The 71,103-nt window shown below is 33.9% G+C and overlaps 7 protein-coding genes across 13 annotated transcripts in view; 3 read left to right on the top strand and 4 right to left on the bottom strand.

Annotated features, from left to right (window-relative positions):
- LOC105226351 (leucine-rich repeat-containing protein 40) overlaps window positions 1-7,610 on the bottom strand; it is a 9,037-nt gene extending 1,427 nt beyond the window's left edge. Inside the window, exons 1-7 of one of the 3 annotated variants that reach the window (XM_049447393.1) lie at window positions 6,803-6,941; window positions 5,110-5,297; window positions 4,754-4,957; window positions 2,984-3,107; window positions 2,652-2,824; window positions 2,000-2,454; window positions 1,382-1,525 (exon numbers count right to left, since the gene is read on the bottom strand). In XM_049447393.1, coding sequence (XP_049303350.1) covers window positions 1,382-1,525; window positions 2,000-2,454; window positions 2,652-2,824; window positions 2,984-3,107; window positions 4,754-4,957; window positions 5,110-5,297; window position 6,803 — 1,289 coding nt within the window. In that variant the 5' untranslated portion in view covers window positions 6,804-6,941. The other 2 variants (XM_011205192.3, XM_029550233.2) reach the window with 2 other exon arrangements.
- Window positions 7,611-12,407: 4,797 nt separating this feature from the next.
- Window positions 12,408-23,474, top strand: LOC105226352 (carotenoid isomerooxygenase). Of its 3 annotated transcripts, none has more exons than XM_011205194.3 (7): window positions 12,408-12,695; window positions 21,095-21,495; window positions 21,592-21,699; window positions 21,766-22,019; window positions 22,087-22,839; window positions 22,899-22,960; window positions 23,022-23,474. In XM_011205194.3, exons 1-7 carry the CDS (start codon window positions 12,651-12,653, stop codon window positions 23,295-23,297), a joined length of 1,899 nt encoding a protein of 632 aa, XP_011203496.2. In that variant the 5' UTR covers window positions 12,408-12,650; the 3' UTR covers window positions 23,298-23,474. The 3 variants fall into 3 exon arrangements, with proteins under 3 accessions (XP_011203496.2, XP_049303348.1, XP_011203495.2); XM_049447391.1 differs by lacking the exon at window positions 12,408-12,695 and adding an exon at window positions 18,411-18,702; XM_011205193.4 differs by lacking the exon at window positions 12,408-12,695 and adding an exon at window positions 18,680-18,855.
- Window positions 23,336-30,114, bottom strand: LOC105226353 (adenosine deaminase 2). 2 transcript variants are annotated; one of them, XM_029550234.2, is made up of 8 exons: window positions 29,808-30,114; window positions 26,391-26,515; window positions 25,975-26,335; window positions 25,460-25,629; window positions 25,191-25,372; window positions 24,989-25,125; window positions 23,600-23,957; window positions 23,336-23,541 (listed from the first exon to the last, which is right to left on the bottom strand). In XM_029550234.2, the coding sequence occupies exons 1-8, from the start codon at window positions 29,890-29,892 to the stop codon at window positions 23,442-23,444; spliced, it is 1,518 nt and encodes a 505-aa protein (XP_029406094.2). In that variant the 5' UTR covers window positions 29,893-30,114; the 3' UTR covers window positions 23,336-23,441. The 2 variants fall into 2 exon arrangements, with proteins under 2 accessions (XP_029406094.2, XP_011203497.2); XM_011205195.4 differs by having other exon boundaries at window positions 29,820-30,114.
- Window positions 30,115-36,949: 6,835 nt separating this feature from the next.
- LOC105226374 (adenosine deaminase 2) lies at window positions 36,950-42,779 on the top strand. Its single transcript, XM_049447410.1, has 7 exons — window positions 36,950-37,086; window positions 40,807-40,904; window positions 40,978-41,475; window positions 41,560-41,729; window positions 41,788-41,969; window positions 42,032-42,168; window positions 42,239-42,779. Exons 2-7 carry the CDS (start codon window positions 40,832-40,834, stop codon window positions 42,700-42,702), a joined length of 1,524 nt encoding a protein of 507 aa, XP_049303367.1. The 5' UTR covers window positions 36,950-37,086; window positions 40,807-40,831; the 3' UTR covers window positions 42,703-42,779.
- Window positions 42,780-51,192: 8,413 nt separating this feature from the next.
- Window positions 51,193-58,240, top strand: LOC125776288 (adenosine deaminase 2-like). Its single transcript, XM_049447830.1, has 8 exons — window positions 51,193-51,376; window positions 55,764-55,848; window positions 55,907-56,023; window positions 56,361-56,858; window positions 56,918-57,087; window positions 57,209-57,393; window positions 57,476-57,612; window positions 57,672-58,240. The coding sequence occupies exons 2-8, from the start codon at window positions 55,776-55,778 to the stop codon at window positions 58,133-58,135; spliced, it is 1,644 nt and encodes a 547-aa protein (XP_049303787.1). The 5' UTR covers window positions 51,193-51,376; window positions 55,764-55,775; the 3' UTR covers window positions 58,136-58,240.
- On the bottom strand, window positions 58,147-59,505 carry LOC105226349 (uncharacterized). Of its 2 annotated transcripts, XM_011205189.4 has the most exons (5): window positions 59,105-59,356; window positions 58,946-59,015; window positions 58,710-58,891; window positions 58,473-58,646; window positions 58,147-58,404 (listed from the first exon to the last, which is right to left on the bottom strand). In XM_011205189.4, exons 2-5 carry the CDS (start codon window positions 58,977-58,979, stop codon window positions 58,315-58,317), a joined length of 480 nt encoding a protein of 159 aa, XP_011203491.2. In that variant the 5' UTR covers window positions 58,980-59,015; window positions 59,105-59,356; the 3' UTR covers window positions 58,147-58,314. The 2 variants fall into 2 exon arrangements, with proteins under 2 accessions (XP_011203491.2, XP_049303788.1); XM_049447831.1 differs by lacking the exons at window positions 58,946-59,015; window positions 59,105-59,356 and adding an exon at window positions 59,370-59,505.
- Window positions 59,506-59,512: 7 nt separating this feature from the next.
- On the bottom strand, window positions 59,513-60,438 carry LOC105226348 (low molecular weight phosphotyrosine protein phosphatase 1). The gene is made up of 3 exons (XM_011205186.4): window positions 60,282-60,438; window positions 59,864-60,216; window positions 59,513-59,779 (listed from the first exon to the last, which is right to left on the bottom strand). Exons 1-3 carry the CDS (start codon window positions 60,310-60,312, stop codon window positions 59,687-59,689), a joined length of 477 nt encoding a protein of 158 aa, XP_011203488.1. The 5' UTR covers window positions 60,313-60,438; the 3' UTR covers window positions 59,513-59,686.
- Between the last annotated feature and the right edge of the window lie 10,665 nt (window positions 60,439-71,103).

Below are 71,103 nucleotides of genomic sequence, written 5' to 3'. Positions count from 1 at the left end.
AAAAATTGTTTTTTTGTATTTTAACACGACGCTTTAGTGGTGGGTTTTTTTGGAAAGAGGTCGACCCTCACGAACTTTGTAAGGCTGAGCTGATATTTGATACTAATCAAAAAATTTTGAATATGGTAGAGGAGCTAAATGTTTAATATTGAATTTGTTCAAAAAGATTTTTGAGAAAAAACTGGCATTAAAAGCGGTATAATTTGCCGTAAATGGTGCAAGAATTTCAGTAAAAAGTTATAATTAATAGCGGTAAATATAAATATTAACAATAATTTATCAAAAAAAACCATAATAATAAACACCATCAATTTGACTTACAATATCAGAATTTAAATAAAAAACATAAAAAACTGGTATAAGAAAAGCTCTTAATATAATTAAAAAATAATTAAAATAATCGAATTAAAAAACTATTAAAAGACAATAAAAAAATAAGTGAGAATAAAATATATAGATATTTTTGAAAACTGGTATAATAAAAATATTAACAATTTCTTTAAATTATTTAACTAATTATGAAAAAATATGTTAAGAAGCAAACAAAAACACAACTTAAAGGGTACTTTCAAGCACATATAAAAAACTGGTATAAAGAATATTATAGTTTATTTTAACTTCAAATATGCAAAGAGAAGAAATATTAGTACTAGTGGTGCATATTGAATGTTTTATAGAAAAAACTGGTATAAATGTGGTACAACTCAAAAACTATACAAATATACATAGATGTTATTATAGTAACTACAAATATGCAAAGAGAAAAAATATTAGTACAAGTGGTGCAAAAATTGAATGTTTTATAGAACAAAAAAACTGGTATAAATGTGGTACAACTAAAAAACTATACAAATATACATATATAGATGAAAATGCAAATATATTAATTAACTTTTGTTTGTTTGGAAAAACTGGTCTATAATTTGGTATAAACTGGTATAAACAATATTATAGATTATTTTAACTATAGTTCAAATAGGCAAAAATAAATATTAGTACAAGCGGGGCATATTGAATGTTTTATAGAACAAAAAAAAACTGGTATAAATGTGGTAAAAACTATCAAAAATAGATGTATGTACATACAAATATGTATGTCTATTAACTTTTATATTAAAAAAAAATTGACATACAATTTGGTATAAACGGTTAATTATTTTACTAATTATGAAAAAGTAGTGTTAAAAAGTGAGCGAAAACATCGAGTATAACTACTAAAAAACTTGGCATACAATTTCGCATAAAAACTTTTTAATTCAAATAATCATTAATAATGTTAATATACTGATTAAATCTCGCTTTAATTCTCTATTTCACTATTTTTACTAACCGTCATGGTATTTATTTATAAATATTTTTCACAACTATTGGTCATACTTACGCATCTGGCAACTTTTCCAAACGATTCTTAGAGAAATCCACGCAGCTGACATGCTCTTCAGCGGCTGTTTGGAACACCTCGTCAGGCACTGTGGACAAGTACTGCATGGTCACATTTAATGTATGCGTGTTTCTCATTTTGTATCTGAAATTTCAAGCACATTTCGATTACTAACCACTCATGTGGTAATTAGAAAATATTCTGCGAATAAATACTGCAGCCGCCGTGGCCATGATTATTTTGGTATGGTATTGGTTGTTGATAGATCGGATAATGCGGATCATAGGATGATGTCAATGTACCGTAGCAGTTATTATAGGGGAAATATGGATTTACAAATTTGGATATATCCATTTTCATATATTCAAAGCAATTGTAATTGTATGCAAATTGTTGCATTGAATGCATCGTTTGGGCTTGTTCTGCTGTTCCGCTTGGCTGATCCATATTCACATTCATATTCATATATGTATTGGAGTTATGTCTATATTGGAAAAGGAGGGGTTGTCCACACTCAATCACACACGCACACAAATAATTACACATACATATATGTACACACTATATAACAAAAAAGCAAAGCAACAACAACCCAACACTAATGATGAAAACACTCACTTATCGGGAAATGTTGTGTCTTCATCACAACCACCAGCCGGACGACGTGGACTATTCAAACCATCCGCACCCATTTTATCCGTATTATTTTGTACGAAAGTTGTCGACGACAATGACGCAGAGTTTAGGGAAACGCTATCGCCTTGATTATGGTGCTGTTGATTTTCGCCAGAAGCACGCGCACGTTCGCGCAATGTACGCAATATACGATTTGTGCCGCACTGAAGTATGTCACGACGAATGGACTTGATGGGATTACCGTCGATTTGCAGACTAACTAAATGCGCTAATGAACCCAACGACAGGGGCAGATTGCTTATGGAATTATTGGTAAGATCGAGCCGAATGAGATTTTTCAGTAGCGAAATTTCGTCCGGAATTTTCGTAATTTTGTTATCGCGCAAATCGAGAATTTTCAAATGTGGCAAGTTTGAGCAAAAACTCTCCGGTAATTTCTGAAAAGAAAAATAGCACAGTTTGTAAAAAATATAAAAATTAATAATTTTACAAGTAGAAAAATGGAAATTATTTTCTTCAAAATCAAAAAAAGAAGGCGTTGAGCATTTTAAATTTTAAAATCAAATATTTACAACGTTAATAAGTGATAGCCTACATTTAGGCTGATTGCAGATTCAACTGTCTGTACACTTACCCCAACCAAGTTATTGGCAACGTATAATTCCTGCAAATTCTGACAGCCCTCGAAAGTGGGTAATTGCGTTATGTCATTGTGCTGCAGATATAAACATAACAACTTGCGCAAACTGCCCATATCCTCGGGCAAAGCTATCAAGTCGTTATGATTCAGATCCAATTTTTGCAATGCTTGAATTATAACACACAAAATATATTTTAGTATTTTTTCAATGTTTATATTTCATACATGTATATGTAAATAGTGACATGTACATATGTACACATGTATATTTGTTTATTTATTGTAAAAGGCATATATGATTTGATTTGGTTATTTGATCAACTTACAACGCATATTCACCAGATCGGAGGGCAGTTCTTTTATGTGGTTATGTGAGAGTAAAAGCTCAGATACGCGCACCAGAAAGCCAATTCCATTCGGTAGCCCCGTAAGTGAGTTATGTGAAGCATCCTTTTAGTAAGATAATAATTTTATACCATACACCAAAAGCCACAATGCATTAATAGTGTTAAAATATAATGTTTATGCAAATACTATATATTTATGTATGTTTTAAATGTTTTAGGTTAGGTCGAGAAAACAAAAATTCAAAAAAATGCTGATGTAAAATAATATTGATAGCATATTTAAGTTATCAGATTAGTATTTAGATAATATTTTCCATTAATTTTAGGTATTTTTTTGTTTTTGTGATTATAGTATTTATACGATATTTTTTAATCTATGTATATATTATAATCAGATTACCTAAATATCTTCCAATACATTATAAAATCAAACATATTGACAGATTTCAGTTTCTTTTAGGATTTAACTGTTTTAAAGATACTACATCGGTTAATATATTTTTATTCATTTAAAAACTATTTTCATTATATATTTTAATTTAGTTAGTAGTTATTGAATCTGTTAGTTCACACTATGTAAATGTGCATATATGCTTTTCTGAATTTGCTTTTAAGTTATTACTTATTATTACGTTACTTTTTTTGGGTAAGTTTTATAATTTATATGGAATATTATTTAAGAAAATAAATTAATAAATATCACTTGTTTAATGGAATATATTCTTAAAATTAATTCAGGTTTTATATAGCATATATTTTTCATAAAAAATATATAAAAATTAATTTTAAATTACATCTACCATATACATATATACATATATGAGCATATTAGCAAGAATTGTTTCAATTAGTGTAGAACTTCGAAAACAGTGAGGGAATTCTTTGAAACTGTTGAACCCATGGACTTGAACATTTTACACGACATCCTGGGATATAGTGAAGGCAGAAATAAGATTTTTGATAATAATTTGATAATGAATTAAACTTCTTATCCGATTTTTTTTTTTGGAAGCTGCCAATTTGTCAAAATTTAAAATTTTGACTAGCATTTCGATTGTTAACTGTATATAAATATTATTTAATTTATTTTAAATTTAAATATTTAATATATTTTTTTGGATATGTGGAGCAGAGAAATCTTCCTCAACGCCAAATATGGGGTCAAGAGAATGCAAAATGTTTCAAAATGAAACACCGATTATTTAAGTATATTAAATTCTGTTAATGTACATTTTTCTTGGATATTTATTCAATAAAATTTAAAAATATTTATTAATTAAACAAAAAATAAAAATAATAAATACATTTTTTTTTTCTTGTAAGTTCATATAACCCTTAAGCAAACTAAAAACATATTACGATTTTTGATCAACATTACTTCTACACAATGCTAAATATTACAAATCTATACTAATTTAGTTTAATAATAAAACGTGTGGAGGATTCGAAGGATAAGTCAAAAATAAATTTGTGCGAACTTTGCTGACTTTCAGAAACTTAATAAAATTAAAATTACAAAACTATTTTTTTTATGAAAAAAGACCAGAAAATAGATAAATGTCGATAATACTTTGGGCATTTTCGAAATTTTTTTTTATAATTATATTTTTATATATAATTATAAAAGTAAGGTAAATACTGCTAATATTGGATATACTTAAATACTATATATGGTGGTATAAATTAGCGCATATATAACTTACATATGTAAGTCTGCTAAAACGTGAACATAACATCTACTTTACATACCAAATATTCCAGCATGTGCAAATCGCTGACAGCGGGGTGTAATTCTTCAAATTCATTGTACGATATATTCAAGTAACGTAGCTCAGGTAACGAGTAGAAATCAACAGGCAACTCTCTCAACTTATTGCGACTCAAATTCACACGCACTAGTTTCTCTAACCTGCATATGGATCTAGGAAGGCTGGTTAGTAAATTGTCGTGCAGCTGCAGGGAGAAAATAACACAATAAAACAATCACTATCAATATAGTAAATGTAAATCACACTAAATTAAAACTGTATAACTAAACTGTTGGTCTTAGATTTGCACAACTTCACATAAAATGCTTGATAAGCGTAAGGATAAGCTAAACTCACCGTCAATGTGGTCAATGTTTCGAGATTCTCAATTTTTGGCGATAGATGTGTCAAAGCGTTTGAACTTAAATCCAAATTCGTTAAAGGCATTTGATTCCACCAAGCATCTTCTTCGTGGACAGTGAGCTGTTCCAATGAAGTTGGCAAATCCTTGTCAGTCTGATTTATTTGGTAAATTTTGTCGGGCACTAGAAAGTTGCATTGTTTATTAGAAAAAAAGAAAATATTTTTTTTTCGAATCTTGATGCATTTTATCAAAAAATTATAACTAGATATTTGTGCATTGTCGTCTAATGAGACATAAATATTTTGCAACTTCGGCTTGTTAGTTTTAAAGGATAATTTACATTCGATAGCCAATGGTTTACGTTCTTTTTTCGGCTCGATTTCATCTTCGGTCTCCTGCTCGCTGGTGGAGGAGGCCATTTGGTATTCCCGTATGTGATAGAATAAACGCCTATGCGCCGGACCACACATGCAGAAGGATGTGAGCTTTTTGCGCGTTTGCTTTAAGGACGCAATTTTGAATGTTTTTTCTTTAACAAAAAGTTAGCGCGGGAAATATAAAAATGCTTATATAAAGATGCAACCATTAACGCTGAGCGACAGTATGCAACTACGTTGATGCATTTTTACTTTTGCATTAATGTTAATTTTATGGCATAAAATTCAATTTCAGTTGCACTGTGTTGAACGAAGCGCTCGTGATGGTTAACCGAGCATGAAATTTGGTTTAGCCATAATTGGGTTAGCTAAATTACGTTGCAGATTTAGGTGATGTAATACGATACTTGACAACATTTAAATGCTCGTAATAATGAGAAGAAAATAAATCAAATGTTGCATAATATTATAGGGGCAACGTAGAAGCAGTGAAATTGTTAAATGCATCCAAATACTATTAAACATGTATGTATATACATTTACAGTTATGTGTAACAATTACAAAATTAGTTTCACTGTCAAGTTCAATCAGGGGAAATGCGTGCATAAATAATTTTTTAAACACACATACAAAAATATGCGCTTCATTGCCCGTTTTGGTTAGTTACTAACATTAGCGAGCCAGACAGAGCGTTTAACAGTTGGCATAGAAAGCTACAAACACAATTCCGTAACGGTTAGTTAAGCGATTGTGAACAGGTACATATATGCACATGACGACATAATCAAAGGTCATTCGTGCGGTTGAGGCAGGAAATATGCATTTGACGGTTTTGGATATGTTGGGTGTGGTTTCGGTGTGTCTCTGAATACTCTAGGTGATAAATGTGGGATGGTAAATAAAGACGGCGTAAACAATTAAGGGTAATATTTAAAATAAACATTATATATCTTAATTTTGAGGTAGGATAATTATTATATTAATATTTTTAAAACATACATTAAGAGATTTCTATAACACGAAGATATGAATTTAGAAATATTTCAAGAAAATTTTGTAAGTTAAACTATTAATTTTCAATATTGTAGAATGTTTATTTTCGATCTATTTGCACTTTCTGATTTTATTTTAATTGAATTTTGGCGTGAATTATAATTCGAGACACCGATATCTCTTTATGCTTTACAAAATACACATGTGAAAGGTGTTATAGTTTCAGTGTAGCCGAAGTTAACGTTTTGTTTTTAAAACTATAGTACTACTTCTAATATGTTCTTCTTTTTCATATGAATAGCTTTTATCACTTACTTTTCACGGAAACTTGTGAACTAACGTGGTGTTGTAAATTAGGTTTGATTAAATATGTCTTAAAAATCAGTTGTTAACTATTTTTGCGCTAAAATATTTGTTACTTTGTTGTAATATCTTACAAAGTATAATTTAATTTAACACTATATAATATTACGCACTTCCTTTAACTACAAATATGAGGAAACACTCGCAACAAACAGCTGGAAAAAATTATGCCACCACTTAAGTGATTCCTGCATGAATATAGAAATAATTCGACACTAACGAGGTAAATTCATTCAATTATGCATTTGAAACGTCGTGACGCATACAGAAATTTATTTAAGGATGAGTTATTGATTTTCAAGCTTGGTCAAAGTCTTACACGACACTACGAAGAAATAGTGTTGTTTGTACCCAACGTTATGCTACTAACCTGATGTTAAGCCTCTGCCGCTCAGCTGTAAAGCGCCTGTTTTGCGTGCCTGCTTAATTAGATGTGGTGGAAATGCTTTGTCGTCTTCAGTTTTATTTCTTTTATGGAATAATGGATTCAATTCACCCAGCCTTGAACGTACGCGACAAGTGCGCGATGCAGAATTATTAATAGAGTGCACAGAGTTGGTAGTGGATGTGGTGGCATCGATGCCGCCCTCGCCACCACTAGCTCTGTTGTTGTTCATTGTGTCAAAATATGGCGAAGTACTATAACAACTACTCGTTGCTGCAGCATCAATATTTGTGTCCAACGAGCGCCAGGACGTCGTGGGGAATTGTAACAAATTATTATAATTCAAATTATTACTGCCAGATAGATCGTTGGAGCCGTTATCTAAATTTTTGTAAGCATTAAATAGTGTATTATTAAAACTATTTTGATCGTAGCACAAGTTACTTTGATGATGTGGACAGCTTCCAGTGTCCAGGTTTCCGAAATTAAAATAGTTTTCCTGGCTGAGACAGCGATAATATGATGGATAATTGCGGCAACTGTCGAACGAATATGTGTAAAAAACTAATTGAATTGTAATAACACAAATTATTGCAACAATAAACACAATAACATAACATAAATTTAAAACGGATTTTGATTCAGTGTGTCGGAATTGCGTTGTGCGAGCACATGCAATGTCTCCCGCAACGTTGTTATAATTTACACAGCTCCACTGCGACTACTTCGATTTGTTATTATTTGTTTTGTATTGATTTTTGTTTGTTGTGCCCTTTTGCTTTTGTTTTTTGTTTATTGTTTTATAGCCGATTTATCACAATTTTACACATCCAAATTGGACTTTTTCGTTTTGTTTTTATTTTTTAATTTGAATGTCAAAAGTTCACAGCTGACATTGCAGCTGACAGCAGAGAACGTTTCTAATTCTATATCGCAAATTTTACGGTCTTCGGCATTTGCTTACGAAAAGCTGAGAACGTTTGCAATTGGAAAACCGTGCAAATTGTCAAACGATAACAAAGAGGAATTTCACCTTATTTAGGTGAAAATGGGGAAAAGTAAGAGTGGTAAGTTGGCCTGATTTTAAACTAAAAGTAAACAACCTGTATTTATAAGCGTGTAAGCTTGGGTTTATAAATCCTTTAGGGATATATGTATGTATGTGTTTTGTTGTAATTGGAATTATTAATGGGCATGGATTTTGAAGATTTTTTTGTGATTTGAATATACTTGCATATTTTTGTACATAATTTAAAAACAAAAATTTATCTTTTGAAACCACCAGGCATTGCAAAATCTCTGACCCCATCATCATTCTACCTTTTTTAAACTATAAAATCCTCAATAGGATATGGTTTTTTAAGTATCAAATTTAATTGTTTTGGTCTATGAAAAATTACCATAATTCATACATGTATACTTATAAAATAATATTTTTCTGTCCTCGTCTTTATTTTTACTAAATTATTCAACGACGTAAGTTGCACGTGCATCTAATATGCAAAACCTTGCATTCATTTACTACATATATACTTATTTACGTCTGACATTCACGTGGCACATGCTGCACGTGTGACATTGCATTCGGCTACCCTTTGATTTGTTAGACAATATGTTAACTCATAGTTTTCCATTCATAATAATAACAGCAAACTATTTTTATAGCCACTAACAGAAATTTATTAGACTGGTCCTAATTGCGTGTGGACAAAATCAACTTTTAGTATGCTGATTTATTGTAAAGAGTAGGGGCAATCAAGTCTTTATATAAAAGGAAAATAATAATTTTTTCTCAAATTGTTTAATTTGCCTATGTTATTTAATAAATATTATTACTAACGAAAATTTTGCTCAACATTCTGAATTTTTTTTATGAACATTTATTTTTATAAAAAATATTTCAAAAAATGTACAATTTTTTTTAAATACTAATACAAAATGTTTTATAATTTTTTTATTATGATTGAAATATACCCAACAAGTAAAGATTTTGATAATTTTAAAAAAATATATATTTTTATAAAAATTATTTTGAAAAAATTCACGATTTTTTATTTACAAATACAAAGTTCAGTCGTTTTATAAGTTTTTTTTTTTATTTTTATATTGTTTTAGATGAAAGTAATTTCATATTTTATATAATTTTTTAACATACCTAATATTTGTATAATTTTCAATTTATTACGGGATTTAACGCTGATCTGTCACAAATTGTGATCAATTCAAATCAATTGAAGCGCTTTTGCTCCACATAAATCATATGTGCAATGTACATATGTATGTATGTATATACTATGAACGAAGGCATATATATGTATGTATACATAGGTATATGTAAGTGGGGTATATATGTATGTATGTGTGTATACGCAATATGTAGTCACACGAGTTATTGACCTAGTCTGCTGAGTTCGGCATGCTCACGTGTGCGTGTTGTTGTTGTTGTCTGTGTAGTTCAATTCGTTTATTCGATAATGAACTTAAAAGCAATGAATTAAGCATGAGTAAATTGTAACAACAACAACGCAGTTGTACTCAAACACATGTGGTTTGTTTCACTAGCAAATTGCGGTGCGCTTAGGCGTATGAGTAACTATTTATACTTCCATGAAGAGGAGTTATCAATGAAAGCGAACACATAGCAGCAATTTAATTATTTGGAAAAAATTATAATTAACTTTTTCTACTTACGTAATTTTTTTGTTAGTTGACGAAAGTTGATTGGACTTCTTAGCTGTTGATGACTTGACGAACAGATTCTTGAGAGAGCCACGATTGTTGAGGCACGTGTAAAAGGTAAGTTGGTAGGAAAAAATTACTCAAAATGACAAGCAGTTAGCATTTTTTACATTTTTAATACTTAGAAGCTTAAATTAAGAGTATGTGAAATATGTACATATGTGCATGTATGTGTTGTATTGTATATACATATGTAAAATATAGAATTACAATCACAGCAAAGTCTGCGCTCGCTTACAACATATTACGACTAAAGAACTATAGAATAGTGTCAAGGTCATGTAGGTAAGACACTACCTCCTATGTTGTTATACTAGTCGTCAGCTAATTGCAGGTCTAGAGTTTCTTTGCTTTGCAATATTTACGCTTTGTAAATGCGGCACAAGTGTACACAAGTTAAAAATTGTTAGTAGGGCTTATTTTCTTCGAAAACATTTCGCGATTTTCGGTTAGCTAATAGTAGTAATTTTTTTAAAATTTATTATTAAATTTGTGTAAGTCTATATGAATACTTAAATTATTTGCTTTTCTATTTTCAATAAGCTCGGTTAAAGTAGTATACAATTAGACGGTTTTAATGGGAACACTTAATGTGACAGCCTAAAAAAGATAATTTTGGGGAATAAAAAAACTACAGTATCAATTGTTTTATAACCTTAAAGGCATATTAATACATATCTTAAGCATACACATACATTTTTGAAGAAAACAATTTAATATTTTTCGAGTTACACGGCGTTCTTCCATTGCTGCAGTGAATCCGTTTTACTCCGTCGAAGAAAAAAAAGAAGATATTGTCCGCACTATGATCTTTTTTAGGCAAATAGTGTGTCAATATTGTCCGTTTGGCCTGTTTTGAGTAAGAAACGTTTTAATTGAGGTTTGCATTGCGATCTAAAGTATATTGTGCCCTCTCCTCTAACATATACATATATTCACAAAGATGGTGAATTTCAGGAACTGTTGGGCGCTATTGAGGTGATGTGATCCCTCTCCGCATACATGGATTCATATATGGGCCTTTAGCTTGCTTCTACAGATTGCTGTGAAATCTAGAATCAGGTGCTCAGGAGCTTCTGGTTTAATGACGCAAAACCGGCAGTAAAAAAAACTGATTATGCTGCAAAACGAGTGACCACGTGACTTTTTTCTATTTTTGACATTGAAAAACCACTGTGGAGTACATGCAATTAAAGTTCATTATTTTGATAGCACTGTAGACCATTCCAGCCGAGGCATATAATGAGTGTATGGAAAATTGGATAAATTGTTGGCGCGCTTGTATTGGCTCAAAAGGAGCTTATTTTGAAGACGGAAATAAAAATTTTTTTTAAGTAGGTGAAAATGTTGTTTTTTTTTGCAATCCGGCAGATTTTTGATTCTTAATTTTGATTAGATGGCATTAAATCATTCAAAAATTATGATTTATTTCTAAACAAAAATCATTAACATTTCTAATATTTTTAGACTGTCGTATATTTAATCGCTTTAAGCCTCATAAATTTACACAAACATACATACAACGGTAAGTACTTGCAAAGAAACCCTTTAAGCTGCTTTCAAAATCGCTTCTTTCATACTAAAAGCTGCGAATTCAGATACATTTACTAAACATGTACATGTACATATACATATATAATAATAATATCATAATAATATATGTGTATGTATATATGAAAATAAAATATAAATAAATTTCAGTTCTTGTATTCAAACTACTGTCGAATTTCCACTAAAAACCATAATGCCAACCAATTTTATAAAAGCTTTTGAGCATTATTAAAAAATGAGCGGTAATTTTTACTTGAACTTGTCGTGCAACGCAAAGAAATTACAGCAACACAAACAACCTTGGGCGGCTGTGAAAAACCACACAATCAAGCAAAGTGCGCCTTTTGTCGCAATTTACTTCCATAATTTTAGCAAGTAATCACGGTCAATGTTCTTCCTGCTTTGATTGACACAAATTGCCGCCACTATTATGGCTGATTAAAAGCTTAGGCGCGAAATTTCGGAAATAACACGGGCCGCAGACCGTTTGCAAGATTCATAAATTACAAAATAAATAGCGAACGTTGGAATAATATTACTATGTTTGTGCGTGTGTGTGTTTATGTGGCGCTTGAGGGCTGTCAGGGGTGCTTTGCGGTTATGTTTGCGGTCGCAGCTGTGCCGTTTTGTTTATGCCGCACAGCAAATGCTGCCGCCTTACAAACGCTACCGCTGCACATACACACAACTTTATAAAAAATTTGTATTTATGCATGTATGTATATATGTATGTATGTGTGCATGTAAGCATATTACCGTTGCGCACTACTTAAAGTATTATTTGCGCACATATGCGTCTACAAATCTACGCCTGCCGCTGACCGGCTTCTCTGCAACTAAGTACTGCCGATACTTTGTGTCTGTTATTTATGACCATTCGAGTCGGAAAGCAGTTACAATTCTATTAGTTGTCGCTTTTATTTCGCGCGTAACGCTTCGGCTAGAAATTGACTTGCAGCAAAAGCAACGCTTTCCGTCATTTATAATTCATAATTACCTTGAGGCGCACTTGTTTTAGTTTGCGGGTCGCGTTAACTGTGCTATTTTCGTCCTTGCTGTGCTGTTGTTGTTGCTGCTGCTGCTGTTCCTGTATACTTTACGTCAATCAATAGAAGGAGCACTATTATGGCCGAAGGCGTTATAAAATCCTTTATACGCGAATTCTTTGCGGTTTGTTACAATTTTGGTTTAATTTTGAACTTTTATTGCCAAATTGCGCAATATTTTATGAATTTCGTAAATTTTGATAGAAGAATTTTGCATTTAATTTAGAAGCCGCGTGACCGAAAATTTTCTAATGAAATGAGTTGCGTCGAAAATTTTGTTTTCTAAACAAAAAAAATTTCGTTTGTTTTGAAGTTCCTGTGGATGGTGTTGAAAATAAATTTATTTGGGTGAAATTGAAAGTGAATCATTAGTTCATTTGTAGAATGGATGGACTTTAAAGTAATAGAATTGGTTGTAACAGAAAAAATAAAAATTTATTTATTTGTGTGGTTTGAAAAACTCAAGCGAGTTTTACAAAAGTTTTAGAAATATGTGTTTTGATCAAGCTCTAGTCCTTAGTGTGAACCATACCTTTTAAAGAAGACTGTTTACAATAATATTTTAGCACACTCTAAATAGACACTAGAAGCCTCATATGCATACATACATATGTACATAAAGCACATATGGAAATTATCGGGTATAATAACTGTGGGCATTATTATGGTTTCATTTCAATATTTACAGAAGAAAGTATGCTACGTTGGAATTATAAGAATAATATATAAGATCGATAGAATTACAAAGTAATTCCGAAATATTTTTGTTCTCTAAAAGCACATTGTGACAAAAAAGTGAAATTGTAAATAAAACGCAAAATATTTAATTATTCATCGACATGTATTTTGTTGCCTTCAAATTAATCTCCATCAGAAGTAATACACTTATTCCTGTCCTCGAAACACTTTTCATAAGCACTTTTCGGAATGACCTTCAGCTCCTTCAACAAATTTTGTTTTATCTCTTCGATCGACTGAAAACGAGTTCCACGTAGCGGTAATTTCAGTTTGAGGAACAAGAAAAAATCACACAGAGCGAAATCTGGTGAATACGGTGGTTGATCCAGTGGCGTAGCTACAACTTCGGGCGCACGGGGCCAAGGATATTCTGCCGCCCCCTTTATCTACCTACCTATAAGTTTCATGAGCTGGTTCGAACAAAAGTGAATTCTTACAAAATATCTTCGATATTAAGTACATTTATAAAATGTAGGAACTAGAAGCCACGCAGATTCTGAAGTTCCAAAAATCTCACAATACGGTTTTTGAGGAAATTGATAGTAAATTTACAAGACATCTTATCAAAACCATAGAAAAAACCCATTTTCGCCCTGTACACTTTTGACACAATTTTCAGGAATTTTTGCCCGAATTGGAGTTTTTACATACCATTTTTGAAAATTTGGAGAAATAAAAGCATATGTTACATTCAAAGCATAGGGTAACTGTAAGAGGGACACGTCGCGACGACAGAGTAAAAATAAAGATACTGTTACGATCAAAGCTAGAAAAGTGCATCTTTAAGTTCTATTACTATTTTTAAGAAAGATATAAACCAAAAGATATAAGACAAATTCAAAGACTGAAGAGTATTCGAGTAAAAATTAATATTTTTCATTGTTATTCAGATTATTACATTGTGAGTGTATAATTTTTTATCTTTTATAATAAATTTTGTAAAAAAATTTGTTGAAGTATTTTTCTGAATATAAAAAAACAACGAAGATCGTTTTGGCGCCCCCAAGACGTTGCGCCCGGGGCGACGGCCCCCTTCGCCCCCTAGCTACGCCACTGAGTTGATCGATGGTATTCATTACGTTTTCGGCTTTAAATTCAGTCACAATCGTTCTCGATGCGATGGTGTATTATCATCGTGTGAAATCTATGTATGAACTGTTCTTCCACAATTCCGGCCGTTTTCGGCGGATATTCTCACGCAAACGCCTAAATACGGCCAAATAGAACTCCTTGCTGACCGTCCGTCCCACTGGAAAATGATGATGCCCCAAAATGAATATCGAAAAAACACAATGAGAATCACCTTGATTTTTGAGTGGCTTTGGCGTGTTTTTTCTTTGTTTTCGGCTCGTTTCTTTCTCTTCATTCCGATGCTTGTCGACTTGCTTGCATGTCAAACTCATAAATCCATGTCTCATCGGCAGTTATAATGCTCTCCGTGAATGTGGGATCCGAATTCGTATGATCCAATGAATGTCTAAAGAGACCTGTTTACGGTAACCTTAAAATAAAAATTTAGCTTTATCGGGAGAAATTGAGCAAGAACCCTAACACTTCTTTGACGATTTTGAAGCATCATATCTTTCACTTTTTAATATTTTCATCAGTTGAAGAGTTGAATGTCTTCCAAAACGAGTCATTTCCTCAACTATCTCTCGACCGTCTTTGAAGGCTTTGTAACACTCGAAGGCTTGTGTTTGTGATAAAACTGTAAGCCTTTTCCAACATTCGCAAGGATTTTGCACACGAAATTTAATTAGAAAAACAAATTTTGAGACAAATTCTTTCTTTGATATTTTTATCCATTGTAAAAATCGCAACCCACTCTTGAGGTGTACCGACTTAAGCAGCTGCTGTAAACAAACTCGTTGGCAGATCGCTCTCATATTTGGAATAGTAATTAAGGACAGTCCTACCAACTCCAAAAAATATATTTTTTTGAAATATCATTTACCCATAAATATGCTCTGGGTAATGTTACTTCAAGGTTCAGTTTATATTTCTTCACATCTTATAAACGCAATAGAAACAGGAAAAAACTCTGTAAGTGCCTTTCATATTCGCATACAGGTGACCCGAACAGCAAAAATGTTGATACTTCCAATGAAGTCCTTTGGTAGCAACGAACATATTTAATTTTGAACACATTTATTGTTTGGAAGAAAAAGTTTGGTGAAACCCCTTAAATCGTTCTGGTTGCATCAGTTATACTGCACTTTAATACCGAAGCACTCTTTACAGCTATTTTCTAATAAAGAATGATAAAGCATAATCTTAGCTTAATATTATCGCGATAAAAAATCTAAGCCATATTGCATATAAACTAAACTTTCTTTTTTTTCCTTCCTAGATGTCTTTACTTGCTACTAATTAATTTTAATCATATTTTGCGGTTAGCTTGCTTTTATTTGTATTAGTTTTTCTATTTGGAGATGAAAAATCTTTATATTAACTAAGTGGAATTTTTTTTCGGCAGACACTCTCTGCTGTCTATTTCTGACCTAAAAGGATTTGAATATATTAGCAAGTAAGGAAGGGCTAAGTTCATTGCATACTCTTGCAACTTGCAAGAATTAAGGCCGGGGTAATATCTTCAGGTACATAAGGCTTATTAGTCAGGTTTAGGGCAAGTTTTCTCCCGATTTTAATCATTCAAACGATATTTTGTTATATGAGAAGTAGGCGTGGTTGTATTCATTGTCGAACTGTAACATAGGACTGTCAAAGAAATGTTATGTGCCGAATTTCAAAAATATCAATTAAATCATTTTAATGAGTTATAAGTAGTAAATGGTGCCGAAGCATACAAAAATGTTACTCATACGCCCTGTCCTTTGCAGTAGGTCAAAAGATGTAGGCTTGGTTCACAACATAAATTTAATTTTCGAACCATAAATAGACTGTACTTCATATTTTGGTGACTTTAAGTATTAAAAAATATAATTTTTTTTTTAACTTTTTTACAACACTGTATGGTGTGCTGCTGGAACGAAATGTTTAATCTACAAGCGATGTCTTCATTCGACTTAGTGTTTTACATATATTGAAGGGTTTTATCTTCAAGCGGATTTCAAATATCAAAATAAAATTTTCAAATGTGCATAAAGTTGTGAATATTCTCCTAAAATTTGTAGTTGATCCGAGAAACAGTGTCGGTAGTTTCTAACTTGGTGCAATCGGTTCTCACATTTTTAAACGCGTTTTAATCGAAACCCTTTGTTCTATGTCGGTAAAATTTCTCCAAAATTGTTGAACCGACTAATTTGAAATTTTAACAGGACCTTTTTAGATATACACATTTGTCAGTTAATGATTGAAAGAACAAATTTTTGATTATATTTTCGATTTTTTAAGCCAGGCTGAAACGTAAATTTTTTTTACAAAAAACTACTTTATTTTTTTGTTCTCCGATCGTAACATATAATAATAATTTTTATTTTGGACATTATTTTAAGCTTTCTCAACCAACGCAATTTTTTTTTCAAAATGATTTGCTGTTTATTAAAGTATATCAAATTCTCTATATGTAGATTATATATAACGGGTGATTTTTTTGAGGTTAAAGAGAAAGATGCTCAGTATGCTTTGACATTTCATCATGAATAGACTTACTAACGAGCAACGCTTGCAAATCATTGAATTTTATTACCAAAATCAGTGTTCGGTTCGTTTCAAATAAAGAACCGATGAGATTTTGCAAATTTTATGCGTTTTTTTTTAAAAAAAAGTTATCAAGCTCTTAAAAAATCACCCTATATTTATATACTATTCAAAAATACGCCGGTTAAAAAAACGTTTATCCTAAAATTTAGCAGGTTTAACTATAATTAACTAAATATTCCGAAAAACTATTGTGACACGATGAACATTTTACTCTTAAGAATTCGATGACTGTTCCTAAAGTTCTCTTTTATCGTATAAATCTAAACCTTGTTATACCCTGAACATTGATTTGAAATTTTGCACGTGCTTTTTCTCTCCAAGTTGGTACACATGTTGGAACCACCGATTTTGAAACACTATATCATATAGCTGACATACAAACTGGCCTATCCTCATGTCCTTCCATACAAATTTATTTTATTGAAAAGATATTTTCACCAGATTTGTCTTGGATTATTATCTCAGACAATGTTACAATCTCCGAACATCGCTTATCGATAAAAGTAAAAAAGATAAAGATCTATTTATACAATTTTATGTTAAAGGTGGTACACCTGTGAACTTTTTTTCTTGTTTTACATATAATATGAATTTTGTAATTAAAACTTTTTGATTACAAATTAAATTTTTAATTATTTTTTTCCAATACGAAATGATAGATAAGTAAAGACTTAGACACATTTTTTTTTAATAATTGCATAGGCTAAAAATTTTCATTTTGAATTTTCATTTTGAATTTTTAATCCGATTTTTGGTATTAAAAATTTATTTTTAAAATTTCAATATGGTATTTGAAAATTATTTTTAATTTAAATTTTTGCGTTACGGAATATTTTTTTTTTTATTTAAATGTTGGATAATTGCTTTTTTATACAATATTTGCAACCCTGAATATATGTAAAAATAATTATTATAATCATTAAAGTAATTTGCTTTACTGAACAACAAGTAATTCTCTCAGCATATTCCGGTGGAATACATATTGTTGTATGTATATCAAAATATATACACTAACACGAACACATGCTTATAAACAGAAACCTCGCAGCTTTCTCGTGAATGCCAAGTTCGCGCACTGTCAAGAGCAAGGACGATCAATACCTCTGTACAATTGATGTTTTACAACAAACACTCGTGAAAGTCACACGTATGTATGTATATACAAGAACAAAACTTTACAAAATAACATATATACATACATACATACGCTCATACATTATATGTGTATATGTACATCCTTGCCGGGCCCGCAGTGTTGATGTTGTGTTGTCCTTGAAAACGAAACTTGCGAAAGCTTTTGCTACTACCAAACCACGTGCACTTGAAAGCACATTTTGCTGAACATATGTATGTACATATATACACACATACATATACATGTACCATAATATGCATACCAACTAATACTAACTTTAGGCCGCTTAGTGCATACTTTTGCTTTTCACCATAACAGCTTAAAGAATTAACGGTTAATCAGCGAGTGAATGCACCGAACGCAAGGTTTACATATGTTTATATATACAATTTGTCTTAGCCGTGGCTTAAATCGCTCGAGTGCTCAAGTATCCAACTGCAAATTATCCGGCTTTGACATGATTTTACGCACTCACGAGATATTGATTATATGCCATCGCAGTCGAACACCGCCCACATACCTATGTGCTCTACAGTGCGATGGTCCTAAGCTGCAGCGCCTAGTGGCAGTGCTTTATTTGCCATTTGCGGAGACAGTTAGGTGCTTTGTTTTGAATATGTTCTGTGTTTTGTGTAAAAATTTGTGTTGAAAAATCTTCGAATTGTTCGAGTATCAAATGTATTTGCTTGCTATCCTTTGTATTGTAAAATATATTTGTCTGCGCATACAAGAATGGTTTCTTCCAAAGGTGAAGGAGTGATAATATTTAATAAATAATTTCGAACTTCATACGTTGTGACAAAAAAGTGTCCGGAAATTGTAAACAAAATGCAGAATAATTAATTATTCATCAATATTTATATTGTCGCCTTCAAAGTAATCCCCACCAGATGTAAACACTTATTCCAACTTTCCAGTCCTCGGAACGCTTTTCATAAGCACTTTTTGGAATGGCTTTCAGCTCCTTCAACAAATTTTGTTTTATCTCTTCGATCGACTGAAAACGTGTTCCACGGAATAGCAGTTTAGTTTGGGGAACAAGAAAAGATCACACGGAGCCAAATCTGGTGAACATGGTAGTTGATACAAGGTATTCATTGCGTTTTTGGATTTAAATTCGGTCACAATCGTGCCTCGATACGATGGTGCATTGTCATCGTGTAAAATCCATGAATTGTTCTTCCGCTATTCCGGCCGTTTTCTAAGGATGTTCTCTCGCGAACGCCTAAATGCGACCAAATCGAACTCCTTATTGACCGTCTGCTCATCCGGAAGAAATTCATGATGCACCAAACCACGGATATTGAAAGAAAAGCAAAGAGCATCACCTTGATTTTTGAGCGGATTTGCCTGTTTTTTTGGTTTCAGCTCTTTTTTCCCTCTATTCCGATGATTGTTGACTTGTTTGCATGTCAAACTCATAAACCCATGTCTCATCGGCAGTTATAATGCTATCCACGAATGTGGAATCGGGACTCGCACGATCAAGTATGTCCAAAGAGATCTTTTTACTTTAATCTCTTTGAAAAAAACTCAGTTTAATCGGGACGAGTCGAGCAAAAACGCGTTTCATACTCAGAATGTACACCAAAATTATTCAGAAGGTCTCACAAGATATATCGAGCTCTCTTGCAATCTTTCTAACACTTCCCTGACGATTTTCAAGCATAATATTCTTCACTTTGTTTTTTATTATTTTCAACAGTTGAAGAGGTCGAAGGTCGCCCGGAACGAGGCATGTTTGCAACGACCTTTGAACCGTCCTTGAAGGCATTGTGCCACTTGTAGGTTTGTGTTTTTTGATAAAACTGAAGGCTTTTCCAAAATTCGCAACGATTCCGCACACGAAATTTGGTTAGAAAGAGAAAATTTGAGACAAATTCTTTGTTCGATATTTTATCCATTGTAAAAATCGTAACGCACTACTGAGGTCTACCGACTGAAGCAGCTGCTGTTAATTCCTTTCAATTTGGCCTCATCTACATAGCGGACGCTATTGGCTTTCTCTGTCTCCACCTGCCTACACTTTGTTTGAAACCTTTATGGATATAGTGTTTACTTCCTGTACAAGACAGGACTTAACCAACAGACTTTAATTCACTTTATGCTGGAAAATGTTATGACTATGACCTAAATCAAGTGAAAAGTAAATTTTCTTTAATTTCCTCGTACTTCTTGCAGTCGGAGCTTTGTTGTCATCTTTTGCTTTGGCAATGAAGCTCACGTGAGCTTAGTAGAATTTATGAGTTCAATTAAATTGATTGTTTTTGGCAAAGTTCATTTTGCCCCAATCGTAGGAGTTCTAATTCGACATTGTGTAATAGACATTCATGTTTTAGGCTAAAACTGCAGTCGGACTGAAATTGTCAAGCTTGTATGGAAGAAAGCACTTTCTTCTCCACTGTCCAATTTTTGCAAAACTGAGGCAATTATGCATTTGACTAACCAGAAGGCTCTGCTGACATTGACATTGACCGGGCTCAACAAATTTGTGATCGGCTCAAAGCGCTTTGTCGATTTATGAGGGCCTTTATGATCAATTTTATGGAAGTTTTAGATACCGAAGCAGACCGGCGTTCTATGCTGTTTAAATTGTCATAGAGTACTTCGACAATGCAAAGTTTAATTTTTTAATTGGAAAATCCCCGTTATAACTGTCGGGCCATCAAAGAATCTGCTCATCTTAAAATTAGTCGACGAGTTAATTGGTCGGATCGGACTTTACATGGAACTAAAGCGGAACAACGGAGTTGTTCACAACTTTACTATGAAGAATTGGAATTAATTTTCCATTTTCTTGGATGCTATTATTCTTATTTTAATTATCGAGAGTTCTATAGTATTAACCATCTCCGGAGATGGTTCAGAGGAAATTGCGAAAAATTTAATTTACTCATTCCTAATTTTAATCGTTCCTCAACCTATTACATACGATTATCAAACCTTTATAATAAAAAAAATAAAACCACTTTCTCTCACCGCAACAGATCAGATATAATCCAAAGCAACACGATCCCGAATCGGTACGCATCGATGGCGGTGGACGCTGTTATCCAAATTGTGCTTCAGATGTATGGTTGCGCTCGTGCGAACAGGAAATCATTGAGCCCATTGAAGGTCATACCAGCGGGCATATACCCACATGGTTGAATGGCAGCTTATTGCGCAATGGTCCCGGTAATTGGAAGGTGGGTGAAATGATGTTTCAACATTTGTTTGATTGTTCGGCTTTGGTGCATCGGTTCGCAATCAAAAATGGTCGCGTTACATATCAAAATCGTTTTGTGGAGACTGAAACATTAAAGAAAAATCGTGCAGCACAACGTATAGTAGTAACGGAGTTTGGTACGGCATCGGTACCGGATCCTTGCCATTCGATATTCGATAGGTAAGTTATTTTTTTGAGTATTGAGTTCGCGGCCTGAAGCCGATAAACGGCGGTGAAAGAATTATTTCTGATTCGATATTTTTCTATACTTCTTAGAGTCTCCGCGATATTTCGACCTGACAGCGGTTCTGATAACTCAATGATATCTATTTATCCGTTTGGCGATGAGTACTACACCTTTGCGGAGACACCGATGATGCACAGGTAAACCAAATACAACTAATTGAAATCGAAGATATAAGGTCAGATTAATACCAATATATTTTACAGAATTAATCCACGCACCTTAGCAACGGAAGGACGCATCTGTGTAACCGATTTTGTGGGTATCGTAAATCACACATCACACCCGCACGTACTGCCCAATGGAACCGTATACAATCTCGGTACGGCCGCTACCAAATCAGGACCAGTCTATAATATTATTTGTTTTCCACATGGCGAGCAAATGTTCGAAGATGCCTACGTTGTGGGTTCAGTTTCATGTCGTTGGAAACTACATCCTGGCTATATGCACACTTTCGGTAAGCACGTAGAGTGCGAATGTGGATTTGCGGTTTAAATATGAACTAAGCACTTTCCCCTTTGCAGGCATCACCGAGCATTTCTTCGTAATTGTTGAACAGCCACTCTCCGTTTCGCTGACGGAATTTGTTAAAGCCAGCTTATCCAATCAACAACTTGCCGCCTGTCTCAAATGGTTTGAGGACAAGCCTACGCTTTTCCATCTGCTGGATCGCGAGACCGGTAAATTGCGTTACACTTTCCAATCAGAGGCATTCTTCTATCTACACATAATCAATCAGTATGAGGAGGACAATCATGTGGTGATTGACATTTGCTGCTACAAGGATCCCGAAATGATCAACTGCATGTATTTGGAGTCCATTATGAATATGCAATCGAATCCGAATTATGCCTCACATTTTCGTGGACGTCCATTGCGTTTTGTGCTGCCACTAGGTGTGGAGAATGCGGACGTAGTGACGTTCAAAGATCGTCCAACCAATCAACGACGTGTGGTGAAATCTTTCACAATGTCTGGCATTAGTACGCATCTGCAACCGACGAAAATGAAGCATTCCGAGTCGAATTATGAGAATATAACAAATATGGCGCTTAATAAATTGCAAGAAGAAGAGATGCTCGAGTACAATACATTTGCGGGTGAAGCGGATGATGCGAAAACGAATGTGGACAGTGAAACAATGGTGAATTTGGTCACTTTGAAATACAGCACGGCGCAAGCATACCAGCTGAGCAATCGCAGCATAATGGTGCGGCCCGAACTATTGTGCGATTGGGGCTGTGAGACACCGCGCATAAATTATGAGAAGTTTTTGGGTAAATTTGTGATACATTGACAATTACAAGTATTGATCGTCTGCTTTGTTTACTTTCAGCCAAAAAGTATCGTTACTTCTATGCGATTAGTTCGGATGTAGATGCTGAGAACCCCGGCACAGTGAGTAATATTTTCGAAGCGGCCAAATTTTAGTGTTGCTAGTGTTCCGTTTTATTTGCAGCTCGTCAAAGTTGATGTGCTCACAAAAGCAGTACAGAAATGGTGCGAACCGAACTGTTATCCCAGCGAGCCAGTCTTTGTGCCCGCGCCAGATGCCAGCGCCGAAGATGATGGCGTGGTATTGGCCTCTATGGTTTGGGGCGGCTTAAATGATAATCGCGTTGGACTGCTGGTGCTATGTGCCAAAACCTGGACTGAGCTGGGTCGTTGCGATTTTCATGCGAATGGACCGGTGCCGAAGTGCCTGCACGGCTGGTTTGCGCCCGGCGTTGTGTAACCAAAGATGCCACAATGAAAGCAATATTCACGGCTTAGTATTTTAGTAAAATTGCTAAAAATTTATTACACCGTTAGGCGCTAATCTTAGTAGTACCATAATACTGATTTGATAAATATGACTTAATTAATAAACTCGTTATTTTTAGAATCTTAAATTAATCACATTATAAATGAATTCTTCCCATTTCTTCTGGAAAACTCGATTTATTTTACGACGTTCCTCCGATGTTAAAATGGAGTATCTATAAAATATATAACAGTTATCTCTACATAAATAAGTCAGTTAGCAATTTGTCATACTTTATCGAATTCAAAGCGAGTTGTTTGAGAAACCGCAAATCTGCCTCAGCTGGCGCCAGCGCCATGAAGGCATAATAGAAATCGTAACTCAATCCCTTCGAATTCCAAATGCCTGGATAATCGGCAGTTATGACAATTGGAAAGTTTTCGGCTATAAGAAATGTAGCGGGATGATTGCGCAAATCCCACACCAGACCCATTACTTGATTAGAAATCGGACTAACTTCGATGGCAATGTTACGTTTCTTGACGGTGGACCAAATATTTGGATGTTTCGGCAGTGCATAACCGTGACCGATACGTTTAGTGTTGAGCAGCAAAGCGTCCATTAGATTCCAATCGGTTTTTCCAAACCAATCTGATGAAAAGAGGAAAAACGATGCTTTAAAAAATTCTCTTTTTATGTAAAATATATGCAGATTATTTGTTTTGGAGGGCTAGATAATGTCTATCGAGAATATGATCTGTAAAGTGTAAGTCAAATTCTTAAGATGCTTCACCAAACGGATTTCAAAGTAAAAAGCGTAAATGAATACCAATGTGGATCTAACCAACTCTCATTGGTGGAGGTTAAAACCTTTCGGAACGTACTCTGTTCATATGTGGCAACGACGGAATCAGGGTCCAGATTTGTGCTTTCAAATTTGTATGAAGCTTTAAGTTAAAAAGTAAGGTTTAATAACTTTTATTAGATAGAAGGCAAAGGTTCACCCAAGTAAAATTGAAATGGTTTTATTTACTAAGAAGAACGCCTTTCGGAGACTCACGTCTATAACGTGTTGATAGGGCGAAATACCTTGGAGTTTTCTTTGATAAAAAGCTTCCATGAGGTCCAAATATTAGGTAGTTACTTTCTCCGATGTTGCTGTGGAGATGCTATAGGGAAAAGGTGGGGGCTCCAAGAAGCCGGTGCCAAGCTAATAATGTTCTGTGATGTAATTGTCTGGTGGCGCGCGAAAAGGCTGCACTTGCTAAGAAGCTTGAATGTTTTCAAAAAGCGGCATCAATCTTTGCTTTAGGATACCGGATCTCTGTAGTGTTCTTCATTTAGAAGTGGCTGCTATTAATATGGCCGTATACATAGCTATAAAGTGCAGCCTCTTTGATAAGCGGTGACCATTTACTTCCAAAGCAGACCGACAATACTAACGCTGAGCTTGCTAACTGTATGCTCAAAGCTAGTCAAGGGATGTTTGTCTTTACTAAAAATAGCATCAAGCTACTTCATCATCAGACTCGTTTGGGTGCCAGGTCAAGGCGGTGTATCTGAACTGCAAAGCCATATGGGGAACCCTTGAGCCGCTCACATCGGAATGAGATCGAGTTGGATCTCGATTGATATTTTGGACTCTAGCACTGAACCGATGTATTATGCATTTATATACTCACTAGTTTCTCCAGCGTGAAAGAAAAAGTTGGCAGTGGGTGGCATGTCGGTTAACTCATTGACGAATTTATGCAGCGGATCACCGGTATCTTCTTGTCCAACCAAATCAAAACCAATAATGAAATTCGGCTTGGCATCACTACTTGAGCAGAAAAAGATGAATAAAATTTTCTATATAAATTTGTATGATAAATATTTACTAACTGCAATTGCTTAAAGGTTATCAAATGCTGTGCCATTTCATCCACTGTGCCTTGATTTGGTTTCGTATAGATGACTTTGAGTCCCACAAAGTCTGGGTGACGTGCTTTGAAACCCTCAACGATAGCTTCCAATTCGTTGGCCACCTCCAGGGCATTCATTGTGCGATTATTATCGCCATAGAGCTATTAATTTAAAATAAAAAAGAGGAATATAGAACAAGTTTTGAATTCAAATAAAAATCAAGGTAATTCGAATCCCTTTGAACTTACCGGCGTAAGTGGTGACCTTAGTTCAGCATAAAATATATTATCCTCGCATAGTTCTTCCAGCAAACGTTTGTGATAATTACAGAAGGCGGGTTGATAACTGTAAAAATTTTCCACACTCTTGAAAATATTATAGAAGCGTTGCCATATCTTGCGTTTATCGGTAATCATGGCTGTAAAATTTATTTGTAAACATTTAGAAGATAGACTAAAATTATTATAGTCAATTTATGACATATAGAGTCTGGTTACAATTTTTATGTGACATTAGGATAGACCTAAGTTCCATTCGCCATGCTCTTTTGTATTTTTGAAAAGAGGGCAAAGCTCGAACATAGCGGACTAGCGAGCAGAGATGTGGCGAATAGAAGGTGCTCTTTGCGGGAGACAAAAAATAATTATTGGCAGAAAAAAACTGCTAAATTCTCAAATTTTGTAAACGTCAAAATAACAGCTGATAGTGAGAAAATTATCACTTGTCTCACTATAAAAGTATATATATACTAATATTAACCTACATTCCGGATGTACAGTATACATATTGATATGTTTCTCCAGTTGCCGTTCGTAGAGTCGCCGATCCTCAGCATTAATGCGCTCTAAGCACACGTTTTGCACTTCACTGTGACATTTGCTCTGCTCATAGGTGAACATCAGTAGGCCATTCACATCTCGGCAGGTATACAAATTATACAGCGTGGTCAAATTGGTGATGATCCAGCGTGAACTGACCATACCCGTATTGTGACCATGCAGTAGCGCCCCTTTGGGCAGTTTTTGTATAATACGAAAGACCTCACTCTGTCGCAGATACTGTTTGCCTTGGAAGAAATGCATGGCGGGTGGAAATTTCTCTGGTGTTTTGACGCCTTCCGCCATCTGTTGGATGCAATTTATTATTTATCTCATTATTTAATATTATTTGCGTACTCACCTCGGCTCGTTTGGCATTCATTAATATGCTGTTTGCTTTATCCTCAGCCGAGGTCAACCAAATATTACCGCCCACTGCGACCGAGCGCTCGGCGTCGATAATTTTGTTACGTAGCGTGTCATAAGCTTTGAAGAAAATTGGAATAAAGGTTAATAAAGGGTACTGAAACATCTGGGAACTCACATTATACATTTTATATACAAATCGGTAGTATTTACATATATACATATAAGTATAATAGAAACACATTTCTTTATTACTCTCTCTATCTTTTTTTCCTAGCTGGAGATCCTAATCAAGAAAAAAATGCCACTGATGAGTTGATAGGATCCGAATGGGGTTTCCGAAATTGGTGTAGTAGGTGATACAAACTTAAATGACGATGTTCGAAGACAAACTGACCAAAACCAACAGTAAATCCGCTGCAAAATTGGCAACCTTAGGTGAATTCTCCTCAAGGACTTTCGGGCATAGCTTAATAAGGAGAGGGTTGATAGATAAAATAGACGCTTTATTGGGAAAAAAAGGCTTCTGGTCACACTAAAAGAGGGTGGATAGCGCAAAAGCATGCGAGTCGCCAGCGGAATGTGTAACATCTGTACAGATGGATCAAAAATGGGTAATGGAGTGGGAACCGGAATCTATTGCTCGGAGCTGAATCTCAGGCGACCTTCAAGCTGCCGGAATACTGAGGTAATCTTTGCGGTCAGAAAAGCGGCTGAGACAGCTAACAACCCAAGACACAACATAAAATTGAGGAATATTTAAATATGCCAGGCAATTAAGGCAATAATCTGACGTTGGATTACGTCAGAAAATGCTCTTAGAAGCAGGGAGCCAGTAGTTATAGCGACTGCCGGAAGGCGACTACTTGTGTATATGCCATGCTCCAGGCCACAAAGAAAAATTAAATAGCTGATGAGATTGACAAAAGTGCCATCCGTCTGACTACCAAACTAGTACAGTCAATACGGAAGTCATTAAAAATGATGTATCATAAAATTTAAGGAACCTTAGTGCTGACAGACAGCTTAGGGCGAGATGGAATGCTTTAATTACATGCAGGGCCGTCAGAATCATGTGCATTTCGGTTGTGTGACTAGTGACAGATCACAACCTACTGGCATCACATGCAAGGAGGATTGGCATAAGTAACGACGATATAAGCAGAGAAGCAGATATGGGAGAGACGCTGGTAAGCCCCCTAAGCCTCTACCAAGCATTATCTAGAACTTGCCTTAAATATTTAAGAGCTTCTCAGTTCAAGGGACTAGATGAAGTATCAAAATTAGATAGACATCAAGACGCTTTGAATGTTCGAAAAAAGGGCTGACGTCCTGTAAGAAGACGACGTCAGTCCAAATTAAACTGAGCCTCCATCTGGTATTACTAAGGACCAGTAGGTCTATGCACAAAATGACAGCCGGCCAGTATAACCTAAGCTACCTAACAATATACCAAATTTTAGATTATCTATTTGAACTAAAACCAAGAAAAACATTAACTTCGGCGACAAAGATGCCATAATAACTCTCACAGGTGTATTTTTATAGCAGAAAAGGTTACTATATAATAAGATCTTCGCATTGATTCAGATCGATCAGTTTGAATGGCGCCATTTAAGTACATTCTCCAAATGAATAAATACCTATTCCGAAAATTAGAAGTACGAAGAAAGATTTTCAGTTTCCTTCAAATGTTTTGTTTGTTTTGTTGTTGTTTAGTGACAATTTTATATACGATATATCTCAATGGCCTTTAGAAGTAATATATGTATATATTGTACATATTCACGGTACTTGACCTATATAAACAGACATATGTGCACAAAAGATATACTAATAGCACTTTATCACCAATTTATTCTGTAGTAAAAACGGAGCTCAATTGGCAATGCTTTCTGCAATCAACAACATTTTTTGCTTATAGGTACAAGTCATTATTGTATCTGCATTTTTTGTTTGGGTATATAAAGGGTGACCCATTACATTTGTGTCAAGTCGTTCCATACGACCGCTGAATCGACACTCCACGGTCTTCGTGTACACTATCGCTACGGCTGCTTTTCTTCACTGCGGTTTGGGCGTGGTCTATTCGGTCGAATATTATCCCATAATAAATGCTGGGGCTCATGATAGGAGATGTTGCGAATAGTATGCGCAGTAGGCCGTTTATGTTGACCATAAGTTGAGCGAAACCTATTCTTTAAAGAACGTGAATTTTCGTAATAACGTTTAGCGATCTGTAAATGTTGTTCAAATGTAAGTCTTTCTACGATGAAATGCCAAACAATACTGAACAAAAATAACATGACAGCTTGACACGATTCACGTGTGATCTGTCAAAAGAAGGCTATTGAAAAATGTACTTCTACTTGGATCACCCGCTAGGTACAAGTCATTATTGTGTCGGCATTTTTTGTTTGGGTATGCATATTTCTGTATGGGGAAATTTCACTTTCGCTTTTTTTCAATCCAGATAATGATAAGAACTTTATATGAGATATTTTTTTGATTTCTTCAGATAATATAGATTGAGTCGGACTGGTTCATTGAAACTACGCGCGTAAACTGAATCGATAAATTTTTTTTTATTTCATTTTATGTTCGTGTGAAGGTGGATCTTCTTTTGCCAATTGGTGCGTGCGATTTTACCACGAAAAAAAGTTTAACCACAAGTAGGCTTGAAATTTTGTGTTTCCGATGGAATCAGTGCAATTAGTGATGCAAAAGAAATTTTGATAGTATACTTTAACACGAATATAAGTATTTGAGCGGCACAAAATAAGCAGTAAAGATGGTGAAGTTATCCAAAACTGGTTTCAAGCGAGTCGTTCATTCACTTCTGTTAAAAAATTCTTCCTCCTCTGTTTGAAAATCTTCATGTTGGTATCAGAGAGATAGCAGAGGATCTCTACTTCTATTATGGATCGACTCATAACAAACATATTTTGGTTAATGTTTTGGGTATAAGATGTACCACTAGACTAGTAGCAAAAGAGCTGTATCTGTTGCAAAACCAACGTCAAGTAGAGGATATGTTTGTTAAAGCAGCATCATAAAACGCGTTTTTATTGGTGGCGAGAGGTTTATGAATATTGCGTCGTAACAATAATCGAAGCATTGGCGGCGAAACCGAAGAAACCAAAATTCGCTGAATTCACTGAGGTCCTTTACAGTCGCTTACAACAAGTGTATGGCGACTGGGATTAGGTCTTGGTATGCTTGTATTGGCTTAGGAGCTTATTTTGAGGGGATATTAAATATTTGTACTAAAATAGCTGATCATGCATTTTATCTTAGAGTCCGGGTCAAATTTGATTTTGTATTGCACATTTTTATTTATTTCGTAAATACGCACATTTACTATTGAACTCTCTAAATTGACTACTATTTTATCGAAATTTGGTTAATTTACTTTTTTTCTTACATATTTCTGCACATTCGATAACGAAGAGTGTGGACAATCCGATTATGAGCCATAACCACGAAATTTTTCGCATTTCAAATTGCTTTCTTCTCTTTGAAGCGGCAATTATCTTTTGTTGCACAGTTTTTGAATTATTTTTGTCTTAAAATCGAAAATAAATTCAGAAATCTTATTTATTCCATCATAAAAATTGCCATATGAACACAACTAAATCGAGCGTTTTTGTTTCAGCTTTCGAACCGTTCCGAACCGTTTCACAAATGCAACTGAAGCGGATAATTGCAAACGTCTACGAAATTTCCCCAACAATACGAATATTTATGCACGCTAATCCGGCTTTAAATTCACCCTCTCCAGCAGCGACAGCGCTAATCCGAGATTGGCAATTCAAGAGTAAAAGTATCATCCACCTCGACACCCACATATGTTGCCACACAGCTGGATTGCTGTTGCTATTATTGTAGTGCAAATTGTTGCCTATAAAAGTATGCAGAAGCATAGCATAGCGATTAAGTGTCAGTTCAGTGTCACCAACAACAACACATGCTAATCAGTAAGCGCAACAGCTGAGCTATCTTGAAAGCTATGCGGATCGGTCGGCTCTTATGCTTCATTCGCATATTCACACACATTCACCTTTCCACAGCCCATTGACCGTCACCCAGTAAAGGAGGCAATGAATGAATGAATGAAATTTCACTGAATGATAGTACCAACAAATGGCGCACACCTAATGGGGTTTAGTGTGCTCATAAATACTAAAGAACAGTGTTCGGTACCCACTTGTCATACGTTTTTGGTGCCGGCTGACGAGGTGCTTTAGTATTCAATAATTTTCCCAAAAACGGTCATCTTTCAGAAAGCTCATTTCATCAAGTTTATTTCGAAGATAAAAAAAACCTCATTTGTATGTATGAAACCTAATCAGAGTGCCTGTAAGGGTAGTATTCTGCTAGCACCGAACTTTAAGACTTTTAGAAGAGTTTGGACCCATTTTTCGTGTATTAACGTAGTAAAAGTGATTTTTTTTTATTTTTCAAAGACAGTTGGATTGAAATCAGATGTATCTAGGAAGTGTGGAGCTATGTATATAAGTCAACAATGGATTAAATGAGTCCAAACTGTAGTCTAAACTGGAACAAAGTCAATTATGTTCATTAAATCACAATACTAAATATGAAGAACGGATACTTTTTAGTTAAATATGAATGGAAGAGACTCGATGTCTGCTACATTCTCAAAAACCTCGCGTTGTCAAGTACCTACAAAATACGAGTACAAAATAAAGCCTTAGGACCAATTTCTTTATAAAGAAATAAATAATAAATTTTAGCCCAAAACTAATGTACTACTTCAGTTTGAAGAGTCATTTACCATGTGCACTATGGTAGTTAACATTCATCTATGTACTACTACTGTATGTCTACTCTGTGCTGTCGATGGTATCGTGTGGGAGGAAAACTGTCCGGCACATAATCTGTGGGAAGGCACGTTCTTCCACATATTCGGCAATCATTCGTTATCAATTTTGTAATGGTGAAGTCAAGTTCAGCTGAGCAATTTGTAATTTGTATTAACTATTTTATTGCTTGTGCGTTGATTTTTTTGTTTGTGTTATTTATATGTGCCGGACTATTGTTTTTTTAGATATACTATATGTATATATGCACATGAAAACAAATTTGTAAAGGGGTTTTTTATTTTTAGTTTTCCTATATTCCTAGGGCTATTGTTTGTAAACAAAATATGTTTGTGACGTCAGCGAACCTATTTTGATGATAATTTATTGCACTGAAAAAAATAACATATGTGAATTAAATTTAATCTTTAATGAAATATATTTGAGTGAGAAGTGTTGGAAAATGAACTAAGCCAAACAAAGATAAAATATTCGTATTTTAAAAACAATTTTAAATATAAATTTATTAAATAACAAGTAAGGAAGGGCTAAGTTCGGGTGTCACCGAACATTTTATACTCTCGCACGATAAAGTGATAATCGAGATTTCATTATCCGTCATTTACATATTTTTTTATTTTGCTGTAAAATTAATTAGAATTAAATTCTGAGAGATTTACCGATATTTTCGGTGAAAAATTAGGTTAGGTCAGGTTGGGCACAGAGTTCTTCGTGTTCGATATCAGGGACCTTGAAAAGTTATAGTCCGATCACAACAATTTTTCCACAAGGGATACCTCAGCTCACATACCGTATTTGAGTAAAGTTTTATTCCGCTATGATCATTGGTTTCTAATGTATATATTATACAGAGAAGGCATCAGATGGAATTCAAAATAGCGTTATATTGGAAGAAGGCGTGGTTGAGAACCGATTTCGCCCATATTTAGTATATGTCATCAGGGTGTTAAGAAAATATTATATACCGAATTTCATTGAAATCGGTCGAGTAGTTCCTGAGTTATGGTTTTTGGTCCATAAGTGGGCGACGCCACGCCCATTTTTAATTTTTAAAAAAAGCCTGGGTGCAGCTTCCTTCTGCCATTTTTTTCGTAAAATTTTGTGTTTCTGACGTTTTTTGTTAGTCGGTTAACGCACTTTTAGTGATTTTCAACATAACCTTTGTATGGGAGGTGGGCGTGGTTATTATCCGATTTCTTCCATTTTTGAACTGTATATGGAAATGCCTGAAGGAAACGGCTCTATAGAGTTTGGTTGACATAGCTATAGTAGTTTCCGAGATATGTACAAAAAACTTAGTAGGGGGCGGGGCCACGCCCACTTTTCCAAAAAAAATTACTTCCAAATATGCTCCTCCCTAATGCGATCCTTTGTGCCAAATTTCACTTTAATATCTTCATTTATGGCTTTGTTATGACACTTTATAGGTTTTCGGTTTCCGCCATTTTGTGGGCGTGGCAGTGGACCGATTTTGCCCATCTTCGAACTTGACCTTCTTATGGAGCCAAGAAATACGTGTACCAAGTTTCATCATGATATCTCAATTTTTACTCAAGTTACAGCTTGCACAGACGGACGGACAGACGGTCGGACGGACAGACAGACATCCGGATTTCAACTTACAAACAACCGTTATGTGAACAAAACTATAATACTCTCTTTAGCAACTTTGTTGCGAGAGTATAAAAATGTCTTCACTAAACTGAGTATTTCTTGGTTTTGACTAATTCTGTTTAATTTTTTTATAATAGGTAAAATGGTTTAATTGAAAAATTGAGAAGTAAAGTCTTCTCTTGACGAACAAAGACCAAATTCTACGAGTCACTCACCATCCCCGTCCTGCTATATGGTGCAGAGCATGGACGATGACAACATGTGAGGTGTCGACGTTAGGAGGTTTCGAGAGAAAGGCTCTGAAACGAAACGATGAAACGATGAGCTGTATGAGATACACGATGCCATTGACATAGTTCAGCGACTTAAGAGACAGCGGCTACGTTGGCTAGGTCATGTCGTCCTAACGCAGTACCCGCCGAGGAAAACAGAAGAAGAGGAAGACTTCCAAAGCGTTAAAAAGACTAGATGGAGAAGGGCCTGGCTGCACTGGGAATTTCTAATTGGCTCCAAATAGTGAAAAAGAAAAACGACTGGCGTGCTGTTGTAAACTCGGTTATATTTGCGTAAGCGACGTCTACACCAATAAAGAAGAAGAAGAAGTTGCTATCGAAAGTGACAAACTGATTACAGCAATATTTTAACTCTTCGGTACATTTTTTGCAGTATTTGCTTCGAAATAAAACTCAGTTGCATCGATGTGTTCTTTATGATCACTTTCTTGAGTCTGCGTGTAGGAAAAAGTATTTCATACCGAGTTTTGGTATTAGTGGACTAAAGGTACAATTGATGCCAATTTGTCAACGTTTTAATTGCTTAGGAACACGACATTCATGACCGATTGTGAACTGGCATGACACTTACTTGCAATAGAGCTTTCGCAAACGCAGAGTCCGCATATTATCCGCCAGTTAAGATTTTTGATGCTTGTAGCCTATCAACGCACGAAATTTTGTTAGTTTTCGAAACTGATGCTACTTAATTCTTCGAACCGATTGTCCAACAGGAACTATTCGACCAGTCTGGTGATAACAACTCTAGTTTTGAATTTAAAAACATATGACGACTGTGCTAGATTAGTTATGTTATATGGCTGATCTGAATATATGATCGTACTTGGACTGGTTTATGATCAACCCTTTAAGAAGCCATGAAATGAGCTCTAACAATTAGATTTTAAGTCTCGACAAAGCGCCTTGTACTCCTTATAACAGGGAAGCTTAGGCAATTGATTGGCAATAGGCAACAGCCTAGCTGGCGGAGGTTTTAGCCTTGATATCGCAAACGTGGGTAAAAGATTAATCTTACAGTTTCGTTCATTTCCTTTCGTTCGTTATTTCTTTTGCGATTTACTTCGGGCCAGAAGGATCTTGCAATCGCCAAGGTGCCAATTGTTATTACCGTGAGCCGTTCGCACTACGTCAGCGAGACTGAAGTGTCTTTCCTTGCCAATTGTGCCAACTGGAAATAAAATAAAAATTTCATCTTTAATTTTTTTTAAGCCATTTTACCTATTATTCAAAAATTAAAAAACAAAAAAAATCAAATATTATATAGTGATTATATTATTAAAATTTACAATTATTTAAAATTTACTCGCAATCAATTTAAATCAATTTTCCTCAAGTACAAAACAGTTAAATGCCATCTAATGCTCATTAAAAAAAGCTAACTATAAGTAAAATAAACGAAATAACAAACTCACACTTACGCAAATTAATGGCGAAAGAAAATCTCAATTAAAAGATTCGCACATTAGCTGGGCAAATGAATTTGTTACTAATTTCAAGCACAAAAATGCTCATCAGAGGAGTCAACAAACCGTGGACAAGTGTTGAATAAGAATGATGTTATCAAGCGGGCATGTATGTATGAACATGTGTGTGTGTGTACGTGTGGGTGAATAATAATTTTGATATATAATTACAATACATTTGTTCGCTATTTTTAATGGCATGCAAAAAAGGCAACGGTACAGCAAAAAAGTAATAATGAAAGCAAAACAAAAACAAAAACACTTAGCATTCTTTGAAAACAAAAAAAACGTCAACTGCGGTTGCACACTATAATACCGTTTACAAATAAAAAAACTTTCATGAAAATACTTGATTTTAATCGATCAATTTGTATGGTAGCTATATGCTATAGTGATCCGATATCGGTGGTTCCGACAAATCAGCACCTTCTTTGAGAGAAAAGAGAGTGTGCGAAATTTCAGATTGATATCTCAAAGTTTGAGGGGCTAATTGACAGACTGACAAATAGACGGTCTATATAAATCGAATAAATCAACTCAGCTCGTCACGCTGATCATTTATATATTATCACCAAAAATTAACTAGAAATTCTAATTTAAATTCCTTGGGTAAATGATAATTCAAAAAAATGTGTGTTTGCTAAGTGGTAGGGCTCTCCTTAATTACTACGCCAAGTATGAGCGCCATCTGTCAAACAAGTTTGTTTACATCAGCTGCTGAAGTCGGTACATCTCAGTAGTGCGTTGCGATTTTTACAATGGATATAAAGACCGAACAAAGAATTTGTATAAAATTTTAATTTCTAACCAAATTTCGAGTGAGGAATCGGTCTGAATGTCGGAAAAGGCTTATTCAGTTTTATCAAAATCATATGCCTACGAATGTAACAGAACCTTAAAAGCCGGCCGAGAGATCGTTGAAGACATGCCTCGTTCTGGACGACCTTTTCAATTGATGAAAATATTAAAAAAGTGTATAATATGGTTCTTGAAAAGTTTTAGAAAGATGGCAAGGAGCTCGACATTTTTCGCGAGTCCTTTTGAATCATTTTATTGGATATTTTGGGTAAGAAATGAATTCTTGCTCGACTTCTCCCAATAAAGGTGGATTCTTTTCAAAAAGAATTCAGTAAATAGATCTCTTTGAACATGCTTGATATTACGAATACCGATATCACATTCATGGGGAGCATTAAAACTGGCGACGAGAGATGGGTTTATGAGTTTGACATGCAAACAAGTCAACAATCATTGGAATGGAATAAAAAAAACGAGCCGAAAGCAAAAAAACCACCCCAAAGTCGAAGGAAAGGCAGGAAGTTTTTAGTGAAAAAATCGTTGAAAGCGGCCGAAATTGTGGAAGAAGAATTTATGGATTTATCATTATAACAATGCACTGTCGCTCGAGCCATGATTGTGACCGAATTTAAAGCCAAAAACGCAACGATACCATCAGCCATAGTATTCACCAGATTTGGCTCCGTGTGATTCTTTCTTGTTCCCCAAACTGAAACTGCTGTTCCGTGGAACCCGTTTTCAGTCGATCGAAGAGATAAAACAAAATTTTTTGGAGGAGCTGAAGGTCATTCCAAAAAGTGCTTATGAAAAGTGTTCCGAGGACTGGAAAAATCGTTGGGTACCCCGTTCAGGGTATAATGACAAATATGAGAAAGCATGCGAAAGAGAGGTGAGTGTGCGCGTGGGTGATGATTTAAATGGAATCCGAGTAGTGTTAACACACACATAGTTACATTGCAAAGCAGCAAAAACTGTTCTGTTATTGCAGTGATTATAAGTTTTTGACAAATGACAGCGTGAGAGTCAGGAATTTCGCGATGATCAGTTTACACTAACACTGACTTTGCGAAAACAAAAAAATAAAAATAACAAAAACAAAATTTGTTACCTGCCCAAATCGGCTGCCTTTTCGTGAAAACGTGAGCAGCATCATTTAATGTTAATTTATTTTTTATTTTTCTTTATCTGAGCCACCCGCACACCCTCCGCGCTGTTGACCATTTCCAGCAGCTACTTTTTGGTAATCACTGGCGGTGCGTAAGCGCGTGTGTCACTGTTGATATTGCTGTTAGCGCTAAGTAACTACATGCACACGTACTTAGCAATAACAATAACAGAGGCGTCAACAGCATTGTGAGTTACTGTTAAGCCAAGCAATTGACGAGCTGTCACCTGTGAATTTGTGTTTGCCGCAAAAAAAGTAGTTGTTTTTCGTATGTTTGTTTGTGTTGTATTTGTTTCGGAATGGTGTGTGTGAGCAGGGCAATACGACTCAGTCAAAATTGTCTCGCACGGAGTTTCAGATATGACAGACACCAAAAATCAACGGTTGTTGCCGGTTGTGCGCGTGGAGCGGCGGATATTTGATTCGAAAAGTAGTTTTCGGTGAATTTCAATTTATTTTATTAGAAAACAATTGAAAAAATACAAAAATCTTACTTGCAGAGTTGACTTAAAAGGTGTGTGTTTGATTTTGCAAAGGACTACAGCTCGCGTTTACGACAAATTTTCAATAAATTTGGTTAAATTTGCTGTACATTGTTTTGATAAAAATACGTTAAATTACAATAAGTTTCGATTTCAACTAATTTAGCATAAGTACGTCATCGCGGTCTCTTGGCCGAAACGTGCTTCAAAAGAATTATGTCAATTTGTGCTGTTGCATTTTTGCTGCTAATGAGTGTTTTGGCAACTTGTTTGTGCTTTCACGCCATATTTATTCAACGGTTCGTGTTTACTGTTAGCACACAAACACATGCAAGATTGGCTGGAAATACATAGAGGTGTGATTACCATGAAGGACTCATAAAGATTCGCGTAGTGTTAATGTACTCGTAGTGACGCTTGAACCCACAAGTGATTATTTGAAAAAAAAAACTAAAATAGCATAAATCATTAAGAATGTAGTAATAAGATTGATTATTGTGTACCCCAACAACAATTACCTTACCCTAAGTAAACGAAAATGCATGTGTCAGGGACTAGCACAACTGACTATTATAACACAGTGAATAATTGGTTATTAATTGAGTGTTATAAGTTGGTGTATAGTAATATACTCGTACAAAAACATTTTTTCAAATCTGTGATTGTGATTAAATTTTCAGAAAAAATTTATAAAATGTGACATTGAAATAAAAAAGCGTAAATAAATTTTTTTTTTTCGCAAACCATATTATTTACATAAGATACTTATAAAAATATAATTAAAAATAATATAATTAAAATTCGGTTGCATTGAAGCTGGACCCACAAAAATAACCAAGTTTTCAGACAAGAACTTAATTTTGATTGTTCAGCTTGTATGACACCAATATGATATCGTCACCTGAAATGCAAATTAACGTAACAACATTTTCAGAAATTTACAGTGGCATGAATGAAACACGAAATAAAATCGAACATGAGTGAAACAAAATATTAATATTGGTTAAAACTGGTTTATATATGACCGCAGAACCAGAAAATGTTGAACATATTTAATATTATGTATATAATTTGAAGTAGTGAAGCGTAATCAATAAGACACTCAATTTCAAACGTGTGCAAAATTTCAGATCATTATCTCCAAAAATGAAGTACTAGTTCGTTTATATACCCAAAGATCGACAGACAAATGGACATTTACTAAATGGGCCCAGCTCTACAGCAGCATTTCGACTGGTAACTGGCGAATGACACGCAGTGTTTTACTCCTAGGCCTAAATCGAAGCGGGATTCTCCGGATAGACTTTAGACTTTACATATCCCCCCCAGGAAAAGGTCTAATGGTCTGATATCGCTCGATCTTGATGGCCAATCGATCGGCCCAAAACGTCAAATAATTTGCTCACGGAAGTGTTCTTTCAATAAAGCCTTTGACTGATGCTATGTGTGGGAAGTGGCGCCGTCTTATTGAAAGCAAATGTCGCCTTGATCACGAGCTTCAATTTCAGGCATCAAATAGTCGGTTATTATGGGGCGATAACGGTCGATATTGACGGTTACGTTCTAATCGGCATAATTTTTGAAGAAATATGGACCGATGATTCTATTGGCCTACAAACCACACCGAACCGTTGTTTTTCTGAATGAAATACCACAATTTTGATTGTATACATACTCATTGAGCCAGAAATTGGCCTCATTGCTGAACAAAATTTTGCTCGCAAACAGTGGGTCTTCTTGGCACTTTTCAAGAGGGCATAGAGCGAAGCGATGTCGCTTGGAATGGTTTAGCGGAGTCAGTTCTTGTAAAAGATGTATTTTGTAGGCTCTTAATTTAAGATCTCGACGTAAAGTGCGCTAAGTCGTTCCATGCGTCAGTCCGAGTTGGTGCGATTGGCTCCGAATCGACTCTCCACAGTCTTCGTGTACACTTTCAGCAACGGCTGCTATATGTTCTTTACTGCGTGCTGGACGTGGTCTATTCGAATTCAGAAATATTATCTATGAATGCTGGGTCCCAAGATGGCCAATTCTGTTGACAATAAATTGAGCGAAGCGCGCGAAACACGATTTGTAAACGATGTTCAGCTGTAAATCTTTTCATGATGAAATGCCAAACAATACTGAACAAAAATAACATGACAGCTTGACACGCTTCACGCGGGTATTGAAAAAAAGTACCTCTGTTTGGATCACCCATTACATACATACACTTTGTAGGATCTCCGACGTTTCTTTGTTTGAACTTTTCCTTATTGGTTATGGCGTAGTTTTTGTTATTTTATTTAGTTATTGCTTAATAAGGACTAATAATTATTTTTTTTGGCTAGAGAGAATACTTGAATCAAAGACTTAGCCTGATTTTGAGCAACCATCATTGAAATTATGGAGCGCTGTTGCAACGTGTAGTAACATTGAAAGATCTCAACCTACAATTTTACTGTTCATAAGTGAAGGTGTCAAAATTGGTTGTAAAGTCGGACCCTTTATCATTTCGACAATATTTGACAATTTAAAAATTCAGTTTAATTTCGAACAAATATTTTTAATATACTTTATTTTGTAAGGATCTAATTAATTATAGAACTTTGTAAAAAATATGTTTAGAGGATGCGAGATCTACATAAATATATTAAATTGAAAGTCTTGAGAGGGACGGTTCCACTACATTTTCGGTATTCATTAAGGTAATTAGAAGAATCCAGCTTACCTCGAACCTCAAACATTTTGTTGCTGAAGAAGGGGAACAGAAGGCATTACTCGATGAAGATTGTTGCCAAATACTGGAGGAGCTTGCAGCTTGAGTCTCCACACCAGCCATTTCAAAACATTTAAAAGCAACCGGATACAATCAAAAGCAGGGAAATTCGGTGTCATTACCGTTAGACATTTGAATATTGCACGAATATTTTAGCTTTATCTTCCATAGGTACTTTAAATTTTTCATCCATCAATATCATTTCTCGGTTTTTACTCCAGATTCTCCTAATTCCCATTTTCTAAATTCTTGTGCACATAACTCAAAATATCAATATAGTTAAGTGAAAAATAAAGAATCTGCGAACTATTTTCGTTCTGAAAAAAACCAAATTCATGATTTTGGAAGAAACAATTCGTAGGATCCTCCATTTTTCCCTTAAAACAAAGAAATCTACAACGTGTTGGAGTTGTAAGGTATATCTTCACTAACCGATTGATAGATCCTGGTATGTTCGGTTAACTGAGGTAACGAGGAAGTCAAGAATAGTCTTACTTAGACAACTAGAAACATCGATCCGTTATAATACCCAGGTCTTTTAAGTTCGAATCAAAAAGACTCTCGCAAAGCGCCTCTAGCCTGCCACAATTTCCCAGCCAATTTCAACTAGCGTAAGCTGAACAGTATAGCAGAAAATGTCTAAATGAGACCGACCGAGTTGGTTAGAGACAAAAAATTTAAAATTAGTAACGAGAAATAGGTAAAGGACGTCTGTTGACTGGTCACTCAGATCTCGAGTTAGACTCTTTTGTTTTTTTTTTCTTTGTTTGATTAGGCAAGAGCTAGGGGTATAGGACACCAGTAATCCTCGGATCATTAAGAAAGCCAAAACAAATATTCATGTCGAAAGCATCGCAGTAACCGCCATTTGTTACTTTCGTGTTCGGTAGTGATACTACGTTGCGTTATTACAACTGGAAAAGCGCGATGTCAATGAAATTTGAGTTTCCCTTTAATGTAATGTCAAGCATTTAATTCACTTTGTTTTTTTCAGATTCTTTGCACTCCACACAGCAACGATGACAGCAATTTATCTGTTGGTTCTAGCGAGCATATTGCAGATACTGAGCTACTCCGATGCTGGTTTCATTGGTAAGTTAAATACATATGTATATGTACATAAGAACACATAATTGAACCTCTTCCACCTTAATTTACTTGCTAGCCTACGAGGACGCACGCAAAGCTGTTATACAAGCCGAGGACTTGCTCATCACCGGCGGTCGCATACATCTTAATGACAAGGAGGATCGAGTTAATGACATATTCATGCGATATAAGTTGGACGAGCTTGGCGCGGGCTTTTACGATTCGGATGTTAATGCAGCGGGTTTGCATTTCTTCAAGGCTAAGCGGCTTGTGGAGAAGAGCAAAGTGCTGAGGTTCCTCAAGCGTATGCCGAAGGGTGCCACCTTACATTTGCATCACTCGGCGAGTGTTTCCTCCGAATGGATGGTACGCAATATTTCCTACATGCCGGGAATGCTGCGTTGCACCAACAATTTGGGCGTCAACGTGTTAAGTTTTCGTAGGACGCCACGTGATCACGGCTGTGTGACACAGTATGTGCGTGTGAGTGACGAACGCTTTCGTTCGGTCAGTCCGGTCGCTTATGATCGGAGCTTTGAGAAGTTGATCAACTTGTATACACCGACGCCGGAAAGTGAGTGGCAGATTGCTTATTTTTAGTTTTAAAGTATTGGAGACATATTTGTGCAAATAAGAATGAACTTTTAATATTTCACAGCTGATTATCCAACGATAAAGCATGTCTGGCGTAAATTTCAGAATATGTTTAGCACGATAAACGATGTATTGCGTTACTTGCCGGCTTTTCGTGCCTACACTTGGCGTATGCTGGAGGAGTTATACGAGGATAACGTGATGTATGCGGAGGTGCGAATGGATTTCAAAGAGGTGGGTACTTAGAAGTCCTTTCCGATCTTTCACTCTTTATCTTTCCTTTTTGGCCCAGCTCTATGACTATAGTGGACGCATTTTCCCACCGGAGCGTTCCGTTCGTGAGGTATTGACTATCGTGGAAGACTTTCGTCGCGTACATCCGAACTTTTTGGGTATCAAGGTGATTTTTTCAACACATCGTAATGTTGAACGAACGCGTGTTTTCGAGAATTTTGAAATGTTTAAAACGTTGCAGTGAGTTTTAAAAAAATATATTCAAAAAGCTTTTCTTCGTCTACTAATCGAATTCATATCAGCACAGCGAATCCCGAATTCATTATTGGTTTCGATTTAGTCGGACAGGAGGATCTTGGTAAACCTTTACACAATTTCATCGGCGAGTTGGCGGATCTGCCGAAGAGCGCGAAATACTTCTTTCATGCCGGCGAAACGAGTAAGTCTTATCCTTTCCAGCTTAATTATATAAACATTAATAATAATCTTCAATTATGGCAAATTTTTAGATTGGTATGGTGCCTCTACCGATTTCAACCTTTTGGATGCGCTCTTGTTGAACACCACACGCATCGGTCACGGTTTTGCGTTGATGAAGCATCCGGTTTTGTGGAATGCCGTGAAGAAGCGCAATGTGGCCATCGAAGTAAGTCCACTCTCGAATCAGATACTGCACTTGGTGGCGGATTTGCGCAATCATCCGGGCAGCTTTTACATGTCTCAGAACCTACCAATGGTTATTTGCAATGATGATCCCGGCTTTTGGGACACCAAGGGGCTGAGCTATGATTTCTACTATGCAATTATGAGTTTAGCACCAAATCATGTGGGTTTGAAGACGTTAAAGAGTCTTGTTTGGAATTCGATTCGGCACTCAGTGTTGACAAGACGAGAAGAGACTGTTGCCTTTGAGAACTTGGAACGTTTGTGGGATCAGTTCATTAATGATGTATTACAAGGCAGTGTTGTTTGATGTAACAGTTTATTAGGGGTTGTAGTAGAACAAAAAGGATATCATAAGAAATTGTCACTAATAAAATTTTTAATATTAAGAAAATTCGTCTTACATTATTTCTTCCGCATAGAATAGAATTGTTTGCACCACGATCTACGGTGTGTATTGCCCTCCACTCTATCACATGTACTAGTAGAGGTCAAGAATTCTGATGAGCTCCAGGAACTCTCTGAGAACTATTGAGGCGATGTGACCACCATCCACTTATATGGACACTTCAGCCTGAGGTGCTCAAGAGTTTCCGGGCTACAAGCCTCAAAATCGGCAGTTTGCACAAGAGGCTATGCCCATGTAGGACATGTGCTTTCTGAGCCTGTAATGCATGTGTAGAATTCGAATAGTTGACCAAATTAGTCTCTGATGAGCTTTAACAGCTTTGCATGGCACATAGCTGTTGCTTGTTACCAAAATCTTTTACTCTACAGCTTTACATGGCACCGCAATACCGGGTTCTGGACCCACTGTACTAGATGCAGCAGCACAGCGGACTGATTCGTCATCCACTTTATTGCTGGATACCCCTTTATATTCTTTTTAATCTCATAGGCTGACATACTAGATTATTTTAAGTGCCGTTTAACTATCGCTAAGTATAGCTACATACGTTTATTACGATAGTTGCGTTGGATGTTTATAGTTACACACTGACTTATAGCAAAAACCTTTGTTTGAAATATGTTCGGAAAACATCCGAGTATAGAAAATTTAGAGCGCGGCCCTTCAATACATTCAACAATGCTCTCCGAAGTTTTCGAGCCTCTGTAGAAGGTCAAGCGTAGAACTATTTCAGTCATCCTTACTGCCAAGGACTATAAACTTCTTTGCGAAGTTTACCCTCTTCAGCCACGCATAGCATGGTCTAATTTGCTAAAAGATGCCGACTGATTCGATATGCATAAATTAAAAATACGTTAATGTAGTACATTTCAGACATGGTTAGCTGCTTAGTTGAAGCTGGGATAATTATGTACATTTTTGTAAAATACCAGCAAAACTCCTTTCATATTGGGATATTGCTCAAAATAGCTAAATGTGCGCTAAGTCTAAATAATTAAAAATTATTGCTTACAGTATATGTCAGACTCATATATGGATCAGTTCAAACTCTGTACTAGATATGATGCATTTCACTTTTAAGTGGGTCCATACATTTATTTTCTATGTTGGCATGACTGTCAGTGTTGTTTGTCACGAGCAAGTGTTTTTGATTGATACAACTTATTCAAAGGGATTTGAGAATGCGTTGACGACGAACCACGTCAAAGGCGGCCACCAACGCCATCAATATCAACTGGTGATCAACAAGTCAATAAAATAAAGAAATTAGTGTTTGAGGATCGACGATTAACTGTCAGAGATCTCCCTGGCATCGTTGGAATATCGGAAGGATCCGTGAAAAATGTTTTGAAAGATCATTTGGGCCTAAGAAAAGGAAAGCATGATTAGTTCCAAAATTACACAATTAAAAAAAAACAGCGTCACGTTAACGTTTGTGAAACATTTCTTTCCGACTAGCAGGATATCATGAAACGTATTATTTCTGCCGACGAGTCTTGGATCTATGCTTACGACACGGAAACACCCGATCAGTGAGCGGAATATAGTGACAAATATGATCCGAAGCCGATAAGATCACGTCAAAGCAAGTAAAACTTCAAGATTATGTTGACAGCTTTTCCTCGACTTCCGACGTGCCAAACTATCATCATGGAATACGATTTGAGTGTTATGCGTCGTTTGTGCAAAGCTACTAGTAGAAAGAGGCCGGAATTATGGACCGACTGCGAAACCACTTTGAGTCAAGTGTATTGTGGCGAATTGAGATTACTTCGAGGAGGACGTCGACATAAATTTTGAAGAATAAATAAACTTAAGAACAAAGTCTTACTATTTTTTGTCCATAGTAGTATGTTGGGACATTCTTAATGTTCAGTTTACTGTTTGATTGAACATCATTGTGATTATTAAAGAGAGACAACTACCATTTACTGAAAATTCTAATTTTATAGTATATTATATGCACATAGGAACTTATTCTTCAATACTGTCAATATTGACGGTCAAAAGAATAATACCATAAAAAGATCCGTGACTGGAGTGTGAAAAAAATATCAAAATAAAAGAAATATCTTCAATAGAAAAGACATGTATTCAAAAAAGACGAGACTATACACATTTCCATAGGAGTTTCAAGAGGCTGGACAAAACCAAGCTTATAGAAAGCAAAACAATATTATTTACTGCGCAAAGGAATTTTTAATTTGTGAAAGATTTTCGGTGGTTGTGGTCAGCAATGGCACAGTAAAAGACATGACCGCGAGCATTGTAGAAAGATATTCTGGCGAGGACTCCGTGGAATGACGAGGACTTCATGAATTGGCGAGAAATGTTGCGAATGTATTGAACGACTCTGAACAATTTAAACTGAAACGAAAATCGAAAAAGAGATCTCCATGTCTTTCTTCCGACTGTTGCGTAGAAAACTTACCAGAAGGTAAGTAATTAATTAATTTATGTAAGTAGTGCAGCAGGTGAGAAAATTTTTACTTTTCAACAACAACAAAAGGCTAAAAATAAATAAATATTAAAATGCAACAAATAACGCGAAGTTCAAAAAGTCGATCAACAGTAACAACAACAACAATTACAACAACTGCTCTTTAGTAGGTGTTAAACATTTGAATTTAATTGCATTTACATTTTATTTGATAGTTTTGTAATTTGTATTACAAATTAAAAAAAAAAAACAGTTAACAATTGGATCATTGCGTGTCTGGAATTACTCATTTAAGTTGTAAACACTTGTGTAAGTGTTTCATTATTGGAATTAAAGGTACAATAATGAAGCGAAGCCGAATTAAATAATATTACGGAAGCGAGCTGCATTTGTTTCAGCAATATTCGAAGTTATTGAGGATATGGGCTTCGGACATACATGTACGTAGATATTATATATCTATTTGATGGATATATTGAAAAAATTAATTTTAGAGTTCTCGTAGCGAAATAATACTAAAATTTTTCTAGCTTTTGTACAGAAAAATTTTGAAAATATTATATTGTTTATAATTTATATGGAAATATTATGGAATACTAATACTCAATACTTTATTTAAAAAAATAATAATGGTTTAATATTTTTTGTCTTTCTAAAATTAGTTTATTTTATAGATACATAATTCTTTTTACTTAATATTTTTATTTAAATAAATATAAACTTTCATATATAAATGTAATTTGTAAAACTAATAAATAAATAAATGTATTTTTAGGGAGAATGGAGCCATGAAGAAAGTTTTCTGAGCGCCATTCATTTGGGAGTGACCAGAAATGTTTCTTTTACATATGGCTCAAGCAGCTCACGACTTCCGGTCTTAGACTAAGTATCCTCCAAAAAACATCCGTTTGAAGGCGAGCTAAAGTGAGAAACCGAACTATCCCTCCTCAGGGTTGTGCACCGGGCTTGGGACTCGCCACTTAAACTCGGCTATAACCGCGTAAGCGATGCCTACGCCAATAAAGAAGAAGAAATGCATGTTTTTAAGAATATCTTGATATATTTTTTGTGTTATTCTAAACAATATATTTGATTTGGTAATATTTTTGACCTTAAACACTACCGTGAAACTCGAAAATTTGAATTTGAATGAATTTTCTTATTTTGTCAAATTTTTTTTTTGCTTATTATTTTGACTACTTAATTATTAGATTTAATATTACTTTAACAAAATTTGGTTGGTATTTTTAATTTTAGAGGATCCAGTTCGGAGATACATATGTATAGTGGTCACCGCAAAATGTCGTTTTTTGAGAGGAGATCCCGAAGATCAGCTGTAGTTCTTTTCCTAATAAATATGTTTATTAATACTAAGTCTTAAAAGATATCGTAATATGTGTAAACATTTTTGGATCAATCAATTTAAAAGTTTTTTTTTCAGAAAAAATTCTGGAAAATTCGTTTTTTCGGTCTTCTGACTGTATATAACCCCATAAGGCACAATGTGATAGGATGATATTTTGTTGATGTTATGTGAGATGACATGATGTGATGACATATAAATGATGTCAGATACAAGGTATATACTAGTCTAGTGCTCTATAGGAGAGGAGAGATCATATAACAATTGTTATAGGATATAATGTGGTTTGACGACTCGTAAATTGGATTCGATATGATCCGTTGTAAAGTTAATTCTAAACTGATACAACGTGTTTTCATTTGATAAATTGTTGGAAGTGTATGATTTTAATAAGCACAATGCGATGTGATGTCATGTGATCTCTCCAAATATAATTTGATAAGATGTTGTAACGTGGCCTTATTTTATATGAAGTTACGCATTGAAAAACTCAGCGATATTTATTGTTCCAAATCAGCGTCATATACATACATATGTTTTTGATGTGATCAAAAGCCAAATGATTTGCTTTTAGTGAATATGTTACAAAAGAGAATATCATAATGGATTTTATATGTTATTTTAAACAAAAAAATATAAATATGTTTCACATTAATTAGAGATGTATTCATACAAGCATTAACAAATATATTATCTAGCGCATTTCCTTTGATCTAGCCTAAACGCGCTGCTAGAAATATAATTATACGATACAAATTGATATTAGACAAATTTATTAATTCACATGTCTTATTTTTTGTTTTTTTTTTTTAATTAATTCTTTGAATTTTTTATTTTATTCGCAGCAAAACAGCATTCATTGACACACTTATCTACTTGGACCATTTGTTTATTTTACCTACCTGTTTCTAAATATGTTTACGCTTACGCTAAATTAATTCATTACTTCTAAAACAATTTCAAATGCTCATAGTATATTTAAGAAAAGAGAAAGAAAAGATAAAATAATATTAAATGCATCTATTTATTGAAGTTGATTGACCGTTGAGTCTCGTTCTGATCTTTATTCTTGTTTTTTGGTTAGACATTATGAGCATCTAATGAGTCCGCATCACCTAAGCGAGGCTCATGCAAATGCGAACAATTCCGATGTCATAAAAACATTATATACGCATATGATTACTCGCCTGTAATATGAGCAATTAATATTGCTGATAACCTATTTTTTATTCTTTTAATATTGTGCATTAACCAGTTTCTAAACCAAGTACGAATATTTAGGACGCAAGGCTTAATTAACCTTTTACATGGGTTCGCTATTGGTCAAGGTTAGATGTTACACAGGAACCCGTATATATACACTCGCATGCATGTTCTTACATGTACGCAATTTTTAATTAGAATTCTATAATTATTCAACAATATTATGAGTGTTAAAATTTTGTAACCTTGAGATTAATTCTCTCCTGTTATATCCAGAAAGGTCAGAGATTGACTTATCCTAAGACGTATGTGTTTGTAGCTTCATCTTATTGATATTTTCAGCATTTGATTACTTTTCATTTTTTGCTGACGACGGACACTTACACTGTTCGTAGATCCAGTTTAGTAATATTCGTAGAGACAGTTTTTGTTTGTGTTGCTTAGATAAAGTTATTGGCGATTCTATTCTCTATTGGCTTATGGATTATTGAATAACATTTTTGCTTTTTTTCAAAGTGAAACTTGCTTTCACTATGAATAATATATTTGTAAAAATAAATTTTTTTTTATAAATTTGTATTAAATTTTATTTTAAAATTTTCTTTTCTGGCCATATATGCCAGCTGTTATATTTTGTGCACCACTGCTGTTACATATTTCTCCACTTTTCGGAATTACATATGTTTATTTAATTGTTAAATACTTTTCATCGAAGAAGTTTGAAATTTAGAAGCCCTTGTTGCAACTCCGCCGAAAGAGATAATGGCGCCGCAGCCTGAGGTGAGTGCAATTTTATATGAGAAGTCTCTGCCAGCCGATCGCTTGTACGAAGATCCGAATATACTAAGTAAGTACCAAATTATTGTATATACACATACCAGTACAAGCATTGCATACTCATAAATACAAGTAACGGGGCTTTCAATAAGAGCGCTACAAAAGTTTTTAAATAAAACAAAAACGGTGTGGGATATCAATGAAATTCCTTATTTCTGTGGAAGTACATTCGATGGCATTATGTAGAGAACTCGATTATTTTTGCATGGCTACGACGGGCACGCTTGCAAAAGTTCAGACGCTGGACCCAATTTTAGACGGTTTTCAAGCATAAATCGGGCAATACTTCTCCAATTTCCCGTTCGATATTCGTACGAAGTTCGTCAATCGTCGCTGGCTTATTGGCGTAGACCATAGACTTGACGTAGCCCCACAGGAAATAGTCTATGGTAACTGCGTCAATTTGCACGACTGAGGCGCTCATTGACTGGGCCATTTCGAGAGAAAACACGTACACCAAACTTGGTTTTCAATAAATCGATTGTAACATACGCTGTGTCGCTTGTGGTGCCGTCCTGTTGGAACCATATATTGTCCGAGTGCGTACTATCCAATTCGGGCTAAAAATATTCGGTTATCATTGAACGGCATCCACAGCAACGTGGCAGTCTTGATCATCACGCCGCCGGTCCATAAACCGCACCAAACCTTAATTTTCACCACATGATCGACGCTTGAGAACGACGTGTGAGAGACTGATTTGGGTCTTCCTCAATTGATCCGCTGCGGCATTATTATTTTCGACACAACGGGCACTTCTTTGTTTTACTGGCACGGAAACATTTTGCCATGTGCCTGTGGATAAAATTTTTCTACTAGACGCTCAATTGTTGATCTGACAGAACGATTATGACGACCATAAATTGGACTTCGAAATTCGGTAGTAAATTTTAATAACTTCGACCCGTTGTTGCAACATATAGCTTTCCATGATAAAAAAAATACTGAAGAGAAATGTCAAAAGAGCGGGAAAAATAAGGCGTCGTTTGCTGTCCCTATCGGTCTACTTTTGTAGAGTCGTTTTGGAAACCCCTTTACATACTTGGCACATCACATAACCATACTTTGTATTTTTAGTTATAACCTGAACAGGCTTTAAGAGTATAATAAGTTTGCCACGAAGTTTATAACACTCAAAAGGAAATGTCTTAGACCCTATAAAATATATATGTATGTACATATCGAAATAGTCTGTATAGATCTGACATTTTTCACACGTCATTTTCTCCTCAAGAAGGCGCTCATTTTTCAGAACCGTCATTATCAGAAGACTATAGCTGTCATATATACTGATCATCTGAAAACCAGTCTTTGTATTGAAATCATTTTATTAGCTAAATAAAATTTAAAGCAATGATACAATTTACGAATATATTGTTCAAATCGGTCGGATACGTCAATATAGCATATAGTGCTCACATAAACTTACCTGTTAACCTGTGAAGGGTATTATAGCTTCGGTGAGCCGAAGTTAACGTTTAAACCGACTTTTTCCAAATTAGGTTTTATAACAACAACTGAGCTTTTGAGGATATTTCACACCTACACATAATCAAAATTTGCCGACAAATATACATACGAAAAGCTGAAGCTGAAATGTTAAAGGGATATCATTATGAACCGATGTGGCTGATGACACCGACAGCCGTTGTGAAAAATCAAAACTATTACACTTACTCACACATTCCTTTCACTGTCACTATGAACTGTCAAGTAAAGCGAGGAAAGTGATACTTATGTACATTAGAGCGGGTCAACTTATAGGGAGCTAAAAAACGGAAAAATTGCGTACGCAGGAAATGTTCTACATGCGTATCATTCTGAACAACTTTGCCTAAGACTATAGGACTAAACTGGTTTCGAGCCAGCGATTTTTAGGGATTATAAATGACGAAAAATAGTCAGTTTTTGAGATATCCGAATGAAATTTAGTACGTAGGTGCATTTTGATTTTATATTGATCATTTGTCGAAATCAGCCAGATCGGACAACTATATCAAATACCTTCCATACAACTATTCAGATTTTATAAACTTCGCCTCAAAAATCACTGGCTCGAAACCTGTTTTAGACCCTTAGTTTATTAAGCAAGGTTGTTCAGAATAATCCACAAAACATTTCTCCCATACACGATTTTACGTTTTTTGGTGCTCTATAAATCAACCCACTCTAATGTAAATATAATGTGAATTAGCCATTATTGTGTAGACCAATGTCGGTAAAAACGAAAAATATTATTTTCAAGGTTTTGACAATATTTACAGTTATTCAAGTTCATAGTATGAATTTCATACACATACACACACACACCAGCTTACAAATGTAAACATGAAATTGACAATGCTGATATGTAAATGTAAACAGGCTCTGTCTAACTGTTTGTCTGTATATCTGTGGACGGTTCTACGAATAATTCAAAGCGAAATATCGCATTCAAGAACAAAAGGCACAAAATGCTTTACATTTTCGAAATGGCCCGAAATATTGCGAATGTATTGAACGACTGTGAGCAATTTACATTGAAACGAAACAATGAGGCCTGCGGTTCTTCTTTTCAGTTTAAAAACGGCAATTGCCGACACCAGACCGTTATTTAGCGCAGCTTAGTTGAAAGCGACAACAGCAAAATCAATTGTATTGAACTTTTATTTGAAAATTGTGTAATTTGTATAAAAAAAATTTGGAAGTTGCATTATTGCGTGTCTGGAATTAAGCTTTAAAGTGGTAAACAGGTGTGTAAGCTTTATAATAACGGCTTTAAAAGTGCACTGTATTTAATTGCGCAATATGTGGAGTTATTGGGGGTATTCACAAATATTTTAGTTTCAAGTATGAAAAAAAATAAAATAAAATGAGACAAAATTGATGTTAAACTATATATATTATCAATTTTTTCCAGTTTTTAATAGCGTGTGCTAAATAATTCTGAAAGTAATATTAGTTACGGCAAATATTTCGAAAAAATATGCTTTAATGGAAACAAAAATGTATGAAAAGACAAATAATAGAAATTAGTAAGAATAATTTCGTTTATAAAAACACAATTTTTTTTAATAAATATATATTTTTTAATTTTTTGTAACAAAATTATTACTTGTTTTATAAAATTTATGGCTTAAATTTTGTTTTTTTAATTTTTGGTACAACAAAATTATTTTATTTTAATTAATGGTTTACAAAAATAATTATTTTTTTAGAATTTCTGGCTAATTATGTTTTTCCATATTTTTATATTTAAGTTAGTATTTGTTTGTTTTTCTAAGGGAATTTTTCAACACCGTAGAGCCGGAAGCTGTATTTTATAAAGTTTTAAATACATATTAGAAATTTGTAACAATAATTTAGCACATAAAGATTACATTACATTTTTTTAAATTTTTTTGTACAACAAAATTATTATTGTTTTTTTTTTTACAAAATTAATGGCTTAGAAAAAATATTTTTTTTTCAAAATTCCGTTTTTTTAATTTTTAGAACAAGTAAGTTATTATTTTTGTATAAAATTTTTTTAGAATTCTTGGTTAAAATATGTTTTTCCATATTTTTAAATTTTAGTTAATATTTATTTGTTATTCTAATGAAAATTTTCAAACCACCAACGTAGAGTCGGAAGCTGTACTTTATGATCAAATAGAGAAAAGGATGGATTTTATATAAAAAAATTATATTCATACAGATACATTTGTAAGCTATTTTATATATAATATATTTCTGACTAATTATACATATCTGCATTTTAAGTTTTTTTTTTTCAAAACAATGTATGTATGAGTGTGTACCAAAGTAATTGTGAGTCCACTAATAATTAAAAATATATTAATTTTTTTAATTCTGTAACGTTATTATAGCTTCTTAAAGCTTCAAGGACAAAAAAATTAATATTTTACCTTTGATTCAACAAATTTTGCTTTGCACCTTGTAAATCCCCATTTAGTTGCCATTAAAAATAATTTCAACGCTGTAAAATAATTAAAACGAATTAAACACATCACTACCGTTACGGGCGCTACGTGGTAATATATTACAAAAATTTACTACATCATTATAATTTTATAATTTCACTATGAATTGTTTTAAATTTTTTTCAAATTCAAGAACATTTGTACATACATATTGGCTTGTCAAAAAAGTCTTGCGGCATTTTTATTGAATTTTATTTATTTTTATTTTTATTTTTTTATATTTTTTTTATATTTTTTTCTACTATGCCGGTCTCTTTCGACCAATTCAGTGATTTTATCGCAATTTTCGACGACAGGCCTTCCGGAGCGTGGCGCATCTTCGACCACCTCTACACCAGTACGAAAACGTTGAAACCATCGTTGTGCGGTGGTGATGGAAACTGTATCGGGTCCATAAACTGCACAAATTTTATTGGCGGCTTGAGATGCATTTTTGCCTTTATCGTAGTAGTACTGTAAAATATGCCGTATTTTCTCTTTATTTTGCTCCATGTTTGCGACGCTATAACTCACGAACGACTTAAAAGAAACGACAATCAATCAAACACGTGTTAGCGCGTGAAATGAGCTTTCCAAAAAGGTATAGCATGACCCGATGCGACGAATAAAACTAGAACTACAAGCTTTCAGCGCCAACTAGCGAAAATACCGCAAGACTTTTTTGACAACCCAATATATGTATGTATATAAAAGTACTTCAAAATTTTTCAATAGATTTTTGTTAAAAAAAATTTGCTTTTGCGTTGCGTAAATAATTAACTAAGAAGCTTAATTTGTCTTTAATATATGCATATACATACATTATTCTATTCGCCAGAAACATTTGCACTTGAACTTTTGCTTAAAAATAAGCACAATACCCTCAAAATTATATGCAAATGTCCCGAAAAAAATTAGACTAAAGCCTCTCTTTTCTATGCTTAAAAAATGTAAGAAAGGCAAGTTAAATTTTTTTTTATAAAAACAGAAAAAGAGAGCATATTAACAAAAAAAAAAAAAACGCTGTGGTGTAAATGACAAATTTGCTGGCTTGTAGTGATCATCATGTGACGTGATTAACGAAGTGTGAAGTATTCGAAAAACAAGTGTATTTGGTTTATTTGGCTGTGATGTGATCAGATGTTATGAGTAGAATAAATGTGATGGTTTGGGAAGTGATTTGATTTTTAAGTAATATTTATACAACAATAGGATGTGATTTGACATGACTTAAGAGAATGTGATGTGAAAATTTGCATTAAAATAGAATTTAGATTGAACTCGTGCAACTATCTTGTCATATGTTGTTCCACAATGCACCTTACTAATATTGTCATATATGATGTAAAAAGTCATAAGTTGATGTTGTTAAGTTATGATGTGATGTGAAATGGGATGAATTGATGTTACTTATTAAAGTAGTGATGTGAAATGTTGTGAAATGATGTGACTTATTATAGTTGTGATGTGAAATGTTGTGATATGATGTGACTTATTATAGTAGTGATGTGAAATGGTGTGATGTGATGTGACTTATTATAGTAGTGATGTGAAAGGTTGTGATATCATGTGACTTATTATGGTTGTGATGTCTTATTATAGTTGTGACTTCTTATTATATGTAGTTGAGATGTGAAATGGTGTGATGTGATGTGACTTATTATAGTTGTGATGTGACTACTCAGAGATGTGAATGGTATGACTTTTTTGTAAATGTAATATAATAGTATTTTGCAATGTGATGTAAGACGATAGACGTGATGTAATGCGAACTGTATATAAATCAGGCACTTGTAGATCCGAATGATGAGACATGTGATCTCGGACTCAAATTATGAGGATTTCATGCATTCACGCAGCAATATTTTTATTTTAAACTGCCATTGAGCATCTTATATGTGATGTGATTATATATCATATGATATGTTGGTAGTAAAAATAACACAAAAGTGGATATACAAACGGAATTTATAGTAATATTATAAACAAAATATTAAATAATGTCTTACATAAGGTAGAGAGGTATTCATACACGCGTCAACAAATATTTTATCTAGCGTAATTCCTTTGATCTAGCCTAAACGGGGTGCAAGAAGTATAATTATACGATACGAATTGATATTATACTAATTTATTAATTCACACGTCTTATTATTGTTACTATTTTTTTTTTTTTTTTGAAATTAATTATTTGAATTTTTATTTTATTCGCAGCAAATTAGCATTCATGGACACACTTATCTACTTGGACCATTCGTTTATTTTGCCGACCTGTTTCTAAATATTTTTACGTTTACGCTAAATTAATTCATTATTTCCAAAACAATTTCGAATACTCGTACTATGTCAAAAACGGAAAAATAAAAGAAAAAATAATATTAAATGCATCTATTTATGAAGTTGAGTGACCGTTGAGTCTTTTTCTGATTTTGCTTCTTGTTTTTTTGGTTAGACATTATGAGCATCTACTGAGTGCGCATTACTTAAGCGAGGTTCATGCAAATGCGAACAATTCCGATGTCATAAAAACATTATATACGCATATCATTACGCGCCTGTAATATGAGCAATTAATATTGGTGATAACCGACTTTTTTTTAATTGTGCATTAACCAGTTTCTAAACCAAGTGCGAATATTTAGAACGCAAGGTTTAATTAACCTTTTACATGGGTTCGCTATTAGTCAAGGTTAGATGTTACATAGGAACACGTATATACACATACACATGCACGTACTTACATACATGTACGCAGGTTTTTTAATTTTAAATTTGAATTCTAGAATTATTCAACAAAATTATAACTGTTAAAATCTTCTAACCTTGAGATTAATTCTCTCCAGGTTTATCCAGAAAGGTCAGAGATTGGCTCCTAAGACGTATGCGTCTGTAGCTGCTTTGCATTGATATTATTCATATTTTCAGTTTTCAATTACATTTTATTTTTTGCTGATAACGCGTACTTATACTGTTCCAGATCCACATTAGTGATATTCGCAGCGCAAGTTTTTTGGTCTGTTTAGTTAAAATTATTGGCCTAATGGATTATGGAAAAACATTTTATCTTTCTTCAAAATTAAATTTGTTATAATTATGAATTTTATAACATATTAAAAAAAAATATTTGTTTTTTCGAAATATTTGTTTTAAATTTTACTTTACTAATTTTCGTTTTTAGTCTGATCTCAAAATGCCTACCTGGACATACACGTTAGCTGTTCTATTTTATGTACCGCTGCTGTTACATATTTCTCCACTTTGCGGTAATTTTATTACATATAATTAATTGTGAAATACTTTTACCGAAAAAATTAAATTTAGATGCCCGTGTTGCAACTCCGCCACAAGAGATAATTGCGCCACAGCCTGAGGTGAGTGGCATTTTGTATGAAAAGCCTCTGCCGGCCGATCGGCTATACGACGAGCCGAACATATTAAGTGAGTACCGCACCATATTAAATTTTAAATTGCGAATCATTAAATGTTATAATATGTGGGTACGTACATACGTATTTGTGTATAGAATGATTCACATTTCTTCTAAATAGCTAACTGATCAGATTCCATGGCAATTATGTATGTATAGTATAACGGCTCCTCTCAAACTTTCCATAAAAGGAAAACGGAAATTCATTCAAACAATATTAACTGCTAACAGTTTGAGAGCCACTGTTATTAAAGCAATTTTTTAATACTTCCAAACACTTGTGTACAAACATACATATGTATATATAACTTGCATATAAAATACATACAAATTTTTTTGACCACGCAGAATATGCACAGCAGCGTGAAAAAATGATCGAGGCGGAGCAACTGCTACTTACCGGTGGGCATTTGCAACTCGACGAAAATGAATTACAAGTACATCAAATTTTCATGCGTCACAAGCTGATGGAGCTCACCTATGGCATGGAACATCCGCATGAGCATGCGCCGGCGCTGCATTTCTTCAAAGCGAAGCCACTCATCGAACAGAGTAACGTGTTCAAGTTCATACAGGCCATGCCGAAAGGCGCCATTTTGCATGTACATCGCACACCGGCTGTCTCCGGCGATTGGTTGATTAAGAACTTGACTTACACGCCTGGTCTCTTGAAATGTCACACGGCGCGTGGTACTGTGGTGCTCAGTTTTCGTGAGAATGCACAGAAGCATGGATGTCGCTCGAAATATTACGTGGTAGAGGAGGAGCGTAAACGTACATTGTCGAAGAATCGGTACGACCGATTTTTGCAGTCCAAGCTGAGCTTATATTCGCGACTGCCGGAACGTAAGTCGTCCAAAATGCGGTATTTTCATGTTATGCTTATGATTTTGTTCCACTTGCAGTTGAGTTCAGTGAACAGAACAAGGTGTGGCGACGTTTCGAAGACATATTCGACACGGTGAGTGATACGGTTGGGTACGAACCCGTTTTCCGCACCTTCCACTGGCAGCTGATGGAGGAAATGTACGAGGATAACATAATGTACGCAGAGTTGCGTATGAAATTTAAGCCAGTAAGTTTAACCTCAAAGTTAGCTATAATTAAAACCAATATTATTATATCTAACGACTCTTCATAAACTTTTAAGTTTCTTACCTTATTAACACTTCAATTTATTTCCACAACTATTTTAGCTGTATGGCGACAACGGCACCGTAGTAGCAAACGAGTATGAAGCAGCCGAGTTGCTTATGGCTCTAGTGGAAGAATTTAAGCAAACACATCTTGGTTTCTACGGTTTGAAAGTTATTTATGTGGCGCATCGCGGTTCAGACCAAATTCAAATATTCAAAGCTTTCCAAACATTCAAGGACTTCCAGTGCGTGGCTATAAAACTCTCTCTCCCTCTCTCTCTCTTGCCTCTAACATTATACTAATCAAAAGTAAACTTTTTTTTACAGTGAACGCTATCCCGATTTCATTATTGGTTTCGATTTGATCGGCCAGGAGGACCAAGGCAAGTCATTGCAGGCATTTGTGTCTATTTTGCAGGATCTACCGAAAAGCGCAAAGTATTTTTTCCATGCAGGCGAAACAAGTAAGTATTTATAGAAAAAACTGCGAGTAAATCACATAATGATTCTTTAATTTTCACAGATTGGTTAGGCACATCGGTGGATTTGAATTTGGTTGATGCCATACTACTCAACACCACACGCATTGGACATGGTTACTCACTTATGAAACACCCTTTACTCAGTAAGGCTGTTAAAGAACGAGATATTGCGCTGGAAGTTAGTCCGCTGTCCAATCAGGTTTTGAACTTAGTTTGGGACTTGCGCAATCATCCCGGTGGCTACTTTATGTCCGATAATATACCAATAGTGATTACGAATGATGATCCTGGCTTTTGGGATGCCAAAGGTTTGAGCTATGACTTCTACTATGCGATTATGAGTTTCGCACCGAGCAATGCTGGTTTGAAGACATTGAAGAGTTTGGTATGGAACTCGATAAAATATTCAGCGATGGGTGATGCAGAGAAAGAGGCTGCGTATGCGCAGTTGCAATATGACTGGAATGTCTTTTTGGACCGTGTTATACGTGGTGAAGTTGTTTGAAATAGTAATAGTTATAGTTATAAACATCATACATTTATATTTAATTCTTGTTTAGTGATATAAAATAAATTATAGCACGTGCGATTTACAATTTTTTACATGAAATTTATGAGTATAATTTTTCACACAACTTATATTAAGTTATCAAATTTTTTCTATTTTTTGTTTTCTTAGTAGCTCTAATCGGTATACATGTGTGCGGCTATGAAATTTTGACAGCTTTCAGTTATTTGTAAAAACGCGCAACGGAAGCCACCCATTGAGTTGCTCTGAAAATTTCGTTAGTATTTTGATTATTTCACTGAAAATTTAAAGTTAATTAAACGTTTGCACTCACAAAATATGGATCACGTATGATTTGATCTTCCGGCCGATCAATGTACTTTCCGAGCAGTTCGATTTTTGCACATCGTTCTTGACTCGGGTCTTTGGCAAGCGTTTGTAGCTCGTGCAAATTATGTTCATCCATGGCAAGTATGTAGTCATAATTGTAAAAGTCCATTGTTGAAATCTGTACAGCGAATGCCAATTATTAAAACAAAATGTAAAAACTGGAGTTGGAGAGCATTCGTACTTGTCTACCGACATGATCCGTTGTTAAACCATTCTCTTCCAGTACCTTTATACAGCGTTCATTCGGCTTACGTCCAACATTCCACGTTCTCAAGCCAGCACTGTCAACCTTCCAGTTGAGATCATACTCCTCCAGCCAGTGCTTCATTACGCTTTCCGCCATTGGTGAGCGACACGTGTTACCTGCATATTTATAATGGCTTATCAATTCTTTAAAATTCTTCACTATCTACTTACCAATGCAAACGAATAGGATTTTTAGAGGTTTCATATTTGTTGGACTTTTAAATAAACTTCAAATTTAAAGCTATTTAGAACGTGATTATTTAGTATTTAGTAAAAACAATTACTTTCATATTTACTCTAATTAATTTGCATCAAAATACAAGAGCTTACATAAGAAATTTTGCAATTTTTGATTCTCTTTGTTTTTTTATTTATTTAAATTTGACGTTAAAAATAGAAAAATTCAGATGTTACAGTGGGGTGTTCAGCATCAAAATATATCTAAATTTGTTGATAAAAGGTTATTCTTTAATTGTTTGTAAAGCTGATAAGACATGTTAACAGCGTATTATTGCAGTGCACATTAATATTTTAATATGCAAATGCAGTGAAAGATTGCAACAAATCCATTTGTTTACTACACACATCGCCTTACCTTACACAAATTGGCTTCACTATGTATCCTTTATGGTACATATTTTGGCACAAAAGAAATTTGTTGATTTACACAATTTGATTTCACTATGCTTTCTCTGTAGTACATAAATTTGGCAGAAAAGCAAAATTTGTCGATGTCTGTTCTTTTTAAAAAAACTTATGTTTTTATTTCACGTTTGTTCATGTATTTGTGCCTCTTTTAATTTATCACTTACGTACATCAGCTGATTTTGTGTTTCACAACATGTTTCTTATACATTTTACTTTTACTAATTTAACAAGTAATTCTGGAATGCGTGCTTTGCCACTCTCTCCTCAAACCTTTCCCGCAGCAGCTTCTTTCAAAAACGCAGCACAAGCAACAACACACTGCTGATAAGCCTTCTCAAAGCCAGCATCACCTCTTTGCTAGAAATTCAACACAAGTAAATTGTACATATAAGTATGTATACATTTGTACATGTGGCTGAGTTAAGCACGTTTTCTACTCACATAGTAAGGATCCTCAATAATACGATCGCTTTTCTGTAAACCAAAATCTCCCAACAATAATAATTTTGCCTTCGCATTTGGTGGTGCCAGCCTGCGCAGGTCGCTCATATTCTCTTCATCCATTCCGAAAATGTAGTCAAATTGCAGAAAATCATCCTTTTTGATTTGGCGTGCTTTATTCTTATAGTTTATATTATGATTCTTCATTATCTTTAATGCACGATGATCAGGAGGATTGCCAACATGCCAACTACCTATGGCTGCTGAATCAACTTTCCAATCCGCGGATACACCTTCATTCTCGATTGTTTCAATCATAACACCCTCGGCAATAGGCGATCGGCAAATATTACCTAAAATAAATTGATATTATTGTTTTAAAATTCCATAATTGTTGTAAAACAAATTATACACTTGCCTAAGCAGATCATAAGAATTTTCTTAACCATTTTGCCGCTATTTTATAAATAATTAAGCTGTTGCCCTTGAAAATGTAAACTACACAAATCTGCTCGAATTTATTTATTGAAGTGTTTTTTGACATTTGTTGGCAAAACATATGATTCTGACGTTAGTTACGAGTTCTCTTACGTCACGCAACAATAACAGCGCGTTAGTTAACAAAATGTGAATGAAGATGGAACGAAGAGGAAATTGAAAAACGGAAATGGCGGAAACTGTCGATGCTCGTTCAAAACAAATTAAGTTGTTTTATAAATATTTTAAATGTATATTATGAAGACTCGTAAGTCCAACGCACGTATTAATTCAAATTCGTATTATGATTTTAGGTTAGGTTAGAAGCATCGTATACTGCATGCTACCATAGGTGCTTGAAACGCATTAGCCAGTTTCCGGTGCACGTTTCTTCAGGACGTTGCAGTTAGAATAAAATTTAAGGTTACGTGATATTCCAAATACTTATCGTTGGTTGCGAATTATTTAAATAATTCAGCGAAAAGTCTAAAGAAAACTGGTAAATTTATTTTTTAAAATGGCTGAAGAACTCATATATACAAACATACATCACATACATACATATATACAAATTTGTATGTAGACTAGTTGCTTAACAATGTTTTTCCATCCATGAATTCGCTGGAGCGAATACTATATATGCATATATATAAATATGCAAACCTCTTTCTTTTCTCGCTCTCACTCTCGAATGAGATTTACTGTTAATTTTGTATACTTAGTTTTTTAAGTTTGAACTCAACCTTTGTTTAACAGATCCTGGATAATCGTTAAGTTAGTCTAAGAGTAACGATCAAATAATAAAGATTGATATAATTGTATTTGCAACATTCAGTTTTTTATTCATCTGAATATTTCTGGCGACGAGGATGGGATACGTTGTGTTAAATTTTCGTATCCAAACCGAACATTTTGCGTGCAAAGCAAATTAATAACTTTTTTGTGATTCATTAAATTAATAAATACTTCAAAACTTAATGCTACTAATATAAGTACTTTGTGTTTGTGGTTTGAGTTTGTTCTTAAATTTGACCACACATATATATTGTGGAATAAACATTTATCGAAAAAAAAGAAAAACTCCCAAAAAATAGTGTTCGCATTACAAACGTGGTTTGCATATAAAAGTAATAAAAATTGTAAAGACAATATATTACAACAACAAAACCACATATGTTCTAACAAAAATAAGTGACTTTCATCTGACCTTGAAAAGACAAAATTCATATTTTGACATTCATTTGAACTTGAAAAAAAAAGGAGAATAGAGCAATACCATAATTAATATAAAAAAAAGAATAATTTCATATTGAGAGACAACAAAAAAAAAAACAAAAAAAAAAACTACATAATCATCGTTTGCATTGTAAATTTTTCAACATCAGCAAAGCGAGAGAATCTACAACAACAACCACACAAGAGCAGTTTGCACAAACTGTAGCGGAAACAGAACCGTTTTGACAAAAACAAAACAATGGCGTTGACACTAGCTGAATGTTTACGAGAAGCGAGGAGCCTACCGCCATTTACTGGAAGTAGTGAGTACTCACTTAGTAATTATTTTCGCGACGTCTCAACCGTTCTCCAATTGACTCCAATTGAGCACGTAGGTACTTTGCAAAGAGTTCTTAGCAACCGTTTACAGGGAAACGCATTAAGAGCAGTTGAGACATTAGTTAATCCTACCTGGGATGATATTGTGAGTAAACTTAAAGAAGAATTTGGAATAAAGAGAACTTTTTTTAATTTAAGAATAGATGCTCTTAATATCGAAGCCATAAACATTGAAGAGTTACATTGTAAGTTAAGAATGATATTAAGCCAAATGAACACGAAATACTCTTTAGAACCTAACGAAATGTATACTCCCTTAAATAACGAAAAATTAATTTTTGATGTTTATGCCAATTATTTACCAGTACATATTAAATCTCTTTTACTGCAAAATAATATAAGCTCGATAAATACAGCTTATACGTTTTATTTACAAAATAATTTATTGAAAGATATCCAATTAGTAAATTATAAACATACAAATAGCTTTCCATATAATAATTTGCAAAATAATAATAACTATTCAAGCAGCAAAAATAATTCCCATAACATTCGAAATAGACGTAATTATTCAAATGGTACGAATGTTCAGCGGTATCAAAATTCTAACAACTTGCCTAATTTGGGTAGCCAATATAATAACTTTAATAATCCCAGAGCAAATTATTCGAATTTTCAGAGCCAGAATAATACTTACCCTAATAGTTTCGGTACAAATATCGGAAATTTCCATAACCAAAATTTTAATCCATACCCACAAAGTAATAATTATAATTTCCGCAATACTAGTCACTTCCAACCAAATCCTCAGCAGTCTAACAATAACAGCCGAAATAATAATTTGGAGTCAATGGAAATAGATGCTATTAATTATACAGAAAATTTTCCTGTTCAGCCTCGAAATTATCATTACCCATAATCACACTAACCATAAATAATATTAAAACAAGGTGCCTAATCGATAGTGGCGCTGCTACAACCTTAGGGGATTACACATTCTTTTCAAAACTAGGAAAATCAAAAAAATTAATAAAACCAATTTTGTTGCATACCCTAGTTGGTGATAATATAATAAAAGAAGAAGTCATTGTTGATGTGCCAAGTGAATTTAAAGAAAAAAATAGTACTATGTCCGTTAAGTTGGTGAATTTTATCGATAAAAAGTTTGATTGCATAATAGGAATAAATATTTTACGCCCTTTCGGTGCAATAATAGACTTTCAGAATAATAATCTTATAATTAATAACAATAATATAAATTTAAATAATAATAACTTTAATATATCCTATGAGGAAATAAACTATTTAGAAAAGTTTGAGCTGGATAAATTTAAAGAGCTAATACCAACAACTTTAAATAACGAAGAAAAAAAATTATTAGAAAATTTTCTACATAAAAATAAAAAGACATTTTACATTAAAGGGCAAAACTTAACAACGACCACTTGTGTAAAACATAAAATCATAACTAATTCTAATAAAATAATTTATTGCAAAAATTACCGACATCCACAGATCCTAGAGAATGAAATAGAAAAGCAAATAAATGAAATGTTGAAAGAAAATATAATACGCCCTAGTAAATCCCCTTACAATTCCCCATTGTGGATAGTAAAAAAAAAATCAGATAATTCAAATGAAAAAAAATGGCGATTAGTAATAGATTTTAGGAGATTAAATGAGATTACGGTAGACGACAAATTTCCCATACCGAACATAGAGTCCCTATTTGATAAGTTAGGTAAGGCGCAGTATTTTTCTTCATTGGACTTGGCGAAGGGCTTTCATCAAGTACTAATGGATGATAGCGATATTGAAAAAACTGCCTTTTCGACTCCTATGGGGCATTTTGAGTTCATTCGAATGCCATTCGGTCTCAAGAATGCGCCTGCCACATTCCAGCGAATGCTGAACTACATTTTGTCGGATTTTATTAATAAAATCTGTATTATTTATATGGATGACATATTAGTATTTTCGACATCTTTAACCGAACATTTAGAAAGCTTACAAAAAATATTTAATAAACTAAATGAATTTAACCTAAAAGTACAAATTGATAAGTGTAAATTTTTATCTAAAGAAACAAGTTTCCTTGGTCATATTATAACAAATGCGGGAATAAAACCAAACCCCGAAAAAATAAGTATTATAAAAAATTTGGAACTACCAAAAACAGTTAAAGATATTAAATCTTTTCTGGGCCTAACCGGCTATTACCGGAAATTCATTAAAAACTATTCTTTAGTAGCTAATCCTATAATTAAATATTTGAAGAAAAATAGTAAAATTGATGTTAACGACAAATCATACATTGAGTCTTTCGAAAAGTTAAAGAATATTTTAGTAAATCCGCCATTATTGCGCTATCCCGATTTTAGTAAAAAGTTCGTATTAACTACTGATGCTAGTAACGTAGCCATTGGCGCGGTATTAAGCCAAGAAGGAAAACCGATAAGTTATGCCAGTAGGACTCTGAATGGGCACGAACAAAATTACTCAACGTTAGAGAAGGAGCTGTTGGCCATTGTATGGTCAGTTAAATATTATCGTCCATACCTTTACGATCGAAAGTTCCTAGTCCAAACTGATCACCAGCCCCTGAAATGGCTTTATTCGCTTAAGGACCCAAATTCGCGAATCATCAGGTGGAAAATTTTATTAGACGGGTTTTACTTTGATATCGAATACATAAAAGGCAAGGAGAATAACGTGGCGGACTTTTTGAGCAGAGTGCAGCTGACTCAACCGCCTTTAGCTGAAGTTCATAGTGTGGAGAAAAGTTTAAATAATAAATTTTTCATGATAAATAAAATCGTCAACAAATACAGAACGCAAATTAGATTAGTAAAAAATAAACATAAGGAAATAGAAATACTTTTCAAAAAATATAAAATATTATACGTGTCTGAAAATGATTTAAATAATACACATTATTTGAATGATTTGTTCAGACGAGAGTTAAAAAATGGAAAGTTGGTATATACTCGGAACTCGAAGATAATAAATACAATATAATTCAAAATAAAATAACACAATTATTTTCTAACAATATTAAAATAAACTTTATAAAATGTACTAAAGTTGCACGTGATGTTGCATCCGAGGAATCTTTGTTGAGTATCATTGATGATATTCACACGAAAGGTAACCACAGAGGAATTCATGAAAACTACAATGAACTAAAAGATAACTATTTTAATCCGAAATTAATAAAACTAATAAATAGATACTGTAATAACTGTAGAGTTTGCAATGAAAATAAATACGATAGAAAACCCATAAATAAAAAATTTCAACATACTATAACACCAGAAAAACCTAATCAAATAATACATATAGATATTTTTCAAATACAAAAAACTTCATTTTTAACAACAATCGATAAATTCACTAAGTTGGGGACAGCACATAAATTAAACGATAAAAATATGGTAACAGTAAAAACTAAAATTGAAGAGCGAATCGCGTTCTTAGGAAAACCTGATAAAATTGTTATGGATAATGAATTTAATAATGCGCTTATAAAATTATTCTGTCAAGAAAATAATATAGAAACCCATTTTACAACGCCGAACTCTCACACCGGGAATTCGGATGTGGAAAGAATGCATTCGACTCTTTTAGAACACATAAGAATAATAAAAAACGCTGAAAAGATTAATGACTCTGAGGAATTGGTACTAAAAGCAATAAACTTTTATAACAACACAATTCATACTACAACTAAACTTAAGCCAATAGATTTCATAAATAAAATAAACATAGATTTAAATGAAGTTAAAGAGAGATCTGAAACAAATAAAAAGAAAGCCATTGACAGAGAAAACATTAAAAGAGAAAATGTAATGCTTAATTTACGAAGTCAAAATCTATATATTAAAAATCCTGCTGCAGGCAGACAAAAAACTGCTAAAAGGTTTAACAAATACCACTACAGCAATCCCAATAAAGTAGATACTGCACAGTTCAGAAGGCCATTAAAGCCTATAAACTGAATTGAAACATAAAAAAAAAAAAAATGTTTATAAATAGAAAACTATGTATGTATACCATATTTTGTTTTATAGGTATATTATTTAGAAATTTAGAAATAACATATATAAGTAGGTACTCATAATTTACAATGTAATTAAAATGTTAAATTAAATTCTGTAAAATGATACATACATATGTAAATCCTTTTTCTTATTTTCAAATGTATAATAGCAAACTTAAATTTTATGTCTACCTTTTCTAATATATTTTTACCGAATTCGATGGGACTCGAATTTAATATGGGAGGGCGAGTTATATATAAATATGCAAACCTCTTTCTTTTCTCGCTCTCACTCTCGAATGAGATTTACTGTTAATTTTGTATACTTAGTTTTTTAAGTTTGAACTCAACCTTTGTTTAACAGATCCTGGATAATCGTTAAGTTAGTCTAAGAGTAACGATCAAATAATAAAGATTGATATAATTGTATTTGCAACATTCAGTTTTTTATTCATCTGAATATTTCTTGCATGTATAGTGGTGGGTGTGAACGAACACATAAATGAGCAGTAGACTGAAATGTCACAAGTGTCTACTGCAAGAGGATGCTTGAAAAATAGTTACATTTTATGTGACTGATAAAATTGGCCATTTTAAGAGAAATCGATATGTCACATCACTGTCAATTGTCGAGAGCGTGCATGCTACCAGTAATGCGTCTGGATAGTACACTACTTGAAATACAAATGAACATTTCAATGTGCATACATAGTATATACACACATTTATATATATCCAAGAAGTGGAGTAGCTTTGTATGTATGTACATATGTATATAATTAACTCTTGAATGAAAATAAAATTATTATGAATTATATGGAAAGGGAAGAATACTGCTTGGAATATACATATTATCTTCGTACTACCATCAAGATTGTTTAATCTTTATCGCGGAACTTGATAACTTTATAGCACTTCTTGATTATTTACATAGGTACACCTTTACACCTTTTGTTGTCTAGTCTTTTCATAAATTGTGAAAAAGGCATCCTTTTGCATAAGAATCACCTTGATGTTTGTATGTAAACATGTTTTGACATGAATTTGTCTATCTCTGTTACAAACAAGGAAGTGTTTGTGGCAAGTTTCATCCTTTTAGCCTTTTATGTGTATGTGACTCGGCTTTTGTAAGTCTCATATGTACACATACAAACAAATACTACGAGCTGTTTTCTAGTCTATCTATTTGACAGTTTATCCTGCAGCACTTTATTCATTTATCGCGAGACGTTTGTTTGTCATAGACCGACGAGCCCTCCCACAGCCGCTTGTTGTTTGCAAATTCTTTTTATTATTTGCTTGTGTTTGTACTTGTGAGCAATATGTCAACTAGTTTGTTGTCGAAGTGTCAATAACATTCGTGAATTTCTCTGTTCTCATTGCTGATAAAAACAACAATGTGTATGAAGAGATGACTCATTGGATTGAATTTCCGCATGCACTTCCTAATTGCTACAGTTACAACTTATTTTTTTTATTGTTTCCAGACAAATTTGTTTTATTTGTTTTATTCAAAGTTAAAATTGTATAATTGCAAGCACTTGTTATGTGTGAATGTGCTGTGTGAGCTAAGTTGGAAGCAAAAGTTCATTTTGAATATAAGAAAGGCAAACCTTTAATTAATCGTGTCTGGACTTTAGTCGCACAATTTGTATGTTTGCATACTTATATAAATATTTGTATACATATGCAAATGTATGTATATTTGTCTTACATAGTTTGAGGTTATGATTTGGTGACTTTTTTATGTTTTATTTATTTCAGACAAAAATACAAATCAAGGTTTAAGTATTATTATTTCGAAATATTACAATATTACATATTACAAATTTTTTATTTTAAATAAAGTTTTAAAAATTTTTTAGTTGGTAACACTCAACAAACAAATGACAAAAGGAAGTGAAAAAGCGTCAAATTATGACAGTTTATTTTAATTTCTTTCTATTATTTAAATAGTTTCAATAACAAGTGGGCAAATTTGAAAAATTGATCTCGAAACTTGATTGGCACTGCGGGATGAATTACAAGCTTGCCGTAACTGAAGAACAGGTGAAAGGCATAAATTGTATTCATCATTTTAATATATCGAAGCACTTTATTTTTTTCGTTTCATTATTTCGACGTCGCTAGGACGCCTCTAACCACACTTTACTGCATGAAGATCTGCATAGCCCCATGAAATCAACTAACAAATCTGGACACGTAGATCTTGAAGCAATTATTGCAGTTATTGTCATTTAAAGTCCATGGATAAAGATGTATGCAATTGAAATAAGTATTTCGTGCTAAAAAAGCTTGAAAACTGCGGTTTATGTTGAGTATTTCTGATGCGGCCGAAACGTTGGCGCCGACTGCATAACCTCTTCTCTTATGGAAAAAAAGGTATGTACTGTGCTGTTTACTTCATGTGATTACGAGACTAGTGCTGCTCAGTTGATTAGTGAATATAATTATATGTATATGAGTTTTATCTTTTGTATTTTCAACACTCGCCTTGCTAGTTTAACGTCACAACGTTGGAGTCCTTGAAAATGTTCGTATTAGACTTGCAAATTGCTGTCTTTAAGCCATAGCAAAGAATCAACTCTGTAGTTTCTGCATGCAAATCGCATTTGCGCTGTACAACAATTTCACACACTTCATTATCAACATCCTGCGAATGTTTTTCAAAACTTTGTTTGCTTTGTTTACTTGAGCTTTTTGCATAGACCTGTTTGAAAACATGTGAGTTGAAAATAAGTTTACGATTTTTTTCCACCTCAAGCGCAATAGCTCTGCATACCAACGTACACCAATCCCCTGGATCGGTTAAGAAACTGCCGTCAATTGTTGAGTAAACATTGCAGGCATTTGTCGTAGCCATCAGCGGCTGTTCGTAGTTGCTGCTATTGTTGTCGGTATGGTTGGTGGTGTTGGTGTGTTGTTGCTGTTGTTGTCAGCAGTTGGACGCTTTGCAATTTTAATGAAGACTGACAATGAATGTTAAATGTCTATGGAAACTAAATAAAGTAAAATAAAATTAAATAAATAAGTACGTTGGTATGTAAATGAAAGAGTTAAAATATAAGCTACCATTGTTTTAGTACAATAACTCCGCTGACACCTTTAGCATGCATATAAAGGGTGTTTGAACAAAAGTGTTCACACAGAGGGATGTACACATATAATTTTTTTCTGGTTGTATTTTTTATAGGCAGTACTGATTTCCAAAGGATCAATTCTTCTTAAATCAATCTGGGAAAGAACTTGAAATTTTTTATGTATTTTGTATTTTTTTTATATACAAAAACAAAAAATATATTTGAAGTTATAGAGCTTACCCGTTTTAAATATAGATATACTTATTTACTATTAATTTTATATTTCTAACTTAATCTCATTCAGTTACGTACATTATATATATAAATTTTCGAATATATACATATGTACGTAGATACATGACGGAAATGCAGTAGAAACACTGCTGACAAATTTCAAATTTAAGTTCTTCAAGCACGCAAAAATAAAAACATAAAAGCAAAACAAAAGAAACTGCAGCAACAACTGCACTGTAACTGTAGTTCTACAGAGACGCCATAAAACACGCGCTTTTATTTGACATTTAATATTGTATTTTCGGTGAAAAGTGTTGTCTCCATACGTAATTTATAATATACTAAATACCTGTGCAAAATGATAATGAAATTCTAAAGAATTTATAAAATTCAATGTTGAGGTGCGCGTTTATACACAACTAAATATTAAATAACAAAAGTGATTGCGACCCAACCTCCCTTAGTGGGGTGCGCCGCAATGGAAGTGCAATTCATTTTAGCTGTCTGTCTGCTCCTCCTTCAACCAATTCATAATCAATATTTATGACTTGAATTTATATATGTATGTATGTATGCATTTACATTACGACAAAAAAATAATCGAAATAAAAGCTGGCAGCAGCTTTTCCAATGCCCACACTGAATTGGCCGCCCAGACACAAAAGCGCAACCAACAAATCAGCCGGCATACAATTAAGCAGAAACACTTCCGCCGGCATTCGGCTGTGGTAAGGGCGAAAGGATAACAACGGAAGCGGCAAAAATCGACCAAAAAGTACAAAAGTAAATAAAGCAAAAATGCCGGCAAAACAAACCAGTCTGCCAGCAAGTGTGGTGGCGTTAGTGCATACTTGTCCCAAAGTGAGTGCGTTTGTGTGCTACGAAGCGGTCTCCATGGCAGTGCTGTCAAAAGTGTATTTTCGTGTTCCTTTGTTGCAATGGGATTTGTGTGTTGTTATTTGATTATATATTTGGCACATGCGCAAACCATAGCCGGCAATAATAAGGTGTGATATAATGTCAAAGCGATTTTATTAGAGTGGGTGTATGTGTGTTTTTACATGTGTTTTGCTTGCTTGTGCGCCGCTGCTGTGCTGTTATTTTTGTGCTGTGGAAGTTAACAGCTGATAGCTTACGCTGTTAATCTGGCGTTTCGTAGTGCATTCACGTTTAGTGCATGAAGACAGGCATGTTATACAAAGTTCATAATTGTGAAGTTTGTTTTTTTTTTTAATAAAATTAAAAGTTTTACAAAGATATCTAAAATAAATAAATACATAAATACATTTAATTTCGAAAACTAAAAACATAAAATATATAAAGCTGAAATAAAAGATTTTAAATTATAAAAAATCATTAATATTTAAATATAAATTTATTTCGAAGTGTAATATAAAATTATGCTAATTAAAAAATTGTGAAAAAAACATAAATCTGAATTATGAACGAATTTCAATTAAATAAAAAAACCCTTTATAATTATAAATATTTTGTATCGCCGACTTTTGTAGTGAATATTAAATAATGCAAGTTAATAAAAACAAAATAATTTGTTTTTTTTTTTTTTAATATAAATATGAATAATTAAAAATATAAATTAAATAAAATAATTCCTCATAATTACAAATATTTTCAATACGTGATCAATACATTATTGAAGTGCAACACGAATCAAATAATAAAATCAAATAAATATAATAATTTTTAAATATATAAAACTGTATACTAAAAATGAAAGTGTAATTACAAATAAATAATTATTTTCAATTACAACGAAATAGCTCAAAGTGAACTCTCTTTTGACATATTTTAAAATAGTTATTCGTTTAATATTGTATTAAATATAAAAAAAAACG

Source organism: Bactrocera dorsalis, chromosome 2, assembly GCF_023373825.1.
Source record: "Bactrocera dorsalis isolate Fly_Bdor chromosome 2, ASM2337382v1, whole genome shotgun sequence".
Lineage (NCBI taxonomy): Eukaryota > Metazoa > Arthropoda > Insecta > Diptera > Tephritidae > Bactrocera > Bactrocera dorsalis.
The sequence above is the reverse complement of the archived record's forward strand: the minus strand, read 5'-3'. Positions and strand labels throughout refer to the sequence as shown.

Coding starts and splice junctions, on each gene's coding strand:
- LOC105226352 (XM_049447391.1), top strand. CDS start 18,457: ATGCACCGAACGCAAGGTTTACATATGTTTATATATACAATTTGTCTT. Junction 18,703..21,094: donor ATTTGCCATTTGCGGAGACA/GTTAGGTGCTTT, acceptor TCACCGCAACAG/ATCAGATATAATCCAAAGCA. Junction 22,840..22,898: donor AAATTATGAGAAGTTTTTGG/GTAAATTTGTGA, acceptor GTTTACTTTCAG/CCAAAAAGTATCGTTACTTC.
- LOC105226353 (XM_029550234.2), bottom strand. CDS start 29,892: ATGCGAAAAATTTCGTGGTTATGGCTCATAATCGGATTGTCCACACTC. Junction 25,373..25,459: donor TAAGGTCACCACTTACGCCG/GTAAGTTCAAAG, acceptor TTAAATTAATAG/CTCTATGGCGATAATAATCG. Junction 23,542..23,599: donor CTCGCTTTGAATTCGATAAA/GTATGACAAATT, acceptor TATATTTTATAG/ATACTCCATTTTAACATCGG.
- LOC105226374 (XM_049447410.1), top strand. CDS start 40,832: ATGACAGCAATTTATCTGTTGGTTCTAGCGAGCATATTGCAGATACTG. Junction 41,476..41,559: donor GTATACACCGACGCCGGAAA/GTGAGTGGCAGA, acceptor AATATTTCACAG/CTGATTATCCAACGATAAAG. Junction 41,730..41,787: donor TGCGAATGGATTTCAAAGAG/GTGGGTACTTAG, acceptor TTTTTGGCCCAG/CTCTATGACTATAGTGGACG.
- LOC125776288 (XM_049447830.1), top strand. CDS start 55,776: ATGCCTACCTGGACATACACGTTAGCTGTTCTATTTTATGTACCGCTG. Junction 55,849..55,906: donor ACATATTTCTCCACTTTGCG/GTAATTTTATTA, acceptor AATTAAATTTAG/ATGCCCGTGTTGCAACTCCG. Junction 57,613..57,671: donor TTTCCATGCAGGCGAAACAA/GTAAGTATTTAT, acceptor TAATTTTCACAG/ATTGGTTAGGCACATCGGTG.
- LOC105226349 (XM_011205189.4), bottom strand. CDS start 58,979: ATGAAACCTCTAAAAATCCTATTCGTTTGCATTG. Junction 58,892..58,945: donor AATCCTATTCGTTTGCATTG/GTAAGTAGATAG, acceptor ATAAATATGCAG/GTAACACGTGTCGCTCACCA. Junction 58,405..58,472: donor TCATACGTGATCCATATTTT/GTGAGTGCAAAC, acceptor CGAAATTTTCAG/AGCAACTCAATGGGTGGCTT.
- LOC105226348 (XM_011205186.4), bottom strand. CDS start 60,312: ATGGTTAAGAAAATTCTTATGATCTGCTTAG. Junction 60,217..60,281: donor AATTCTTATGATCTGCTTAG/GCAAGTGTATAA, acceptor AATTTATTTTAG/GTAATATTTGCCGATCGCCT. Junction 59,780..59,863: donor TTATTGAGGATCCTTACTAT/GTGAGTAGAAAA, acceptor TTGAATTTCTAG/CAAAGAGGTGATGCTGGCTT.